Source organism: Astatotilapia calliptera, chromosome 5 (assembly GCF_964374335.1).
Source record: "Astatotilapia calliptera chromosome 5, fAstCal68.1, whole genome shotgun sequence".
NCBI lineage: Eukaryota > Metazoa > Chordata > Actinopteri > Cichliformes > Cichlidae > Astatotilapia > Astatotilapia calliptera.
The window spans coordinates 20468204-20539437 of record NC_137426.1 but is presented as its reverse complement, the minus strand read 5'-3'; the positions used below and the strand labels follow the sequence as shown (position 1 = coordinate 20539437).

The 71234-nt window shown below is 40.7% G+C and overlaps 4 protein-coding genes across 12 annotated transcripts in view; 3 read left to right on the top strand and 1 right to left on the bottom strand.

The window, feature by feature from the left end:
• The window catches only part of LOC113022493 (interferon regulatory factor 6-like), a 4408-nt gene extending 2647 nt beyond the window's left edge, over positions 1–1761 (top strand). For both annotated transcript variants that reach the window (XM_080301871.1, XM_026167950.2), the window contains 3 exons: positions 2–394; positions 599–717; positions 965–1761. In XM_080301871.1, coding sequence (XP_080157997.1) covers positions 2–394; positions 599–717; positions 965–1195 — 743 coding nt within the window. In that variant the 3' untranslated portion in view covers positions 1196–1761. The remainder of the gene's footprint in view (position 1; positions 395–598; positions 718–964) is intronic.
• A 14105-nt stretch (positions 1762–15866) lies between these two features.
• On the top strand, positions 15867–17786 carry LOC113021698 (interferon regulatory factor 6-like). Its single transcript, XM_080301870.1, has 4 exons — positions 15867–16174; positions 16645–17037; positions 17245–17363; positions 17472–17786. The coding sequence occupies exons 1-4, from the start codon at positions 15892–15894 to the stop codon at positions 17643–17645; spliced, it is 969 nt and encodes a 322-aa protein (XP_080157996.1). The 5' UTR covers positions 15867–15891; the 3' UTR covers positions 17646–17786.
• Positions 17787–22595: 4809 nt separating this feature from the next.
• eps8l3a (EPS8 signaling adaptor L3a) lies at positions 22596–32268 on the top strand. 3 transcript variants are annotated; one of them, XM_080301869.1, is made up of 19 exons: positions 22596–22725; positions 24003–24082; positions 24199–24272; positions 24531–24595; positions 24687–24845; positions 25683–25832; positions 25930–25994; positions 26086–26177; positions 26279–26391; positions 26529–26643; positions 27295–27368; positions 27468–27542; positions 28582–28727; positions 28835–29051; positions 29137–29162; positions 29235–29331; positions 29422–29529; positions 30021–30106; positions 31871–32268. In XM_080301869.1, exons 2-19 carry the CDS (start codon positions 24018–24020, stop codon positions 32103–32105), a joined length of 1962 nt encoding a protein of 653 aa, XP_080157995.1. In that variant the 5' UTR covers positions 22596–22725; positions 24003–24017; the 3' UTR covers positions 32106–32268. The 3 variants fall into 3 exon arrangements, with proteins under 3 accessions (XP_080157995.1, XP_026022188.2, XP_080157994.1); XM_026166403.2 differs by lacking the exon at positions 22596–22725 and having other exon boundaries at positions 23982–24082; positions 31871–32003; positions 32115–32268; XM_080301868.1 differs by lacking the exon at positions 22596–22725 and having other exon boundaries at positions 23982–24082.
• A 2354-nt stretch (positions 32269–34622) lies between these two features.
• Positions 34623–69783, bottom strand: LOC113022492 (AMP deaminase 2-like). Of its 6 annotated transcripts, XM_026167944.2 has the most exons (20): positions 69647–69783; positions 69300–69346; positions 65609–66021; positions 50064–50194; positions 49681–49811; positions 49031–49099; positions 41955–42060; positions 41462–41648; positions 39697–39838; positions 39516–39605; positions 39292–39421; positions 38955–39149; positions 38685–38816; positions 38428–38591; positions 38054–38180; positions 37797–37960; positions 37562–37682; positions 36650–36823; positions 36440–36550; positions 34623–35763 (listed from the first exon to the last, which is right to left on the bottom strand). In XM_026167944.2, the coding sequence occupies exons 3-20, from the start codon at positions 65982–65984 to the stop codon at positions 35548–35550; spliced, it is 2766 nt and encodes a 921-aa protein (XP_026023729.1). In that variant the 5' UTR covers positions 65985–66021; positions 69300–69346; positions 69647–69783; the 3' UTR covers positions 34623–35547. The 6 variants fall into 6 exon arrangements, with proteins under 6 accessions (XP_026023729.1, XP_080157991.1, XP_026023732.1 ...); XM_080301865.1 differs by lacking the exon at positions 49031–49099; XM_026167947.2 differs by lacking the exon at positions 65609–66021.
• Positions 69784–71234: the final 1451 nt, after the last annotated feature.

Below are 71234 nucleotides of genomic sequence, written 5' to 3'. Positions count from 1 at the left end.
GTGACAGACCTGGAGGTGCAGTTTCTTTACAGAGGGAAGGAGATGTGTCCTACAGCGACAGTCAGCAACCCGCTAGGCTGCAGGCTGTTCTACGGAGACCTCGGGCCCATGGTCAATCAGGAAGAGCTGTTCGGCCCAGTGAACCTGGAACAGCTACGCTTTCCGACCACGGAGCACATCACCAATGACAAGCAGAGGGTCTTCACTAACCGCCTTCTGGACGTGATGGACAGAGGTCTGATCCTGGAGGTCAGCGGCCACGATATCTACGCAGTCCGTCTCTGTCAGTGCAAGGTGTACTGGTCTGGCCCCTGCGCTCCAAATCCAGCTGCTCCGAATCTCATAGAGCGGCAGAGGAAGGTCAAACTGTTCTGTCTTGAGTCTTTTCTCGCTGGTATGTATTAATGTCACTTCTTTTTAATAAATGAGATACAATGTGTAGTTAAGCATCTTTACACTGACAAAAATGGGAGTTTCAGCGGTTTGGCCCATGCCTTAAGATCAAGGTGGGCAGGTGTGGCCTGCAATGTAAAATGAGTTTGAGCACCTGTGGAAAAGCATTTTTTTTATAAATATATCTTTTTTGTTTGCTGTTCAGGTGTGATAGCTCAACAGCGTGGTCAGGCACCAATCACTCCTGACTATGAGATCAATCTGTGTTTCGGGGAGGAGTGGCCAGATGGAAGACCCAAGGAGAGGAAACTTATCATGGTCCAGGTAAAGAAATGTGTAACATAATTTAATGGTCATCAAAGGACGATGGAGTCGTGTCATCGCATCACGCAGAAATAATTTTTGAGTCTTTTTGCCTATAAAATGTCACTAAGTCATACAAAATGACAGCCAAAAGTTTAAAGAATCTTAAGAAACCAAAGATGATAAGTGTTCTATCTTGAAATTTTTAAACAAAGAAGATTGCGAAGTGTCTTTTCCCAACACTTAACGGCCCTCTTTCACCCTGCAGGTCATTCCAGTGGTGGCCCGAATGATAAGCGAGATGTTTTCTAGTGACAACACGCGATCACTTGACAGCGGCAGCATCCGCCTCCAGATTTCCATCCCAGACATCAAGGATAACATTGTGACCCACCTAAAGCAGCTTTACTGCCTGCTACAGACCCACCAGAGCCCGGAAAACTGGGCCTTGCCACCTGGCTCAGCCCTGAACATCCCCCCAGCACTGCAGACTCAGTGAAACGCGTAAACCTGTGAACTAATAATCACCGATCAGCCACAACATTAAAACCACATGCCTTATGTACAGTGTAGGTCTCTGTTGTGCTGCGTAAACAGCTCTTGCTCGTTGGGAAATGTACAGGCGATGTCTGGGTGTGTCCTGGGATGTTGGAACTGCGTTCTTTGTGTCCTGTGTCAACTCCATGGGCTCTTTAATTAAAGTTACTCGAGTGGTTTTTAAGCACTTTCCACCGAGTCATTGCCAAAGTAATGTAGTATTGTGTATAGAACAACCTTTAGGGGGGAGGTACACGTCAAAGTAAGATGAATGGGCTGAATGATTCCCAGCAGACTGTTGCATTGTAGCAATGATGTCATTCACATCAGCTGTCAGTGGTTTTAATGTTGTGTCTCATCGGTGTTTATCTACACTTCATCTGACGGTTACCTACTGTAAGCAGGGAACTGCTTACAATCATATTCAGAAGTGTACTCAATACTGTAGGATTTATACCCTTTTCAAATTTTCTCTAGTATAAATGTGCCGTGTTTGTGCTTTTCTCTATATAAAAGTTGTGCCTTGAAGCCTGCATTACTCAATATCTGCAGAAACCACAGACTGATGCTGTGGTTTCACTGGCCAAAGTCCTGCTTGTTGCAAGGCAACATTTAAACAGAGTTAATGAGTTACAGATATCACGCTGTGCCTTATTTATCCTGAAAGGGTCCTAGAGCCTGCTATTCATGAGGGGCAGAATGCTTTTTATCGTTTTCAGTTTAAATATTTTGAAGCTACGTGTTTAGCACGAGATTTATAGATTTTGGAAAAATAGATAAATGTGAATTAAAGTTTGGATTAATAGATTTTTCTACAGTTCATGCATGACTACAGTTCAGTGGTGCCCAGCTACTTGAGATCGGTGTGGAAAAAAGAAAAACTTTGTTTTCTTTTTATATGTATGAGTTTCGTGGTCAGCTGGCCCATACACAGCAAAATCTCCAGTGTTAAATAAACACTAGAGAGTGTATATATATGGGTCCACACCTGAGTGTTAAATTAACACTCAACAGAAATGCTGCAGTATACGGTCATATGTTTTAGTGACACCCAAATGACCTGACTGTCAGAGATTTACAGTTAACAAACAGTCAGGTGAATAAACAACAATGAGACACTTGTGTAGGTTAACGTGCTGCACGGGTGAAAAGCTCAGAGCAAATCACACCGAACTGCAGTATTCGTTTATTTTTATAGGTTACATCGTCAATATGCAAATATAATCACATTTCCTGTCCCGCAGGTCCTGGTGTGTGTGTGTGTGTCACAGAGTATGTGTGTTGCAGGTCAATTTCTAAGAATAATATAATGCAAGTCAACTTCTGCGGATATGTATTTCTGTGCTGGTCTCTTGTCAGTGTCACAGGGTCAGCTTCCTGTCAAAACAGAAAACTGTCTGGTGAAATATGTATAACATAACTTTTGAAGCATAAGCAAATAAAACAAAAACTCCCTAACACTGACCATGCATGATCATGTGCTAACTGTAGCACATGCCACCGCAGACTTGTCGGAACCACCATCTGCCGCACTGCGCTCCAGTCTTCTCCAGGCCTTGGGGTCCACTTGCGCATCAATAAACCTTCCCAAACGAAAAATGTCTGCTTCTTGCTCCCCTCACCACCCTTATCCTGAGCTGCAGCAGTAAAACACTTAACTAATGAAGGGTCTTCTTTCTGAGCCTTCACAAGTGCTTCCCGGGTGAGCAGAAAAGGAGCTCCAGACTCAGGAGCTGGCTCAACCACACTTTGAGCTGCCTCTAAGGCTCCATTATCTCCCTCATCAGTACAGGGCATCACATCCTTCTCTAGAATAGAGCCAATCACTGATTCTGACAAATCAACCCCCCCACCTTGTTGCTGGGCACGTGAACGAGTCAGAACGCTCACCGGGAACACATCCGGGTGCTGCAGGCTGAGGGCATCTAACACAGGCTCTATAACAGGATTGTTGGTCACCTCAGGGGTAGGATAAGCTTTCCCACCCGCGATATCATTTCCCATTATAAAATCCACCCCATTAATCGGGAAAGAAGGCCGCACACCCACTGAGAAGAAACCACTCACCAGCTCACTCTGTACCCAAATACGATGGAGGGGAGCAGGCACAAAACTCATCCCAACACCTCTTAGAATGATGCTAGAGTCACAGTCAGACTTCTCATTAAATTCAAGCACACTAGCTAGTATGAGGGACTGTGAGCCACCAGTATCACGCAGAATGGTCACTTCACGCTTATCCTTGGTCTTACCAGAAAGCGAAACTATCCCCTTAAAAATGAAGAGCTTAAAACACTCATCCGGGGTCTCAGGGGAGGGGGGCCTACTGACAGGAGGCATGGTTTTAATCAGCCCGACCCCTTTTGGTTTACGTGAAGTCGAGACTGATTGTGAAGCTTATAAACGGAAACAATCTGCAATCAGGTGGCCAGACTTAAAACAGAAAAAACACTTTCGGTCTGCCTTGGGACGAAACACAAGTACCTCACTCTTTGGGTGCTGTGCAACTGGCACCTCGCTAGCCTTCACTGGGGCATCGCGCCGGTCATACCTACTGACACTGGTTTTATGGACGAGCGCAAACTCATCAGCCAGCGTCGCAGCCTGCTGTAGCGAGGAAACCTTCTGTTCATTAATATATACTGTGATGCGCTCAGCAATGCAGTTCTTAAATTCCTCTATGAGCATTAGTTCCCGGATCGAAGCCAGGTCAGTGGCTTTGCAGGCCGCACACCACCGATCGAAAAGAACACCTTTTTCCCTGGCGAAATCAAGATAAGACTGACCCTGTCCCCTTTTCAACCCCCGGAAACGCTGCCTATAGGCTTCTGGGACCAGCTCATAAGCCAGCAGGATAGCACTTTTCAGCTTGTCATAGTCCAAGCTGTCCTCAGCCGACAACGAGGAACAAACTTCTTGAGCCTTACCTGCCAGCTTACATTGGAGCAAAATGGCCCACGAATCCCGTGGCCAGTGCAAGGCCGTGGCTATTCGTTCAAACGACTCGAAGCAGCTGTCGACCTCAGTGTCACGGAACATCGGAACCAGACGACTGTTTTTCCCTACATCAAACTGTGTGTCTGCCTGACGAATGGAGGCAGTCGGAGGAAGGGAAGCCTGCCGGAGTTCCAGCTGTCGCAACTTAACAGCTGTCTCTGCCTCCACCTCCACCTTTTTTAATTCGACCTCCCTGGCTCTAGCAAGCTCTGCGTCTAAACGCCTAAGCTCCAACTCTTTCTTTAGCTGGAACTCCCTCTCATGATCCTCCTTTTCCAACTGGAGACGAGCCAGGCGTACACGGAGCTTAGCATCCTGCTTCGAGCCTACACTTGATTCAATGGAGAGAGGTTCGAAGCGAGGCAATGTCATGGGTTTGTCCTCAGGCAGCCCCTGAGCAACAGGTGTCGACACCAATGGACCTACAGCTTGAGCTGGCACCTGCGGAACAGGCTGAGACGCTGCACCATGCTCAAGTGGACTGGCAGACACTGGCAAGGCCACTATCCCTTTCTCCACCAAGCCAGACACAAGAGCAGCTTTCAGCTCAGCCTTACGCAGAGCTGTGGAGACAGAAATGCTATAAAATGTTGCCACCTCATGCAAATCCCTCTTCCTACAGGCGTCCAGTTGGACAAGCGAGGGGTTTTCCTTAAACACGGCAATATCAAAGGTAGCCATTAACTCTAAAACAAAAACTACCTGAGGCTAACAATAACAACAAAGAAGCACCACCTCCAATACACAAATGAAAAACAGGCGGGAAATGTGTGGCCAATAAATAAAAATACCGCCGACCCTCTCCCCAGACCTGCCTACTAAAATCTTAGCCTAGTTAGCTTCTGGAGTGTACCAGGCTCGAGGCAACTTTAAAGGCTAAGCATCAAGTGCACAAAGCACCGACAAGCCTACCCCCAACAGGGAACTAATCCCCACCCGGGATTACTCCGAAAATAATAAAGGAAAAATAAAAGATGAGTGCCTGAAGGAGGAGCTTACGCTCAGCTAGACACTCCCCTTTTGCTAACTGGAGAGAGTGCAGCAGATACAATACAACTAACCAGGCCACCGGCAAACAACCCACTAAAACTCAATTGCTGTTCCTTCCATTCATATCCCGGACGAGCCCCCACATTGTTACGTTCCCCCCGAAGGGGTCTAGGCATGTGAGTGAGGGGACCAGTAACAAATGAGTCCGGAATCAGAATGAAAAGGAAAACAGACAGAGTTGTTCTGTATTAATATAGCTTTATTACGAATGGTACAGGTGTATTACAAACGACATTAACTTAAAGAGCCGGCAACGCCATTTTACCAACAATGCCAAAGAAACAAAGGAAACACTCGCAGCAACAAAAGGCAAGAAGACTACTAAACAAAAAAGGGAGGCACTTCCCACCCTACTCCTCACAACGGGGAGACACTCTCAGGGCCCACAAGCCCATCTACTCACTAGTCAGAAGGAGGCTGTCTGTCCAAAACCTAGCACAAAAACATGTAGAGCCACAGAGGGAAAAAACCACCCTGCTCACAGCTCATCCCCAGTTTAAATAGCCTCAGAGGTGATTGCTGACTGGAGTCAGGTGGCAAACGAGGCTAATCAGAAGCAGCTGTGTCCTGGGGAGAGGAGAGTGAGAGAGACAGAGGGGGTAGGAGTGGCAAGAGAGGAGGAGGCGGGGAGAGCGGGCAAACACCCCACCCACACACTCCCACAGCCTCACAGGACGTAATATTGGAAAACATTAGAAAAACGTCAAGCAAAGATATGATTGCGCTATAACGTGTTGTAAAAGTAATCAACTCTTTCTCTCCATTAATGTATGCAAGGTGCTTGAACAAAACAAATCACAAGAGTTATATTCAACCCTCTGGATAATTGTTCAGTTAGCTATTAGCTCACATTGGAACATTACATTTGTGTGATAAATGCATGTTTTTAATCTTAAATAAATCTTTGATATTACTGAAGGAAAACCTTCATTCCTTGGTGTGAATTTCTTAAGGATAGTGAAGGATGAGAAACGTGGAAGCAGGATACTCATAAATTTGATTTTGGCTAAAAGGGGTCAAAAGTCTTAAACAGATGAGCTAACCCCTTAAAGTAACCTGTAACAGCATTTTATCTACTCTACAGTATCTACAGTTTAACAACCTGTGGGTATTTGGGGTTGATTACAGCTGGTAGCAGAGTAATAATTTGTAGAAGTATGTTTCCTTTACACTGATATTCAGTTTTATAAAACACTTTATACTTTTTACTTTGTAGTCAATTCAAAGCTGCAGTTACTCGTTGTTATTAATATACACTGTTATCAGTATATTAATAATGTACTTGATTGGTCTAAAGTGCATTATAGTAAACTCACTCCAGTAAGCTTAAAAATGGAGAAATTATAATGAGTAAACATAAAATTCTTGATAAAAATATTCTGATTTTCTGACAATAGTGTTGAGATAAAGTTTAGGCCTTCAGTTTGTCTGAGCATTACAATAACTAAGTACATGATGTGGTTTAAAATTTACATTTTATTTTCATGTCATCCAGCAACAGACACAGTTAGATACATTAATTTTTGGACAATGATACATTTTTCGGTGCACCACCACAGTGGATTTTAGACCAGATAATCAATATCTAATTGGAGTGCCGACTTTCAGCTTTAATTCAGTGGGTTTAAATTTCTGAGTTAACTATTGGAGATACATCGTTCTCAGAAGTACTCGGACAATTAAGTGATAAACTGTTTCAAGGTCAAGTAAAGTCTGCTTACTTGTTATTTCAAACTAACTAATCAGATAAAAGATCTGGAGTTGATTTCAGGTCTTGAACTTTCATTTGCTATTGTTAACTGGAATTCTAAACATGTGGTCCAAAGACATGTCCATGTAAGTAAAGAAAGCCATCATTAGGCTGAACAATCAAAATAAACCAGTCCGAGAAACAGAAAAAGGAGTGGCCAAATCAGCAGTCATGTACACTCTTAAATGGAACCAGTGGAGCAAGGTCATTAGCGTTTATTAATCATGTGACTGCTGATAGACGTAGCAGGGTGGATTGTGAAGTATACAGGGTTATACTCTCTGCTCAAATTCAGCCAAATGCCGCAAAACTGTGCACACAGTATTTCACAGTGTGAGTGAATGATGACACAAAAGGAAAAAAAGAAATAGTTTCTCAGGGCAAAGAAATGGGATATTCTTCAGTTGCCAAGTCGGCTATCTGATTCCAGCCCCAAAGAGCGTGCTTTTTATTTATTAGATTCAAAACTGAATGCAGCAGCTGAAGGTAGCTGCAGTAAAAGGCCTAACGGAGCATCTCAGTGAAGGAAACACAGCACTTGGTAATGTCCATGGGTTCTACACTTCAAACTGTCCCACAGACCTTACATTTAAAACTACTTCAGGTTGTCCACATCATTTTGTGCTTCTAAAAACAGGAGACTGTATATGATAATAGAGTCCAACACTTGGCTGTTTTGTTGTTGCTGATTCCTTTCACTATTTGATATGTTTTCTGGTGTTTTTGTGTTAAGATTTAGCTGCTGAAACAGATGAACTGATTGATGCCTCGGTGCTCATCTTCAAGGTTCTCTCTTTCAAATGTTAAATTTAAAGAAAGGTTTCAATAGATATCCAACAACAGCTACGATCTAGAGAGGTACAACTAACACAATAACTTAGATCCCTGTCACCCAACATATAGAGCTCTTACCTTAAAGACCTCATAGTACTCTTACCACATACTGACTGTTTCCAGCACTCGCCTGCAGCCTGTGAAAATATTTTACACTTTTTTATTGTGAAGGTCTCCTCCACAGGTCTCAAATCTTTCCTTCATGACCCCTCGATCTCTACTTCCTGCGCTGCTGTCTTTGACAGGTTTGAGCCCGTGACTCTCTTCTCTTTAAAGGAGATTTTTGGTCGTTTTAAGCCTGCAGGGTCTCCAAGGATGTCCCTCCTCGACTCTTAAAAGAGGTGTGACCAGCAGTTGGACCTTTGGTTCTTGAGCTGGTAAAACACAGTCTGATGTTAGTTTGATGCCCTAAAGATTTTAAACATGCTCTAGTCAAACCCCTGATTAAAAAACCTGCTCTTGATCCTGCAATTTTTGCAAATTACAAGCCTATCTCCAAACTACCTTTTCTTTCCAGAATTCTTGAAAAGATAGCTCACAGCTAATTAATGACATTCCTGGAAAATGATTTAGACGTTTTCCAATCTGGTTTTAAACCCTCACATAGCACTGAATCAGCCCTTTTAAAAGTTTTTAATGACATATTTTTAGCTACTGACGCTGGGAACTGTTGTTCATGTGCTTTTAGATTTGACGGCTGCGTTTGATACAGTGGATTGTGCCATTTTACTCTCTTGTTTGGAGCACCGGGTGGGCATTAGGGGCACAGCACTGGAGTGGTTCAGGTCCTGCTTGGCTGGGTGAACTTTTTGTGTCTGTCTCTGTGACCATGTGTCGTCCCCTGCTCCTCTCTTGTGTGGTGTCCCACAGGGCTCAGTTCTAGAGCCCCTCCTCTTTTCTTTGTATCTGGTCCCTCTTGGTTCTATACTGAGAAAACATGGCATTGCATTTCATCTCTATGCTGATGACTGTCAGATCTACAGTGGGGCAAAAAAGTATTTAGTCAGCCACCAATTGTGCAAGTTCCCCCACTTAAAATGATGACAGAGGTCAGTAATTTGCACCAGAGGTACACTTCAACTGTGAGAGACAGAATGTGAAAAAAAAAATCCATGAATTCACATGGTAGGATTTGTAAAGAATTTATTCGTAAATTAGGGTGGAAAATAAGTATTTGGTCACCTCAAACAAGGAAAATCTCTGGCTCTCACAGACCTGTAATGTCTTCTGTAAGAAGCTTTTCTGTCCCCCACTCGTTACCTGTATGAATGGCACCTGTTTGAACTCATCATCTGTATAAAAGACACCTGTCCACAGCCTCAAACAGTCAGACTCCAAACTCCGCCATGGCCAAGACCAAAGAGCTCTCGAAGGACACCAGGAAAAGTATTGTAGACCTGCACCAGACTGGGAAGAGTGAATCTACAATAGGCAAGCAGCTTGGTGTGAAGAAATCAACTGTGGGAGCAATCATCAGAAAATGGAAGACATACAAGACCACTGATAATCTCCCTCGATCTGGGGCTCCACGCAAGATCTCATCCCGTGGGGTCAAAACGATCATGAGAACGGTGAGCAAAGATCCCAGAACCACACGGGGGGACCTGGTGAATGACCTGCAGAGAGCTGGGACCAAAGTAACAAAGGTCACCATCAGTAACACACTACAACGGCAGGGAATCAAATCCCGCAGTGCCAGACGTGTTCCGCTGCTGAAGCCAGTGCATGTCCAGGCCCGTCTGAAGTTTGCCAGAGAGCACATGGATGATACAGCAGAGGATTGGGAGAATGTCATGTGGTCAGATGAAACCAAAGTAGAACTTTTGGTATAAACTCAACTCGTCGTGTTTGGAGGAAGAAGAATACTGAGTTGCATCCCAAGAACACCATACCTACTGTGAAGCATGGGGGTGGAAACATCATGCTATGGGGCTGTTTTTCTGCCAAGGGGACAGGACGACTGATCCGTGTTAAGGACAGAATGAATGGGGCCATGTATCGTGAGATTTTGAGCCAAAACCTCCTTCCATCAGTGAGAACTTTGAAGATGAAACGAGGCTGGGTCTTCCAACATGACAATGATCCAAAACACACCGCCCGGGCAACAAAGGAGTGGCTCCGTAAGAAGCATTTGAAAGTCCTGGAGTGGCCTAGCCAGTCTCCAGACCTCAACCCCATAGAAAATCTGTGGCGGGAGTTGAAAGTCCGTGTTGCTCGGCGACAGCCCCAAAACATCACTGCTCTCGAGAAGATCTGCATGGAGGAATGGGCCAAAATACCAGCTACTGTGTGTGCAAACCTGGTAAAGACCTATAGTAAACGTTTGACCTCTGTTATTGCCAACAAAGGTTATGTTACAGAGTATTGAGTTGTATTTTTGTTATTGACCAAATACTTATTTTCCACCCTGATTTACGAATAAATTCTTTACAAATCCTACCATGTGGATTCATGGAATTTTTTTTTCACATTCTGTCTCTCACAGTTGAAGTGTACCTCTGGTGCAAATTACTGACCTCTGTCATCATTTTAGGCGGGGGAACTTGCACAATCGGTGGCTGACTAAATACTTTTTTGCCCCACTGTATGTCCCTCTAAAGAAAAAAGGCACATATTCCATACAGCCATTACTTCAGTGTCTTGATGACATTAGGGTTGGATGTCTCTTAACCTTTAAAATTTTAATGACAAAAAGACTGAGGTGATGGTTTTTGGTAGCCCCACTGAGACCCCCAATGTGTTTTTAGATACCTTGGCCCAGTATAATAAGCCATCTGTCACAAACCTGGGGGTCAAAGTGGACTCTGAACTGAAGCTTGACAGTTGGATTAAAGCTTCTTTCATCTTAGGCAGCTGGTCTGCCTTTAGAGATTAGACAGGCCTGTTTTTTAAATCACTCCTGAAAACCCATTTCTTCACCCTGGCCTTTGACACTTTTTGAGATGTTGGTTTTAGTTTATTTTCATTTTGGTTGTTTTAGTTTATTCTATGCGGTTTTATCTTGTTTTTAAATATAGGGCTGTTTTAATTTTTGTGTATTATGTATTTTATTTTCTACTGTTTTGTTTTATTCTATTGTTCTTAATTTATTTACTGTACAGCACTTTGTCCTGTGCTGGGCATTTTAAAGTGCTTTATAAATAAAGTTGGATTGGATTGGATTTTAAAATATACAACGTAGGCCTCTGTGAATCACTTTTCCAGCGTTGATGTACTTTTACATGAAATAAACTCAGACATATTAACTGAATTTAACTTAAGATTTCACAGAACTCACTTCATTTTGCACACTAAGCTCTGGCAACGTATGCGTTAAGTAAGTATCTCTGCTTAATGTAACTGTTGCACAAACATAAGTTGCTTTTTTTCTCTGAGGCATGCTTGAGTTGCTTTTTTTTGGTAAACATAAGATATGAAATGAGATTTAAATCTCAATGAGACTTTTCACCTGGATAAATAAAGGATAATAAGGTAGCTTTCACATAGTGTAGGGCCAGATTTAACTTAAGTATATTTTTTATAAATGACAGGATGAGGAATATACGCATTAAAATATAGAATGTAGTTATGTAAGCGCAGTTTTGGCACAATGCTTTAATTGATTGTTTTTATTTTATTGCTGTCCAGAAAACCAGTCCGTCCTTTAAAAAAAGAAAAAAAGTCTGTCTGTAGCACCAGGTCGTCATGGAGACAAGCTGGTCCATCCAGTTCCTCTGTACTCGATGGAAGGTGATCGTGGCCATGATTTTCATTGAAATGTGAGGAATGTGTGGTGTGAATGCTCTTTTAATGGTTTACCTGCTTGACAGCACTGGACTTACTGCCCAGGATGAGACGGCAGTAAAGACGCAAAGTGTTCACAGGAAGATCTGCAGCTTCTCCCAACGAATGAAGGCACTGTTGGTGTGAATCCTGATGCTGAGTTTTAGTTCAAATCTTTGTTGTTCACCACTGTGTGTCGTCAGGGGGCTGTTATATATATACCTCTATCTCCATTTGTTACTGTCCTTTCATTCTATTGTTTGAGAATAGTGACTTTTGTGTATTTATGTATGAGTTTCTTTTAATTCATGAAAGCTCACTTTGTCTACTCTGCATTCCTATGAAGTTTTTCAAAACCTGTTTCAGTGTAATGAGGTATGTCAAAGAAAGTTGGTGCTTCTTGTGGCTAATTTGATTATTAGTGTATCATTCTCCTTGTTAAAGAAACCTTCTCTGGTGACGGAAGCAGTAGTCTAATGAAACCAAAACTATATGCATACCTGCTGCTAAGTGAGAGCTTAGAACACGGTGTACCGCCTTTAATACAGCGTATCACTGTTACATGTGGTATTATTTTGGATAGTAGCGCAGTAAATGGGTAAGCTGAGAGATCACAGAGAGAAGACTGGAGAAAGGACATGTGTTATTATAGGGAAATATTCTGAGTGCTTCTTGAAGGTAGTTCTTATCAACATCTGCATAAAAACAGTAGCAGCAGAAGACTCACTGTGTTGGCTGAGGGACTTCAGGCCAGCTGATTTCACCTGTGGGACAGTGACAGGACTACAACCCGAGGAAGAAGATTATCCACGCGTACTCAGTCCTGATTTATAGTTTATGCTGCTGTTTTATCAACATAAAATTAAATGAAGTTTTTCACTCTTTCAACCATTCGAGTAGGAATTACAACATTGACTCTTCCAAACTGAACTATCTCAACAACTTCTGGATATTTTGCTAATTTGTTCCGATTATTTGTTTTTTCTTGTGAACCATGATTAAATTTTTCAGCTTTGATGTTACAATTATTTTGCTTGTTTTTTTTAGCACAGACATATTGAAGAAAAAAGGAAAAGAAGGAGGAATGCATTAGCTTTGAGTAAACATAAAGAGTTGCATAAATCCACACCCTTTTTGATAAATAATACTTCCTATCAATAACAACCAAAAAGCTCAATAATGCCTACAGAGGGAGAATTATATAAAGCAGCGATAACTGACACTAAGCTGACACCTGCTGGTTGACAAATGTAACAATGAAGCAGTCAGTTTGAGTCACTTGTTAACCCGGATCTCCTGTGTCATATTTATTCACCGTAATTCCAGGAAGTCAGAAGAAGACAACATGACCGATGTGTGAAATGAAACAAAATGTCACAACTGCAGCGACTGCATCCCAGGTTGTGGTGATATCTTCATGAAGCAAAAAGAGTACACAGAGAAACCGATTTCTAGCTGCACTATTTTACCACTAGATTGTTATTAACTGAGCCAAGCAGGTTATGTTTTTGCAACCGTTTGTGAGTGCGTGCCATAATTTTGTCTGTGAACTTTAGAGCTTGAAGAGTTGTGAATGAATTCTGATAAAACCTTGTAGGAGAGTGGAGTCATGTAAACAATTAACACTGAGGTGTATGCAAGCCAAAGTGTACCCAAAGACTTATAAGTGTGGTGTGTAGTGTTAACATGTTGAAAGATTTAAAATCTCCTGTCATATTTAACCTTTGACCTCTCCTTCAAGGTCAATAGATTGATCTGAAGGGCAAAGTGCTAATAACAGGACATAGAATTAATTCATTGCTTTTTGCCATTGTTTGCATTGGCAACATACAGACAATCAAATATTGGGATACTAAATATCACATTACTTTATTGTGGCTTGTTATTTCGATTACAGTAACAGGTTATAACTGTTTACAATAAGAAAAGTAAAGTATTGTATTTAAAAAAAACAAAATAAACTTGTGATCAAAATCTTTTTTCACATGATATTTTTGTTACAAACGTTTAAATGAATTTTACTAAAGAATGAATTGAATGCTACATGTGTGCTATCCATCATCCATCATCCATCAGTCCTCTTCCACTTATCATAAGTCAACAGTTAAAAGTAATATTTTCAAATATAAAAAATACAAAAGTAAATACTGCCCAGGCAGTGAGCTGCCTTGACGAAGGTCTGCAGAATGCTCAAAGTGCTTCATATTACTGTCCACTCTTAGATTTTAGTTCAGACTTTTTAAAAAATTATTTATTTATTTATTTGTATGAGAGAGTGTTTGGACATGAGAGACATTGTTCAAGAATCCAAGAAAATCAGAACAAATGATCTGAAAGTGAATTTTTGTGTGTATAAGCTATCTACTGATACCACTGTTTTAAGCCGTAGAGGCTTGCTTTAGTGGGACACATTTCAGTCTTCAGATTCACTGTCTGCCAATTCCTGTATGACTTCTATCCAGTGTTTATTATGCATTACAAACTTGGCAGTATTGTTTGACACATCAGAGGTAGAAGGGATGGTGCAATGGTGTGAGAGCCACAACCTAATGCTAAATGTTAGTGAAACTAAAGAAACTGTTTTGATATTAGATGTAAAAGAGATCATAGTTTGGTCTTAATTGGTGAACAGAAGGTTGGGCAGGTAACAATATTTAAGTAGACGTTAACTTACAGTTTGTCAGTTATAGTAGTTTCATCATGTGAATCCAAAATGCTGACTTTATCTAATTTGCAGTAATTACATGCAACTTTTCCATGTAATTTTGAACAGTTTTTAAATTTTCATTTTAATGGAATCCGGTAGAATGAAATACTTGATTGGTACATTCAGTTTATACCAAGCAGGATGTCCTTAATGATTATTTATGTGAATGAATAAACATTTTATTTAATATATTTCCATTGCATTTTACTCACACATACTCCGGCCAGTGTTTTTGTTAAATCTATTATCCGACATGCAGAAAAATGCAGCATTTCATTGAATCATTGCAAACATACAATGTAAAAACAGTATCTAAGGCAAAAATGAATTTGGACAGTTCTCTGAAGCTTGGAAGTCAGTATTTGGCAGGATGATTTTCATATGAACACCCTCTCTTACGCAAGCTGTTTTGTAATTTTTAACTAGTCTTCAGAACTGTTGTACCTTTCTCCTAACACCATACCCACACTCAACATGATTTGAACCAAGAATTTCAAATTTGGATTCCTCACATCATAACAGCTGTTGCCACTGACTTTCACTGAATTCCAGTTCTTGTGTAATTTGGATTTCAGTGAACAGGAGACGGATCAACTGAAGAGTCAAATTCATCCCTCAGGTCCTGTGTCATGTCTTTTTTTTTTTTTTAACTTATTTCTTGTGGACATGACTTTCAGGTACTGTTCATCTGATGTAGATAGTTGTTGTTTTTTTATTGTTGGCATTTTTTTTATAGATTCAACTAAAGAAATTGGAACAAATTATGTGTTTTTGCAGCAGGCTGCTAGTAACTAAGTAGCTAAAGGTACAATTTAGAACGCATTGCTGCATCTATTCCCAATTTCCACTTCTACATATAAAGAAATGAGTGATTGCGCAGGACTTTTGCTTGTATCTCAGTTCTTGGAGTGCCTCCCACTATTTTATCTATGAAATCATCTATTAAACCCTTTGCAGCCCCTAAGGTCACATTTATGTTGGGAGAAACTGGAAACATCTGTTAACCGCACTGGATCAGACAGATCGTGGTGATACTGCAGGCAGTTGGCAGTAAACTGACCCTATCGCCCCAAGCAAAAGAAAACCAAAAAAAAACAACAACCCACAATTAGCATCACACAGGAAGCAACAAGCACATGATGTATGCTGTGCCAACACCGGGAAAAATCACAAAAGCGGGCCAATTGACACGCTTTCTGCAGTCCATGAGCAGTTTCAGGGAGTGGTTTGATATTGTCGGCCTGTTTTTGGCTCCTAATGGTGATAGGATCATCATCAACCGTCCAGACAAACTCATTGTGTGCATTGTTTTGTTTTTTTCGTCGAAACTCCTGCCAGCTTGGGGGGGGGGGGGGGGGGGGGGGGTATTAAGGTATTAAGACTTCTGAGGGCGGACTGATTTCACTTGGATTTTCTCGCCAGTGAGGATGGCAGTCACCCCTCGGCGTGTCCGCCTGAAGCCCTGGCTGGTCGCGCAGGTGGAAAGCTCGCTCTCGTCTTTCTTCGTTCATCTTTAATTTTTTCTGCAATGTCCAGTTTGATTGCTTATTAACAGTAAATGAATTATTTTCTTCATGTAGGCACCCCCTCTCCTCTCATTATGTGGTCTCCGATGGGTTCTGAGTCATCCATGCAGCCTCCCAGCTGTCCCCCATCAAACGAGGTCTGGTCCAAAGAGGAGCCTGTTAAACCCTGGCCTAAAGAGGAGCCCGTGGATGTGGAGATGCAGCAAACGACACACGACATGCCCCCAGTTACTCTGCCCGATCCGTCTTTGCAGCCCCCTCCCCTGCCCGACGGCTTGTTTGCCTCTCCCGAAATGTGGATCAGTTCCCTTCCAAGTGAGTGTGAACTGTTGCACCTGCTTGCTTGGCAGACTTCAACTTAAAATAATAATTTGAGCTTTTTGTTGTGGCAGGCTGAGGTGTAGGGGATACCTGCTGTAGCTCTCCAAGTGCAGTTGAACTTCATGACATTTGATTGGTTTAAATTAGGAAAATATAACATCAGAAAACCTCTTCTCTAGACAGCAATACTTGCTGGTTTTATAAAAAGATAGTTTCAACTCCTCTGCTTTAAGCTTGAAGATGTCACTATTCCTGTTGTTGTTTTTAAATAAACAGAACTTTTTATTAATTAATTGAGAATATGTGTCCAGTATGTGCACCATGGTCGTAAAATTGAAGTTTCTGCTCTTCTGTGACCTCTCCTTTTTCAAAAATTAAGCTTAGTTCTTTTTCTGTTTTTACCTAAAATATAGTTTTATTGCATTTTCCTTTTTAACACGCTTCCACCTTCATCTCTGACCCAGTGACAGACCTGGAGGTGCAGTTTCTTTACAGAGGGAAGGAGATGTGTCCTCCAGCGACAGTCAGCAACCCGCTAGGCTGCAGGCTGTTCTACGGAGACCTCGGGCCCATGGTCAATCAGGAAGAGCTGTTCGGCCCAGTGAACCTGGAACAGCTACGCTTTCCGACCACGGAGCACATCACCAATGACAAGCAGAGGGTCTTCACTAACCGCCTTCTGGACGTGATGGACAGAGGTCTGATCCTGGAGGTCAGCGGCCACGATATCTACGCAGTCCGTCTCTGTCAGTGCAAGGTGTACTGGTCTGGCCCCTGCGCTCCAAATCCAGCTGCTCCGAATCTCATAGAGCGGCAGAGGAAGGTCAAACTGTTCTGTCTTGAGTCTTTTCTCGCTGGTATGTATTAATGTCACTTCTTTTTAATAAATGAGATGCAATGTGTAGTTAAGCATCTTTACACTGACAAAAATGGGAGTTTCAGCGGTTTGGCCCATGCCTTAAGATCAAGGTGGGCAGGTGTGGCCTGCAATGTAAAATGAGTTTGAGCACCTGTGGAAAAGCATTTTTTTTTTATAAATATATATTTTTTTGTTTGCTGTGCAGGTGTGATAGCTCAACAGCGTGGCCAGGCACCAAGCACTCCTGACTATGAGATCAATCTGTGTTTCGGGGAGGAGTGGCCAGATGGAAGACCCAAGGAGAGGAAACTTATCATGGTCCAGGTAAAGAAATGTGTAACATAATTTAAGTGGTCTATCTTGAAATTTTTAAACAAATAAGCTTGCGAAGTGTCTTTTCCCAACACTTAACGGCCCTCTTTCACCCTGCAGGTCATTCCAGTGGTGGCCAGAATGATAAGTGAGCTGTTTTCTAGTGACGACAACACGCGATCACTTGACAGCGGCAGCATCCGCCTCCAGATTTCAAATGAAGACATCAAGGATAGCATTGTGACCCAGCTAAAGCAGCTTTACTGCCTGCTACAGACCCACCAGGGTCTGTAGCAGGCAGTAAAGTAATGGGTTTGTTCTGAAATGGATGCTGCTGCTGCACTTTGGGTCTGAATTGTTTTATGGCTTGTTGAACGTAACTGTATTTAGCCTGTGATCGCATGTTTATTTTATCAATAAAAGCGTGACTGTGAATTTGTGTGAAATCCTTTCAAAAATACAAATTATGCTCGTCTTTGAGCCATAAGAGTAAAATGCACTTTATTAGTTCCATGATGTCATCACTCGGCTGCTGCAGATGTGTCAGCTGCACATCAACGATATGGATCTCCTGCTCTGTCACATCCCAACCGTGCTCTGTTGGATTTGGATCTGTGGACTGTGAGTACAGTGAGCATAGATCCTCACAGACCTCTGAAGAGGTCATGCATATGTACTCAGTACTTTGTTTGGGCCCCTTTTGCATGAATTACTGCATCAATGCAGCATGGCATGGATGCTATCAGCCTGTGGTACTGCTGAGGTGTTATGGAAGACCAGGATGCTTCAATAGCGGCCGTCAGCTCTTCTGCATTGTTCAGTCTCATGTCTCTCATCTTTCTCTTGGCAGTGCCCCTATAGGGTTCAGGTCAGATGAGTTTGCTGGCCAATCAAGCATAGTAATCCAATGGTCATTGAACCAGGTTTTGGTACTTTTGGCAGTGTGGGCAGGTGCCAAGTCCTGGTGGAAAATTAAGTCAGCATCTCCATAAAGCTCGTCTGCGGAAGGAAGCATGAAGTACTCCAAAATGTCCTGGTAGACGGCTGCGTTGACTCTGGACTTAATAAATCACAGTGGATCAGCACCAGCCAGATGACAGGGCTCCCCAAATCAACACAGACTGGAAAATACAGACTGGATTGTGTGCCTCTCCATTCTTCCTCCAGACTCTGGGACCTTGGTTTCCAAATGAGATGCAAAATTTGCTCTCATCAGAAAAGAGGCCTTTGGACCACTGAGCAACAGACCAGCTCTTTTTTTTCTTTATCCCAGGTAAGATGCTTTTGATATTTGTTGTTCAGTTCTTCCACACTTTTCCCTTCCACATAACTTTCTATTAATGTGCTTTGATACAACACTTTGGAAACATCCAGCTTCTCTTGCAATTACCTTTTGGGGCTTTCCCTTCTCATGGAGGGTGTCAATGATGGTTTTTCTGGTCAGCAGTCTTCCCACTGAACCAGACTGAGAGACCATTTAAAGCAGGGGTGTCCAATCCCAGTCCTCGAGAGCTACCGTCCTGCAGGTTTTAGATGCATCCTTGTTTTGACACACCTGAATCAAATGAATGGCTTGTTATCAGGCCTTTGCCAAACTTGATGGATGGCATGCTGAAGAGGTAATCAAACCATTAGGGATGCATAAAAACTGCAGGACAGTAGCTCTCGAGGACTAGGATTGGGCACCCCTGATTTAAAGGCTCAGGAACCCTTTGCAGGTGTTTTGGATTAATTAACTAATTAGAGTGTGACACTTTGAGCCTACAATATTGAACCTTTTCACAATATTTACATTTTCTGAGCTTTTGAATTTGGAGTTTTCATAAGCTGTAAGCCATAGTCATCAAAATCATAACAAATAAAGGCTTGAAATATCTCTCTTTGCCAATCGATATCATATTTTCGTTCACCTTTTAAGTTGAGTTACTGAAATAAATGAAGTTTTGCATGATATTCAAATTTTCAAATTGCATCTGTATAGTGTTCACAGTATATACATACATATCTATTAAATCACCTTTTTCAACCTATTCTGATATTCAGTGTGAACTTCAGCATGTTATCGTGATCATGTGTAAATATCTCGTAGACGTAGGCTGCCGGGGGATTCCCATGATGCATTGAGTTTTTCCTTTCCAGTCACCTTTCTCACTCACTATGTATTAACAGACCTCTCTGCATTGAATCATATCTGTTATTAACCTCTGTCTCTCTTCCACAGCATGTCTTTTATCCTGTCTTCCTTCTCTCACCCCAACCGGTCGCAGCAGATGGCCGCCCCTCCCTGAGCCTGGTTCTGCCGGAGGTTTCTTCCTGTTAAAAGGGAGTTTTTCCTTCCCACTGTCGCCAAAGTGCTTGCTCATAGGGGGTCATATGATTGTTGGGTTTTTCTCTGTATCTATGAAGCGCCTTGAGGCGACTTTTGTTGTGATTTGGCGCTATATAAATAAAATTGAATTGAATTGAATCTCATTGCATGGGGTGTCCGCCATGTGATGTGCTGATTACATGTTAATGTTAACAAGAAGATGAACAGGTGTCTCCAGTGAACTGGCTGGTGTGTGAATGTCTGCTCATAAAAAAACAGACTTTGTTAAAACATTGTTTATTTTTGCTGTTGATTCTGGAGGTTGAGAGATTTGAGTTAATTGCAAATCAGCTCCCCAGAAATGATAAATGTGTTCAATGAAACACAGCTGACCTCCAGTGGTTTAGTTAAACAACAGCAAGCATGAGATCAGCACAACATACTGTAGTGTTAAAGTCACAGAGCAGGCACTGAACGTGTGTCTGTTGAGTCACTTACACTTAGAAACCTTTAAAAAATTATGTCAAATTTAATGTATCACAAATCTATGTGACAGTGATGAGTTAAACTGTTAATCTGACAAACATCTGTTCCTCCAGCCAGAGCCTCTGAGCAGTGTATCCTCTTTATTTTGGAGGTGGTCAATTTCCAGCGCTCATTTTTTTATTTCTTCGACTGAGAAAATGTTGATATTCGTCAGAAAAAAGCGTTCAACTAAAAATCATACAAAATAAATGACTTGCTCATCAAACATGTATTATTATTTTTATGTCTGTCTAACAGACAAAGAAAGAGAAGCATGTTTGCTTTAAAATCCTTTCTTTCCTGGACACATCCCTATTTGAATCTTTTGAATACAAGAGATTTTATTATATATAGTCCCCTGCATTGTGTTAAACTACGCACTGTAAATGATTCCGACCCAACACACCGTCTTTCAGTTTTGTTTAGCTTTTATTGCACACTCCTGGCTTGGCACACATGGCAGCCAACTTTCCAGTCAGCTGTGCCCTCTCCTGCCCTCTGCTGTCCAACATCACTAAAAAAAGGGAAATCCTCATCAGCACAATCACATCCACCTGTCCCTCCAACCTCTCTGGCACCCTTGAGCTCACTGCACCACCCCTCCCCTGCAGCTGAGTCAGGGTTCACACCTCAGCCACACTTATCATTTCTTTATATTTTGTGACAAAGATGGGAAATAGATTTATTGAAACGTGCAATTATACACAGAAATACAGCACAGAAGGAAAAACTAAAGTCTAAACAACTGGAATGAGCTTGAAAGCTAATATTTGGTTTGACCACCTCTATTCTTCAGCACCGTTTGAACTCTGTTAGTCAAGATTTCCTGTCATTTCTTTGAGTAGTCTTCAGGAATAGTTCTCCAGGCTTCCTGAAGGACATTCAAAGCTCTTATTTGGATGTTGATAGCCTTTTGTTCTGTTCTCTGTCAACAGGATCCCACATTGCTTCAATAATGTTTAGCTCCAATCCATGACCAATTGTGAGCCACTCAGCATTTTCCATGTCTGCTTTTTTAATGCCATTTTTGTTGTTTGAAGTCTGTCAGCACTTGGAGGCATTTCACTGGCTTGAGGTTCTAAGTAGTTATCTGCCTTGCCTCAGGGCAAACAGCACCTCTAGGAAAGAATTATATGTTTTTGTCTCAGGCTGTTTATAACAAAGTGCCTAAAGACACAATCGGGTCCTTTGCCAAGTTGTCTGTTATGTGTAGACCCAACACCGATTCATCCCTTGACTCAGGGGCCTTTTTAATGTTTGAATGACTCATAGGTCATTCTTAATTAGCGTTGCAAACAAAAACATTCTTCTGATAATGGTCACAAACAAGGACTGAACTGAAAGTGAGTGAAAAAGTAGCCAATTCTAAAGAAAAACTTTGATAGATCGCCAGAAAGCCTGGAGAACTATCACTCAAAACCACTCATAAAAAAGTTCTGGCTCCTTGGAAATAAAAACTAAGGAAATGAGGGATGACTCAAGGCTTTTCTCAACATAGGTATTACACTTTTGAATAATATTGCCGCTTTGGGTAGTGACAAAAGAGCTCATTTTTTTCAGGTTTTTATACATTTAATCTGGTGTGTAACGTCATGCTTTTATGATTTGTCATATTTTTGGATTTGAAGATCTTAATCTGCAAAGCCAGTTACAGCGGCTTGAATGAGCCATGTTCCCTCTTAAATACAGCAAAATGGCAATAAAAAAGTAGCAAAACTTTAATGAGACATTGTTTATAGTACAAGCATCCCAAAATAATGACATGGTACAGTAGCCACTTCCTGCTGTTCAGCAGGCTCCTCGGTTTACTTTCTGGAAGGGTGATCTCAGTCGTATAGAAGCAATCAAAGCAAATGTGGTGAACAAATTATTCTCAATCTGGTAAAGTTTTCATAGATCATTTGAGCTAAATACATTCACACTGGATGCTGTGACACGCTGTGTCTGGTTAATGTTTGGCTTTGTGATATCTGCTAAGAGGACATAAAAATCAACAAGCCAGGTAGATGGTGTCATAATCCTTTTTGAACATTTATAACAGGGCATTTAAAGCTAAAGGAAGGAGACGTAAAAGGGAGACTTTAAGTGCTACAACGGTGTTTAGATTTCCTTCTCTCTCTCTCTTTTAACCTTGTTTCACTTGTACCCATTTAGCATTAGCCCCAAATGTATTTATGTATAGAGAATACAACAGATATACAGATTACATAACAGCAGACTATTGAACCAATATGGAAGAATAATTAAGTAGTGTCCTCTTATCTTAATATTTACAAATGGAAAGAATGCAAAATGCTGATCAAGTTTTCTTTGTAGCATTTATTGATGGGAGGGGATTTCCACGATATCTGGTAACCTTTGCTCAAACGGGATACTACTAAAGATCTCACGCCCTCATCCAGGTGGCTCTTCCACAGATCCGGACTTTGTCCTTCTCTCTGATGAGGAAGTCTAAGCCGTACATCGACAAAGTGTGGGTTTCAAACATGAGCAGAGTTTGACTGGAAGCAAAAACAACGCATAAGGAACTAACAACAAAAGGTAAGAATTGGTGACAATATCAGCGGTACACTGAATATGTCTTTATTGTTTGTCTGAACGATGTACGGCGAAGGCTTGCTGAAAGGTTGGACTTAGTTCTTCTCTTTATTCACGGCTATCAACATAATTTAAAAACATGCTTTTCAAAATAAAATTTAAAGAATAAGGGAAAACTTGAATAATTATGTAAATGAATTCGTGGTGTGGTTTTGAATCCAAACTTTTAAAGGTTTAATGATTTTGGTTTCCACTGACTGTCATTACGCCACTTTTAAACCAACTACACATTGTTATGTGTAGGCTGTGTGCAGACAGGAATAGGACCCAAGGTGCAGACTCCAGAGCCAGATGTCAACTCAAATATAACATAACTGGAAAAAATCAAAATGGACTGACAGAACACACAGCTAGGTAAACGGTAGATCACGACACAGACAAAGAGAAACACAGGGCTTAAATACACAGAGGGAGCACTCAGGGAATGGGTAACAGGAGGAAAACAAAGCTGGGGCAAATAAGGCCTAACGAGACAAGGGGAAGCAAAACCAGACACATTAACATCAGACATGGACTTTCAAAGTAAAACAGGAAACATAACACAGACTCACAGGCAGGCACTATAACAAAGGGAACAGAGATGTGGGACCAGGGCAGACACAGACACTGACTGGACACGGGGATATAGCAACTAAGGATACACAGAGACGCGAACTAGACAAGGGGATACAGCTGACAGGGGAGACAGAGCAACTAGAGAAGACAGAGACATAAACCATAAGACAGAACTCAAAGAAACCAAAGACTAGAAATAATAATATAATAAACTCAAAAACCCTGGGTCAACGACCCAGGCATCCTAACACACATCATATGTCAGTCAGGATTTGAACCTCATGTATTCTTCATATGTCATTAATCAAGATCTGATTTAAGTGTTCCCTTAATTATTTTGATGTGTAGATAGATAGATAGATGTTAGATGTACAGTGCACGTTGTTTTATTTGTATCATATTTGTGTGTTGTGTTCAGTGTGTTTGGTCATGTGTCACTGCAGGTGTGCAGTTGTGATGTAACTGACCACATTTCTGTGTTACCACAAGATTGTTTTCTTGATCCGTTTATAATTCTCCGCCTTTTAATTTAATTTTCATTCCTCTAATTAGCTCAGACTTAACACAATAAACCTGTAAAAGTGGAAGATTTATGGGTTGATTTCAGATACAGGTGGGTGAGTCCACTCATGTATGACGTGTGTATGATTCATGTGATGTTCCAGGTGAGTCCAGTCAGTATGTTCAGGAATAACAGCCCCTTTGGCTGTGATACCAGCAGCTATGCAGACTCACTCCAGTCCAAGTATGTATTCTGGCAATTTTTTATCTGGGCAACAATCAATTGGCTGATTGCTTTATTCATTTATTTTATTCAAAGGTTCAAAGGTTTATATTTGGGTTTTTGTTTTTCTGTGACAGTGGTTATTCCACGATGGATGAAGCGCCATCACGGCTCTCAAATATGTCGAGGCCAAGTGCAAAATCAGTTTACTGTAAGTAAACATTGCTGTTAAACGTACTAATAGGTTTTAATTTCATATATATATAACTCTGATTTATCTTATTGGATATTTATTTCTTTTATGACCTTATGCAACTGATCATTTGACTATGTCATTGCTGCCTTTCCATCCTAAATATTTCAATTGTCAATTGTTATTATTATTATTATTATTATTATGCTTCCACCTTTAATTGTATTTGTGAAAAGAAGAACAAAGAACATAAAGACCTGCTTTGTGTTTCAGCAGTGCAGAGGCAGGAGTATGCAGCATCAATAAACAAGATGATGGGCAACTTTCAGTGCAGGGTGGAGGTGGAGTATTAAGAACATTTTCTATTATACATCCAAATGTACGTGTCTCTGGATAGTGTCAAACTTCTGTTTTAATCCTTCTGTGCCGCAGCACCTGTTCACCTGTGACCTGGACGGGAAGGACCTGAAAAACATCACAGACTGTGTGGACCGTTTGAACCTGCTGGAGGAGATGGGTCATGTGTGGGGTCAGACCATGCAATTGGAGGTGCAAGGCACCAAAATGATGCTCACAGATATTGAAAACAAGGTAACAACCACAGCGCAGCTTACAAAAAGTCTATTTAAACTGGAATGAGTTAATTGGATGAGTTATCATTAAATTTGTGCCAATTTGCATAAATGTCTGATATCAAAAGTATAGTAAAATGCAGACCCGCTGTCATGTGTCATACAGGTGGGTTGAAAGTTCTGGGCAGAGCTAATAACATGGAGAGGCAACCACGTGTATGTCAGTAAGAGGAAAATGCACATTTGCCAGTAGCATTTCATCTTAAAACCCTTTAAAACCTTATTTATTTATTAGGATTTATTTATTTATTAGGACACACTAACCAATAGGGTAAAAACATACCTGGATAAGAAACTCACTGCGGATCATTATCGGTCATCGCCTGCCTAGAGCCCAAACATCAACATTATTGAAACAGTGTAGGATTATTTTGACAGAGAACAGAACAAAAGGCAGAAACTTCCAAAGAAGAGCTTTGAATGTGACTCATGAAGAACTATTCCTGAAGACTACTTAAAAAAAACCCCAAAGGAAAACAAAGAGAATTCAGACTGTGTTGAAGAATAAATGTGGTCATGTGAAATATTTATTTTCAAGTTCATTAGAATCATGCAGACTTTGTTTTTGGCTTTTGTACTCTATAGCCATTTATTTTTTTAAACATTTTAATACATTCATTTAAATATTTTCAGTTTCTCTAGCAAAACATAAAAACATGGAGCTGTGACTCCAGAGGTTTTCACAGTACTGTTTAATGATGTTCAAGCTTTTCTCCTGCAATGATAGAAGCTATAAAAACATGTGAATCAACAACCCAACATCCTCTGTGATGACTTTGCTACTGTGCTTTTTCAGGACGAGCTGGAGTCGATGCCTCTCAGTGACATCCAGGAGTTCACCGCTGTGCTGAACGCCGGGGTGTTTAACTCTCTGCTCACAGTGTCAGTCCAGGCCAGGAAAAAACGCAACCACACTGTCTTCATGTTCCAGTGTGATGATGTCAGGGTGAGGGCAAACCGGCCGAGATGGCTGCCATCATGACTCATATCAAGCGAAAGCAAAGGGCAAGTGATTTTCTAATTTTTTCTTTGTTTTTTTACAGGCCGACTATGTTGAAAAACATCTCTCACTAGCACTGGCACGCCAGGGACAGAATTCAGGCATCAAGTACTGTAAAATTTCTGTGTCCATACACTTTAATCTTTATTAAAGTTTTCTTTGTGAAACTGTATCTCACCTTTTTTTAAAAAAAAATCAGAAATGAAGGAGTGAAACCTGCAGTAATCCCTAAACCCAGCGAGCCAGAGCCTGCAGCTGAACCAGCGTGGCAGTGGAGTGAGCCTGACTATGGTAAGGTTGTGACAGCATACATGGTGGTACTGATGCACTGTTATTGGTGTGATGATGGCGTATTCATCCTCTTTTTCATCTGTTTGTGGTTGTGTGTATAGAAGACCATTTGCATGATCCTGAAATGTTACTGCCTGAAGATGAGGAGGATGATGAGGAGCCCTTCATGCGTAAAGACGTACCTCGTTCATACACGGAGCTGGACAGGAATGTGGTGAGTTTTCTTTAGGAGAAGTATATTTTGCTTCTTCTTTGCATGCTTAAATCAGAAAGCATCTTTAATAACATCTGATAAGGGAAGAATAAATGAGTAAATTCCTCTTTTCTCAGTGGCTTTTTTCTTTCTTGCAGGATATGTTGAATCATATTTTAAGGGACATCGAAATCTTCATGGGACAATTAGCTGCAGCAGAAGCTAAAAATGCAAAGAAGAAGAAGACGAAGAAGAAGAAGAAAAAGGGGAAAGGTCATTTTACGCAAAAATTAAAAGCACACTTGAAAAAAAATCCCATATTGTGTGAAATTCACAGCTTCCAGCAGCGCCTGGTTTAACTCAATTCAGTTTAATTCAATTAAGTGTTATTTATGTAGCACCAAATCACAGCAACAGTTGCCTCAACGTGCTTCATATTGTAAGGTAAAGACCCCATAAAAATACAGAGAAAACAGAGAAAACCCCAACAATCAGAGGACCCTCTATGAGTAAGCACTATGGCGACAGTGGGAAGGAAAAGCTCCCTTTTAACAGGAAGAAACCTCCAGCCTAGATAACTAAGGGAGAATTCAAGGTCACCTGATCCAACCCTAACTATATACTTTATCAAAAAGGAAGGACCTCTATTTTTTCTTTTAATTTAGTATTAAAAACAGAATTTTAGATGTTAGTTTAGTTTAGCTGTGAGTTTCAGCTTTGGTCTATATTCATTACATAACTGTAGATTGCTGTGGGCTGGCTAAAATGACAAAGACTATAATCTGTATTTAAACAAATGTATTGCCTTTACTTTAAGCTCTATATTTATATAAAAATACATTTTATTCTAATAAATATTAGCAGCTGTGATGTCTGCATGTTTATTTAATTATTTATCTTTATTGTTTGTTTTTTATTTTTCAGTCATGGACAGCATGCCCTCTCAAGAAGAATTTGAAGAATGCCTCCATAAAATTAAATTCGGCTTAAACCTGCTGGTTTGTTCCCCCTTTTCCGTTAACACAATATCATCATGCTGTGGGTCTGTGTGTTGTTCCTGTGTAACATACAGCATGTGCGACATCTTTCTTTGACAGGGGGAGCTCAATGGAAAGATCAACAATCCCAGTGCTCCTGAATTTGTCCGCTCCTTTTTTGTCTCGTTAAAATTCGTAAGTGACTATTAAAAACATTTTTGGCATCATCTTTAGAATTTCCCAGCACTGTTTCCACCTTCACACATACGCCCACCCACGCGATCGCAAATATAACGGAAAACATAAATGGATTAAATTAATGATAGTCTAGAGTGGGCAGTGAGGAAGAAATCTGAGGAAAGATAGCAAGGACATTTTAAAAATCACGCATAACAGAGCTGCTTAAAAGCAGGACTAAAACAAAATTGGTTTTAAAAGTCATTTCTTCAAAGCCGACTCTGCTCACACAGGTCATTTCAAAACCGAAGCACCCTGACTGTGAAACGTAGTTAAAAAGATGTTTTTTCACAGGACTGCACCCATGATTCATTAGCTTGTAGAACCACTTTTAGCACTAATTGTTTTGTGACTTTATCAGTCTCTCACATCACTGTGATGAAATTCTGGCCCACACCTTTTTACAGGGTTGTGTCAGTTAATTGAGTGTTGTGGGCATTTTATTTATGCGCAGCTCTCTTAAGGTCGCCCCACAGCATTTCAGTTGGGTTAGTTTGGAGGTTGCAACACATCCATTCTTTTCTTTTACAGCTGTTCTGTTAGAAATATGCTGCTCTGCTTAGGCTCATGGTCCTACTTATAACCAGTTTAATGAAAGCTTGAAGTGTTACACAGAGGGCCTCATGTTTTACTTCAAAATACTTTGCAGTTCATGGTTGCTTCAGTGACTGGTTTCCAGGTCCTGTGGCTGCAAACGAGCCCAGATCATCACCACTCCATCGCTGTGCTTGACAGTTGTTATGAGGTGTTCATGCTGATATTCTTCGTTTGGCTTTTGTAAAAGTGCTGTCACATAAAGAACTGTTAATGAGTGTTTAAACACTGGGAATTAACTTAACTGGGGATTTGATTCTCATTTGCTCACTGGCTGGACTTTAAACTGCACAGACACCTCCTGTTGTCATCTCAGCAAGCCTTCCACCTGCTCAGGGTGGGCTGTGCACACCACTGTTCCACTGGACTTATATTCGTTATTAATTGTTAATGCCCTCATCAGGTGGTGTCACACTGTCCTGAGGTTCTGCCGCCCAGCATTATTGCGCCGTTGCTGACCCCTCAGTGTATCCGTCTCATGAGTGAAGAGGCGTCCACGGAGGAGGACGAGCTGTGGCAGTCTCTGGGAGATGCCTGGAACATTCCCAGGTGTAACAAGACATCTCTTATACTTTGACTTCTTTTTGTTTACAGCTGAGAAAGTGTTCTGTTAAATGTCAGCAGGGCAATCAAACATGTACTCTTACTGTTATCAGTACCCAGTGGCCAGAAGATGATGAGGACATTCCAACCTACACCCCGCAGTTCTTCGATGGCTGGCAGCCCCCTGAAGTCACTGCAGAACCTCCCCCCACTCCACCTCTGACCAGACAGAGGAGTGCACCCAAATCTGTGGCCAGACCAAAGAGCCCACAACCTGGACCCAGTAAACCAGTAACCAGGCAGGAGGATCGGCAACCTGCGCCCAGTCAGGTAAACGAAGCATTCAAGTATCTTCTAGTTACTTAAATAAAAAGCACAGAAGTTCACATCAATGCTATTTTCTTCTTCCACACAGACGTATGCCAGTTGGAAACCTACACGGTACGCATGAACACACAAAGGAGTCAATGATTCAGTGCAAAGTGAGTGTTTTTGATTTTGACTTTTTCCCAGCTCAGTGGAGCCAAAACCGCGAGAAGTGCGTGTGAAGTCTGACTTCATTTCAAGAAACCAAAGAGAGCTCACCGTGAGAAAAGGAGAAACAGTTCAGGTATCAGCAAAGTGACTCATCCGATTTTTCTGTCCCTACTCGCATTTGTTTTGTTAACTGCCTCCATATTTGCTTTATTTGTGCCTACAGCTGCTGGACAAGTCCAAGCAGTGGTGGAAAGTGAGGAATGACAGAGGGGAGGAAGGCTTTGTCCCCAGTAATATCCTGAGCGATAATGATCACCAACCTGATGAAGAGGTTACCACTTAGCAGACACGAACACGTTACAGTTCACATTAAAGATACACAAACACTGAATTATTCTGAGCGTAGATGATAAGAAATAAAAAGCATGTTTGTGCAGGATTAGACTTTTGCCAAGCCACAGGTGCTAATGGGAGTGATCCCATTCCTGTTTCATTCCACACTCCAGGAAACTGGGAATTTACTATAAATACAAGAAACATTACTTGTAATGAGTCACTGCTGAGTGTTTTTGCCCTTCTAATTTGATGTTTACTTCTGTAAAACAAAGCAGAAAGCCCAACAAAGACAGGAAGTAAAACTTTCAACTGTGTAAAAGAGACCAGGAATCACAAAATAAAACAGGAACGGACATGAGCAAAAACCAATAATCATATAGTTTAAACTATATAGCAAGCTGTATGTGCATTTTTATTTTCAGACTTAATTAAAGTAATACTACTTTACACTTAAACTAATAATACATTATTGTTCCATTTTCAAAGGAAATTGTGGCCTCACCTGTCCTAACAAAGAGGTCCAAGCCTGCCGAAGTGAAAGCCTGGCTCGAAGACAAGGGCTTCAGTAAAATGTGAGTACAACCAGAATTCTTCACTCCCTAATGTAATGAATTGGCTGTGCAGGTGGCCTTGGTGCTAGTTTCTGGCATTTACTATCCAGTGTCTGCATAAAAAGAAACATGAAGGTCAGAAAGATCAGCTGAAATATCAGGGAGGAGGGACAAATGTGGACAAACAGTTAAAGAGTAAAAATGGTCTCAGATGTGGATGATCAACCTGCTGTGACATCTGCAATCATCTCTGTTCTCCTTCATATTAATATTAGTGTTATCAATTATCAAAATTATCGCAATTTTCATACATTTCAGCTTTATTTATTCATTTTTTCAGTCTGTTAAGTATAAATATTAAAAACAACCTTAGCTGAACAACAAAACATGACATATTAATGTATACTTTATTAACCCTGTAGAAATTGCTTAGTCCTCTGCATTTAACCCATTCTACCAGTAAGCAGTGGGCAGCTACCAATCCAGCACACAGGGAGCAGTGTGTAGAGACGGTACCTTACTCAAGCCCCAAAACTATTCATGGCAGCGGTGGGATTCAAAGACACTGGAGCCTTAATCCAGCACCTTAGACCGCTCAGCCACGCTACCGATTGCACTGTGTTATTATGTATTTAATCCAAAAAGCAGAAGCACCGTGTGAAAATCTGAGTTCTCCTTTACCCTCTTAATCTCTATGGAAGCAGTAAGTACTGATCATCAGCGAGTGTGAGCAACTCTATAAAAGCTGAAGTCTTGGCAGTTAGCATTGCCAAGACATAAGAAATGTCATTTTCAAATAATTTGAAGTCTTTCACTCTACAGTGAGAAAGATTTTTCGCAAATGAAAAACATTCAAGATTTTCCAATCTTCCCTGGAGTAGACTTTTCAACCCGAGGTCAGACCATGCAATGCAGAGGAACTGCAAAAAATCCAAGACTCACACTTTTCAGACTCTACAGGCCTCAGCATGTTAAATGTAAAAGTTCCTGACAGCATAAAGACTGAACAACTATGGCTTGTTTGGAAGGATTGCCAGGAAAAAGCCTCTTCTCTCTAAAAAGAACGTGGCTGCATGGTTTGTGTTTGCCAAGCCTAAGCTACACTAAGAACAAACTACAAGACTTCTGTAACAATGACCTTTTGACAGATGAGATCAAAATGTTTGGCCACATTTGGGAAAGCCAAACACAGCATATCAGCACAAAAAAAAAAAACACCTCATACCACCCGACAGCACGTTGATGGAGGGGTGATGATTTAGGTTTTGTTGGCAGCCACAGGCCCTGAGTATGATGCAGTCATTGAACTGACACAAAATCCTCTGAGTACCACAGTATTTGTAGAGTCTAATGTGAGGCCATATACCATGTTTGGCTAAAAGTGAGTGATGCAACAATGATCCCAAGCACAGCGGTAAATTTACAACAGAATCACTGAAAGTGAAAAAATACAGGCGTTGATCCAAAGTCCAGACCTGCAACTGACTGAAATGCTGTGGTGGTACTTTAAGAGAGCTGTGCATGGACAAATGTCTACAACTTAACAGAAGAGTGGGCCAAAAGTTCTCCATAATTACACGAGAAACTGTTAAAGTCATACAGAAAATGATCACTTCATGTTTTTGTTGCTAAAAACGGCTCTGCAAGATAGTGAATCATGGGAGGTACTTAGCTTGGCTATATAAATCTGCAGGTATATAAAGACACAGCTGTGTGTACTGCTGCACACTAAGCAGGTTTTCCAAAGTGTGAGAAACACAGATCCATGTTATTTATCTCCTGCAGCACTGTACGCTGTCTCGGTGTGGTGAGCGGCGCTACGCTTCTGGGCATGACCAGAGAGGAGCTGAAGGTGATGTGTCCCGAGGAAGGAGGCCGAGTCTTCTTCCAGTTAAACGCAGTCAGGTCGCAGCTAGCCGTAAGTGACAAAGCACTGCTTCACTCGCTTCTCCCATCCATGTGGAGTTTCTATAGAAGCATGCTGCATGTAGCACAGACAACTCTGCTCTGTCTTTTGTGAACACTTTAGGCTTCCAGTTAAGTGAGACCAGTGACGGGACATCAAAGGGGACAGAAGAGGACCAAAACTGGTCACCGATGATCAGACTGAAAACTTTGAGCTTTGAGTTTACAGTGCATACTTACGTCTCGTTTGAAATATATCTATATATATATATCTATATATATCTATATCTATCTATCTATCTATCTATCTATCTATCTATCTATCTATCTATCTATATATATATATATATATATATATACACACACACACATACACATATATACACACACACATATACATACACACAGATAGTCGTGTTGTCGTCTTGTGTAATATAAGATCAGTAATCGCTTGAATTCTGTAATAAAAAGTTGGAGTCTAATTTGTCACAGCATAACCTGTAAATAAAAGTGTGACACAACCTGGGTGAATTAACATGCTTTATTTTGTTGTCGAGTCATTACACGTGAACCTCAGAGGCATCTGAATCTGTAAAACTCTGGCAGTCCATCTCAAGCAATAAGGCTACAGATTAATGGAAATAAAATCAGGCAGAATTTAAAAAAATGATAAAAATGATCATAATAATCATAATGTCTACACAGTTACATGGCTGTAAAAACAAAGAAGAAAACCTCAGCTGAAAACAAACACACACTGAGTATCAGAATACTTAGAGCACTATGAGGTTAGTAATGTAAATGATGCCGAACATGTTAACTGTTAACGCCATGTTTGAATATATGCTGTGTTTCTGTGTTGGCTCCCACTCAGTGTTACTCGACTTCACGTATTTTATCTCTGACCCTCATGTGCTACTATTTACTGAGCTCAATCTCCTTTATATATTGAAATATTGGTATTAATACAACAATACCAGAAACGTGAGCTTCTGAAGTAAAAGGAGTTGTTGCTTTTTCTTTTTTCCTGATGGTTGGCTTCAATATATTAATTATATGAGTAATATATTAATTTGAACTATGCAAACTATAATGGGACTTTTATGTAGTTTTCAGTATGTCAGCAGTTGATTGCTGTGAGTTGCAGTCTTGAATACTGCTGCTGGGCTCCAAAAAGACATGATTTGTGAGGTAGGGTGGACTATATGTTGGACATAATTAGCATAATAAACAGTAAACAACAAGGTGTAAAAGTGAACAGATAGAAACCGAACAGGTGGAAAAGTTTTGGGTTGGTTCAGATGACAAATGCCGTAGCAGCATGAGCAACTGTAATCAAAAAACTCCCATAATCACAGTGCAAAATGTTACAGAGTAGTCAAAACTGAATATTAAACGAGCGAGTAAAAGGCTAACGTCAGTGTAGATGTAAAATCCATCAGTGTTTTGGTTCAAATGAAAAAGTGCAAGGGCCAAAGTGTTCACAGACACTGCTGGAGGTGACGTTTGGCTTTAGAGTAAAAAGTACCAACTTTGACACTTTATCTGTTACATTTGCATTGAAATACTGAGAGTTCACAGGAATAAAAACAGGTGAAGAATAATGACTAATGCAGTAATAAAGAGGCAGAGCAGACACTCTGTGTCCACTTAGATTCAAAAAGCAATAAACAGACAAATTGAAGTGTCAAACCTTCACATCAATTAGATAAAATTACCCATCTTTGTATTGCCTTTGAAAAATACACTCTTTACAGAAACTCCCACAGTGACATTTCCACGGAGCTCCACTTGTGTAGCTACGATTTATAGCTGAAAAATGACAGATTCTCAGTTTTTATCCTAAACACCTCTAAAGCAAACACTTTCCTACCCTAATACTTTACAGCTGGTTATTCAAATAAAGCCCGATACTTTCTGACTCGTTCTCTTCTAGTCTTGGCATCAAGTCTTACTCGACTGGGGTTTAACAAGTATTCTAGCAGTTTGATGGGAGGTCCAGTGGCAGGCAGTGTGATGTTATAATACAAAAATCCCGAGGTGGGTGATACCAGCTTTGACCAGGTTTGGGGCAAGTAAAAAAAAAAAAAAATGCTACAAGTACCATGCAAATGTCTTAACCATGTCCCAGCATGGTTTGTGAATTTGTACATGGTGAACAGAACCGAGTACAAACCTGCTTGCTACATTACAAAACAGATTCTGGATTGAAAGCTGGTCAGCAGCCCTGAATTAGTTTAGATGTTTTACATTAAAGCTTGCTGTAAACATCAGTCTCATTCTCTCCTTCCATCCATTAATCATGCAGACATGCAAATAAAAAAAAAAATCATTTACATACTCACAGAACCGGTAATAGATCCTCCTAAAGGCCAAAGTAAAAGCTACTTTACACTGATCATGCAGCTAGGTGGTTTCAGCTAATCGGTGTGAAGCGCGTATATGCTCAGTGTTTATCGACTGAGGGAAAATAAGCAGGCGAGAAAGAGAGCATGCACTGCTCAAAGCTAAAAATGAAAAGGCACTGTGAAACCTTGGCTGGGTGCATATGTACAGTGCATTGCATGCAAAGGGGAAAAACCTCTGTGACTGTCTAAGTAAAAGGAATGAGAATGATTGGGGCCCCTAAGACATACAGAGGGGGGTTTGTGGTCACAGTGAGGTCAAAGTGAGAACTCATCCACATTTTTGTGCTGTGATTAAAATCTACAGTGTCTCTCTTTCAGCACACAAACATCTCATCATTTTTGACGAGGTCGCTTCGTACGCTGCTTAAAGAGTCCCATTCGCTTCAAGGAATGTTTGCATCAGCCTGCTTCTCTCCTCTCGACTGTGGAGTTTTTTTCTTTCTGTGCTGACTGAATCATGGAAGAACGATTCTAGAAAGTGCAATTTAGCAAGTATATGATTAAAAACCACGCCAAGCAAGACACACACAGCTATGATTTAGTGCTGCAGCATTCAGTAGATTAAACAAGAGGCCCGTCAAAGTTTGTTGTGCAGGTAAGTCCAACCTCCACCAACAATCAAAGCGTGTTATTCCTGCAAAAATACATCAGTAATTTTTTATTTGTGTGTAATCAAATGAAAGAACAGAATGACTAAGTATAGAAGAGGCTAAGCAAAACAGGAGAGGTTTAAATGTGCTGGTTGTCAGTGTAAATACTGCAGCTACTACTATGAAAGCAAGTTACTAATTAATAGAAAACACCACAGGGACCATCTGATGGACAGGACACGACAGGAATACACCACACGTTTCCCTGCTGTTCAATCTCAGAAAACCCTGATGGCAGGCCCTGCAAACCTTCATGGAACTGACTCAGACTGCAAACAATGGACATTTGGGGAAACTTTAAATAAAATAACACATGGCAATATTAAAGTAAGTGGAGCCTAAGTGTTCTGGCAGAACTATATTCTTGGCTTTTTCATAGCTGTGCAGCTGACATACTTGTACAATTGTTGTGGTGGTGTTTATGCTGCTCTCACAGCACATGTCTTCAGTGTCATGCTGGGTGGGCCACGGGTTTGGGGATTTTACATTTTGTCAGATTTCAACGCCGTCCCGGGAAAGAGCCCATGGTGAGAGAGTCCTCCTCGTCGATAGCGTCCAGCTCGTCCGTGCGCACAGCGTGAGTGATGAGCTGAAGCTCCTCGGTGAGCGTCTCGCTTCGGTACGCCACGCGGATGTCCGGGACATTGGTGCGGCGGATGTCGTTGCTCTCAGGACCCTCCTTAGCGTAATTTGGACCCAACCAGTAGCTTTTGGCCTGGAATGAGAGGAAAATACATAGTTGACACTGATGTTCAGTGTATGTGTGTGATGGCGCTTCGCCATCTTGTGGTGGCTCTGTGTGTGTGCGTTTTGCTCTGTTGCAGGGTTTCCTCAGTCGAGCTCAGCTACTGTACCTCCACTTGCCTGTAGGCCATCGTGCCTGCACCCTACCTCGCTCTGAATGTTTTAATTTATTCTTAATTCTTTACATTTTTCTTTAGATTTGTTTCAAGATTTATTAATTACTGTCAAGTTGGTCTGTGTGGGACCATCATTATTTTTTGGCATTTTTGCCTTTATTGGATAGTGGAGACAGACAGGAAAGTGGGGAGGAGAGAGGAGAGGACACACAGAAGGTCAGACTCAAGTTCACTCCTGCCCTGTGGCATGTGATCACCTGCTTACCCACTGAGCCAAAGTGGCGCCCACAATGATTTTAATTTTTTGAAGTCTTGCACCACATTATATAAAAATGTTACATAATTTAACGCTGAGCAATAAATAAAAGAGATTTTTAAAGTGTTTCCACAACAAAAAACTTGTAAATGATACTACTTATGCTCAAACTACAATATTTTAATGACTTGCAATGGATTGTGTGGATATGTGCAGTGCATACATATACATGTGATCCCTGCTACACAAATACATGAAGCTTTAAATTAGTTTACCTTGTGTGAAAATCCACTCATGAGGACACTGTTTCTTGCCAGCTCACACATGTCACATGAACTTAGTTTCCACACTTGAGTGGCAATGCTGTACTCCTCCATCAGAGGTTCCTGGGTCCAAACAAGCAAACATGGAGATTTCTACAATTTGCTTCTATAACCTTTCACACTGTGTGCTTTAAGTGAGGCCATGTGTGGATTCATACCAACCTTGGTAAAGTGGAACTGGAGAGGATCATCGGTGGACAGGGAGACCATAAGGCCTCTGGACAGATACTCTGGCAGTGGGTTGCGGTGGTAACTGAGGAACAGGCTGTTGTTGCTCAGTGGTGACATGGCAATGCCGACTTGAGCAAGGTAATAAAGATACTGCAGCACTGGAGCCTGAGGTCAGACAAAGGTGAAAAGCAACAGAGACAAATCAGCAAATACAGCTAAAAGCTACAGTGGATTGGCACATTTGTTTTGATTATTCTTGCTGAAACAAAAAAAACAAAAAGCACACCACCCACACAGTCACACTAAACTAAAAAACAGCCTCTCATTTTTCAATTTATAGCATATGGGGTTAGATCTGTAACTTCTTTGAAAAATTAACTCATTTCATTTCAAAGCAAAATTATACAAAAAACCCCAAAACAACTATGTCAGTGTTCAAAATCCTATGGCCATAGCTGTAAGTGTCTCAGTAAGGTCCTGGGCCATCAGGACATCTTCAATTCACTTTCACTGTACAAATCTCCAAATTTTCACCATCCACTATATATAGCACCCCTATGATGATGGTGATGATGAAGGTGGTGGTGTATCAGGTCAGATGATTTATCTTCTATTTCAGCTGCTATGATGGCAATTATAGCAAATGTGGGGGGGAAAAAAGCCACTTTTTAACCACTAATGGTTAAAAAACATAATATAATATAGACCAATATAACAAAAACAACACACCAAGCTAAGAACCCCTGGTGCCCTGTTAATGTTTTTTTAACCCGTCAGAAGTGTTGATGCAATGTCAGCATTACAAATCCAAAGTTCGTAAACTACTTTGTTGTTTTTTGATGATAAAGTGAAAAAAAATCCACAGCAGTCTTTCAGAAACAATCCCCAGTGTGGTGTCCTGACCTTTCTGAGCAGCAGACCATGAGAGATGTTCTCTGACAGCATGAAACCCGACACCAGGTGGTGGATCGGCCCCGCTTCCCCACAGTGAGGTCGCAGCACAAACGTATGGAAACCTCGCCGTCTGAATCAAATTAAAAAAGCAAAGATTTATGTATTTGTCATTTATGATTTTGTTTGATTTGATGTTAAATTAAGTAAAAAAAAAGAAAAAAAAAGAATCAATATATCCATATACCTTCGCAGGTGGTTGAGAACACTCATGTTGGCATAGGTGTAGTAGAGGTAGTAAGAGTAGGGTGGGTTGTCTTCTTCTGTCCAGTTTGCTGGAAGCGGACTGTCGAGATTAAAAATGTGGTGCTCAGGTTTGGACTCATCGTCCACGCTGTCAAAGCCCACCACCTATTAAGCCACGAAAGCGGACAACAACATAATCATTTAGTGTCTTTAAGTACGGATCCTGATGCGGAGAATTCCTCATGAAGGGACACTCACATGCTCCAAGAGGAGATGCAGCTCAGGATGACTACGGGGGTTGATTGTGACTTCAAACAGAGGCATGAAGATGTTCTCCAGCATCTCCTGGAAATTAGCCAGCTGCTTCTTTGTGTGGTACACGTCACTAGAAAGGTGGGGATTGGACAGTAAGTTGTGTCAGGCTGTAATCTTTAACTCAGCTTTGTTTTCTTTCTGCTTTTTTGCTTTTTAAAGATTTAACAGTCCAAGCACAGTACAGGTCCTTACTTAAATCCTAATCCTAATATCCTGATCTAAATGCTAATGAAACTTCCTCGTGTCCTTGGTGTATTTTTTGTAATCTGCTGCGTACTCTCAATCATTTAATGATGAACTGTTGGAGGAACACTTACAACAAACGGGGCACCTGGACAAGCCAGCGCACATTATCAGAATACACGCTGTGCTTGACAGCCCACTGAGCCAACTTGTCCCATTCATCTCTAGAGCGGCCGTAGATGGACAGACGGAGCTCAGAGTTCTGGTACTTGCTCTCTTCCAGGTCAAACATCACCTCCTGGACAGATAAAGCCAAAAGAAGTGGGTGCGAATATTTTCAAGGATTATTTAAATAAGACACATACAGTACCGTACAAGTATCACTTCACACCTTAATTATATGTGCAAAATATTTCCCTTCGATGTAGTTGTCTGTCTTGATGAAGATCTCTCTGAGGATGGATTCTCCGATGGGGTTGTATTTGGCGTTGAACTTGTCAAACCGATGAAATGTGTTACGGTCCTGATGAGTAAAAAACAAAAAGATTTAATATTATATCAAATATAATTTTTCTACCACATGTATCACACAGTGTGTCTTAACACACACACACACATATATATATATATATATATAAATATAGATGTTACTCTCTCTCACCGCGTGCATGTCAAGCGTGTCTACACTCAAATCGAAAGCAGTCAGGTTCATGCTCTCAAAAACCTCCTTGAGGGTCTGACCACGCCCACGCTCAATGTGAACGATCTCCTCGGGATATTTCTTCATGGCTCTCTTAATGAATCTCAGCAGGTGCTTCTGGTTCATGCAGGATGAGGCGTGTATGTGTGTGTCCACCTGGAGTCAGGTCAGAGCAGGTTTAATGTTCGAGCTTCACCAAAAACAGTTATTTATGCAGCAGGATTAGCTCTCGATGAAATTGTTTAAGCATTCTTTTAATGTAGGTATCTATATTTAACTGTCACTTGTTGACTCTTGCCTTTCTGATGTTGTAGAAGTCTCTATGAGGAACTTTCTTCTGAGCTGCCAGCTCCTTCATCTCGTTCAGAAGGATGTGCATTTGAAATTTAGAGCTTAGGTACTGCAGGCGACGGTAGCAGAAAGACTTCCTACAGAGGAGACAGGGACGTGTTATATTTAGACTGTGCACTGAGCCATAAAACAACTCAGACTTCAACTCATATTGTTAAAAGAAAAACTCACACTGGCCCATTGATAATAAGAGCCATCATCACATTCATGTCTGCAATATACTCTTTAAGGTCAGGATACGGCAGGTCAAGTTCTCCACTTCTGAAAAGCAGAGTGATTATAATGTTATACTTAATACAGACAGAGTTGCTTAAAAATAACACGTCATTATGAAGGTGCAAACAGATCATACTTGTCCATATTGGTTTTCTTAGTGTAGACATGGACTACCCCGTCTACCATCTTGCAACCATATCCTGTGTCTGGTGGCATGTTATTGGGGTCCTGATTGTCGTAAGGGTGTGTTTCAGAAACTGGTGGATGGACCGGGGCATCTGGAAAAAACAAAAAACAAAACGGGAAATGGATATCAATCTTTTTTTTTCATGCTACAGCAAACACATAGGTATAAAATATATATGCTACAGAAACTATACTTTTTAATGCCAATAGTAATGCTCAGATGTAAGAAGCATTTTTGTTACACAATTCACCTGGTGTGTTTCTGTTTTCACTCGGTCTAGTTTTTACCAAAAAAAAGTTCAGTTGCAATTATTTAAAAATCTCGTAAATCTGCATTTTATTGAACAACATAACAGAGACAACATATTAAATGTTTAAACTATGACAATGTACCATTTTAACAAATAATGTGTTCAGTTTGGATTTCAAGGATGCAATACATCTCAAAAAAGTTGGAATGGGCCATGTTTCATGTGTAGCATCGCTGTGTAGCATTAACAGACTTTTGGGTCCCGTTTTTCTCTGACAAAAGATTCAAGCTGCTCAACACTCCTGTGTCTGCTTTGTTGTATTTTAATTAAACGCTGTTACAACTGGTGAAAGGTCTGCACTGCAGACAGACGAGATCAGCACCCAGACTCTTCTAATATGAAGCCATGCTGTTGGATTAGATGCACTATATGGTTTAGTATTGGCATGCTGAAATATGCGAGGCCTTTCCTGAAAAAGACATCAATTGGATGGGATTGTATGTTGCTCTAAAACCTGTGTGTGTGTGTGTCATCTTCACATGTGGTTTGTTCTTTGCACGAAAGAGCTTTAACCTGCATTTGTGGATTGCACAGTGAACTCTGTTTACAGACAATGATTTCTGGATGTGTTTTTGAGCCCATTCAGTAATTTTCCACGACAGCATCATGCCTTTTTTTGCCTGAAGATTATTCCATTATTCTACGATTGTTGTTTTTTGTTTTAACTTCTATTAATCTGCAAAAAAACCACTAAACCACAAGTCTGCTTATCTGCCTCTCTCGGACTCTCTTTTTTGAATTGTCTGCCATCAAATTCAAAATGAGCTAATGTTTTTCATGAAATAGCAAATGTCTGTTTTCTGTGTTCTATTGTGAATAAAATATGGGTTTATGGGATGTGAAAATCATTGCTTTTATTCTCATTTTCAGCATCCCACCATTCTGGGAACTGAGGGCTGTGGCAATGTCCATCAAACCAGAGAAAAAATACAGAAAAAAATCTTCAGGAAATTCAATCACTTCTCTAATCTATAATTAGTATATAATTACTGTTTGACGTCTGTCAGTCTTTTTGAAGGCTGAATGAGCCAATTAGCTTTTGTACCTGTGAAACCTCTGATTTTCCACAAAATCTGAAATGTCATTGTAGTACAGGAAATATAACCATATCTTGGTAGTTTGTAAAGCTACTATTATGAAAGAACTATTTACAGTGTAAAGTGGAAATAACTGTGACAAGGGAACTTGTGATTATTGATTTTGCTGACATTATTGTTCTGCCAATTATTTTCTTCATTATTTGACTGTTTGCCAGAAAATCTCAAGGAACAAGTCAAAAGTAGCTGCTTTTTGTCTATTTATGAAGTCAAGTCCAGCTGGTTCAAGTATGTTTTCTGGCTCCGTCTTTCTAATGAAACCTTTGCTTTTTTCTGCCTAGCTATGTTGAATGTTTGCATGTTTTACCAGCATCTACAGGGGTCTCTGGTACATCTTCATAAATTCCCAGATCCAGAGTCTTCATCCCAAGGTCCTGCAAGGCATGAGCTGTAGTCTTACAAAAGTTCTGCAGGGAACGGTTTATGTACTTCTCCCGGATAAATAGTGCCTTCACAACACACTTGGCAGCATCTACTAGGTCAGTGAAGGGCACCTGGAAATATAAATAGAAATGTCGTGAGCAAGGATGCAAATGAAACAGATTTGAGTATTTTGTTTTCACTCCTGATACATTTAACTGCCACCACCTTGTGCAATTTGTCACTGACTCTCTATGCTCTCATACTGACTGCTAGGGTCTCTAATATTGTCTTTCCCTTGTGGTATAAACTTTGAGGCAACTGTTGTTGTGATCTGACACCAAATAAGTAAAAGTGAGCTGAACTGGACTGAATTACTTTGCTAACTATTGTTTATTATTTTTAAATCCTGTAAGTAGCGTTCAGCAAACGATTCTCACCCCACACTTTTCCTCTCCAGATATTGAGACCCGCTGGTACTCCATCGGCATTTCTCGCTCCTTAACGGCATCATCAACAGTGTCCACACTTTCATCTTTCATTAACCTTAAATGATAGAGGAGGGGGCAGAGGAGGGGAAGCGCAATGGCACACAGAGTGGTGAGATGGAAGAAGAAAAAAAAAACACATGACAGGGCAGTCCAGTCAGTCTGAAAAACATTTAGATGACTTGATTTAAAACCTTTTTTTCATGTTGGATACATTTAAAACATTTATTTATGGTAGATTATCCATTAACTGAAAAAAACAAGACTGGTTTGCAAACATTTTACAGTGGTGAGATGAGGATTTTGTTCTCTTCAGTCCTAGAGATTGAAATCCTAGGTATAGAAACGAAAACAAACTGACTGAGCATGGGTAACAATAAGATGTCAGGGTAAAACCCTTAATAGTTAACCCATGAAGCTGCTCAATGACCACAACTCTGTGAGTAAGTCAGGATTTACAGGAAGTACAAGTTTCATTATTGAAGAAACCCAAAATTTTAAAAAGAGGGGATACAAGATGCCCGAGTGCCATAGATGCACTATAGGGAGTTCAGTGACTTCGTTCCAGTAAGAAAAGCAGCTTGCAGTGTTTCAAGGTTTTCTGCACAGTACAGGTCCATAATAAAAGCAGCAGAGAGCGCCAAAGATTCAGATTTCTTGTCTTTAATCAGCAGCAAGCACACAGAGAGCTCTCCTACATCACAAATAAGCCTTCAAATACTCTGCCTTTCACGCCACTTCTGTCTCCTATCACATTTGTTCCATAAGATATTGAATCATTGCTACACACTAATTTACCATGTTTGGTAAACCTAGCTCTTTTAATAAAAAGTTAAATAAAAGGTCACTGTAACCATTTCTAAGACATATTAAGTCACCAGCAGGGGGGAGACATAGTCCATCTCGACGTGGCAAAAGTCACTGCCACTGGTTTTGGAAAAAAGTACTTTCACTGGGTTAGCAAGAACTATAGGCTAGGTATTAATAAATATTATATTAAGGATGAAAATTAAATGTCCACAGGTACAGTACTATGCAAAAGCCTTGAGCAATCCCCTCATGTCTTTATATTTTCTTAGGAAAACTGGAAATAGATGTAGAGATTTATCATATGGAACGCCAGGACTGCCATAATGAATTAATTAAATACACCATTAAATAATTAATTAAATGTGTCAATAATTAATTAAAATTGGAATTAATTAATTAAATAAATAGTTATGACACATGTAATTAATTAATTATTGACACATTTAATTAATTATTTATGTATTTCACATTTTAATTAATTATTGACACATTTAATTAATTAATTATTGACACATTTAATTAATTATTTATGTATTTCACATTTTAATTAATTATTGACACATTTAATTAATTATTGACACATTTAATTAATTATTTAATGATATATTTATTTATTTCATTTTGGCAGTCCCGGCGCCTGGCTCTCGTCATGAAATAATTTTATCTGTCAGCCTCACCCATCAAACTCAGGGGGCGGGGTTAACGCTGCCCATGCAGCTTCTCTAACATTTGATTGGTTGCCGTGCAAAGTAAGTCAAAACAGGTCGATCCTAGATAATCGATTGCTTGTGTAGACTTGGGGCAGCCAGTTATCCCAGAATGCAGATCAAATCACAGGCAGCAATGGTGGTGGTGTAGTTTTAAAATACCCCGTTTTTCTGTCACCAGCTACACTTTTAACAGTGTTTTAGCCGCGAATGTCGCGCCGTATGTCTGGTCAGGTTGTCAACATAGAACATGCTTGCAAAAGTGCTCAGATGTTTTCAGAGATTTCACTAGCTCTGCTAACAGTTAGCATGCAGAGCGCACCGAGGGGGTACATTAACCGGTTTGTTTACATATTCCACTCTCCGTGTTCCACATGTTGCATTCGCAGATTCTCATTTTCACCAAACGATCGTCTCTTTCCGCCTGGTCTTGTGTCTCTGTGCTTCTGTAACATAAAGAACGAGCTGACATTTTTCTCACGAAACCAGCGATCAGCTCAGCAGACCCTCAGTTTACCTGCATGCATCCTCCTCCTCATCTGTCAGCTGTTTAACACCTGCTGCTAATTCAAGAAACACGCCTACGTTACCTGGTGATAGTCACAGTTTAACTGGGCAGCCGGTGCTCGATATAAAGCAATGTCAGCGCATTTTTCTGCACAAGATAAGTAAATATAGTGTTTTCCCCGAGCGCAGAGCTGCTGGAGCTCGTTTCCTTACAGAGCACTTTATAGGCGAACAGCTTCATCAGCGGCTGATGTCCAATCACCGGCACACAGCTTTCAAACCTCAGCTGAGTTTTAGCTCTCAGTGGTTAAACGCTGGACTTCATTCACTCAGGTTCTGTCTGTCGGGTCACGTTTACTTCGCTGTTTTATTTACAACTGAGCAAATCGGTTTGGCTGAGGTTAAAGTTACGTTTCATAACTGCATAGTTTCACAGACGTTTAATGGTTCACTGGCACATGTGTTAGACTGAACTATCATCTAAATATCATCTGTTTTTTAATAGTTATTCAACTGTATTCTAAGCACCAGCTGTCTGTTAGAATGTGATTTTTTTTCTCTCTCTGTTGGCAGAGGTATAAAAATGCGCAGGAAAATCTGACGTGCATGGCGAACTTCACCGACGATATTTAAGGAGGAATAAACACACATCAAACATAAATGAACCATTTGCCTGTCTCCATAATTGAGAGAATTTTCTCTTCTTATATCAACACTCTCTCTCTCTCTCTCTTTTTTTTTTTGCTTTTTCGGTCATGTTATGTTTACCTGTCAAAGGCTTGTTACAAACTATGAAACACATTGTGCAGACTTCTGGATGTTAGAAAAAAACGAATACTGCTCATGAATGAGACTAAAGGCAGGAAGGTGTCCTTTAAAACTAAACATGTTAATAGGACCTCCCTGTTTATATCATAGTTTATGATATAGCACGTGTATTTCAGTAATAGCCTGCTGAGGCCACTATACGTGCTGGCCTCATATCAAATGTGAAGGCAGACTGAGTCTATGTTTGACGTTTGTTTATATCTAATCTTCCTTTTCAAACATTTAAACAGCAGCGAGTCTGCAGCTGAGGGAATACAAATTCAAATTGTCGGAACAGGTTTGCTCGTTTCTTGGATTCATTTGGTGATTTATTAAATGTATAACTGTAATTCTAATCTGCTGCTGAGTCTCTTACACTTTTCTTTATGCTGTATATTTTCACGTCTCTGGAATAGTTGGCAGTTAGATAGTCAGCTGGGAAACTCATGGAGCTGAGGATATCGTGGATATGCTGACCTCGCTGCGTGGTGTACAGAGCGAGGTCAGCATGATTAATATTCACAATAAAAATATTAGCCGAACATCATGAAGTCTGTATGTGTTTCATAGTGTCGAACAACCTTTGTACAGTTAAAGCCAGCAGTTACTACATGACGGAAACACCAACGTTATCTCTTTTATGTGTTTATACACAGGTCACGCTGATTACTGAACAAAAACCCAAAGATCAGATGTTAAACAGATTTGCTCTCTCTCCTCCTTAAACATTGTGGCATGAATAAGGCACGGCGGGACCACAGAGCGACGTTCAGAGCCAACTTTATTTGATTCACATCACACCACACCACCACCAACCCCTGAGTCCCCGTGTTTTAACACGGCGGGCGTGATTGCGGATGCCGTGCAGGTGCGTCCGCACGGCCCCGCAGACCACGCCCCACCACATACCCCCATCGCCCGATTGAGGCCGGGGAGTGATCCGGCCAAACCTACTCCCCCCCGCGACCTGGGGCGAGACTCGGCCCCTACACATCGGCGCCCCAGCCCCCGACCAAGCGACGGGGAAGCGTCCGTTCTGGTGGCCGCCCGCGCATCCAGCGGCAACGACGAAGCTGGTCCGGAGGTCGGCCGCGTAGCAAGCGGACACGGCCCCACCGGCATGGCCGTGTGCTCCTGCACACAGGCGGCTGGGCAGACGCCAGGCGCGCAGAATCGACTGGTGGCAGCGAGGCTGGACTAGCCAGCCCGCCGATCCCCGGCCTAGCGGGGCTGTCCCGCTCCTCTGCCTCCAACTCCGGCTGCACAGGCTGCCCTGGAGCAGGGACCTCCGTCTCCCCGCACAGCTGCTCCGCCACCGCCTCCGCCACTCCCGTTTGGAGCGGCTCCCCGCACTGCGCCTCCGCCCCCAGCAGGCACCGCCCCTCGCCCCCCTCCGGGTGGAGCGACTCCTCTGCCTCCGGCAGGTGTAGACCCTCGCCCGCCTCGTCCTCGGCCTCCGATTGGAGCGGCTCCTCCACCGCTCCCGGCAGGAGCAGCCCTTCACCCGGCTGCTGCTCCTCCTCCTCCTCCGGCAGGCTCGGACCCCCGCGTGGCTCGTCCACCACCTCCGGCTGCCGAGGTGACCCACACGGCTCCTCCACTGTCCTCGAGACACACTTGTGGGGGTGGCGCCCAGGCCCAGAGCAGCGCTGCCAGCTCTGCCATCTTCCCCAGGTGGCGTTCGCTCTCCTGCCGCAGCTCCTCCTGTTGGCGACGCACCTCCGCCGCCTGCTTCCGCTGGGTGGCCGCTATTTCGGCCACCATCTCGGCCAGCTCTTTCCTTTCCTGGCTCTGGTAGGTACCCGCCATGCCGCCTCCTGGGTTTCGGCACCAATGTGGCATGAATAAGGCACGGCGGGACCACAGAGCGACGTTCAGAGCCAACTTTATTTGATTCACATCACACCACACCACCACCAACCCCTGAGTCCCCGTGTTTTAACACGGCGGGCGTGATTGCGGATGCCGTGCAGGTGCGTCCGCACGGCCCCGCAGACCACGCCCCACCACAACATGTTTTTAATGTTAGTTATAATTCAGAATTGGCGACTGAAACACGTAGGACACATAAGAACATCAGGAAATAAAACACCGATAAATATAACCTCAGTAAAAGAAGTCAGCGGGGGTTACTACAGCTGTGTACCGGGGCCTGCGCTTTGTCGGTGGGATTGCTTGCGAGGCGAGCGGGTCTATCCCACGCTTTGCCGTGAGACTGGGACGACATCTCCGAAATCATCGAAACACTTTTGCAAAGAGGCTGTATCTTGACAAACCGACCAGACACATGAAGATTAAACCACTACATTCTCGGCTAAAAAAATATTAAAACGGTATTTGGTAACACACAAACAGGGTTTTTCAAAGCTCAGTTCTGTTAGCTTCCACATGCCGGTTGTTGTGTGCTAGAAACAATGGCCACCAGGCCAAAGCAATGGTTTTGACTCGATCAGCGTTAACCCCGCCCCCTGAGTTTGATGGGTGAGGCTGACAGATAAAATTATTTCATGATGAGAGCCAGGCGTCAGGACTGCCAAAATGAAATAAATAAATATATCATTAAATAATTAATTAAATGTGTCAATAATTAATTAAATGTGTCAATAATTAATTAAATGTGTCAATAATTAATTAAAATGTGAAATACATAAATAATTAATTAAATATGTCAATAATTAATTAATTAAATGTGTCAATAATTAATTAAAATGTGAAATACATAAATAATTAATTAAATGTGTCAATAATTAATTAATTACATATATCATAACTATTTATTTAATTAATTAATTCCAATTTTAATTAATTATTGCCACATTTAATTAATTATTTAATGGTGTATTTAATTAATTCATTATGGCAGTCCTGGCGTTCCATATTATCAAAGCATCCATAAATATGAAAACATTTTAAAGGGGAAAACAGAGTTTGTAAAATCATAATGAGCTTGAAAGTCAATATTTAGTTCGAACACCTTTATTCTTTAACACAGCCTGAACTCTCTTAAGTAAGATTTCCTAAAGTAGTCTTCAGAAATCCAGACTTCTCGAAGGACTTTCGAGGCCAATCTATGACTGAGTGTTCCACCGGTTTTACTGGATTGCATTGTTATGCTGAAAAATGAAGCCGTTGCCAATCAGATGCTGGGTCAAAATCTGATTGAGCTTCTGATTAATAATTCCATTAAATTTTGATAAGATCCAACTCCACTGACTGAAATTCAGACCCAAACTATGACAGAGCCTCCACCATGTTTTACAGTTGGCTGTAGAAATTGTTGTTTCTTTCTCCTCATGTTGAAACTTCAGATTAGGAATTCATGACTATATAATATATCCTGCCATGGAGTGTGTATAAATTGGCATATACCACTATTTTCTCCCTGTTTCCTTTCTGTAAGAATGTTTTTAACACCCACCTCACCTGCTGTCATAGCTTTTAGGCTTTTTTGCCCTCCACTTGTCGATTTTCGTCACAACCTTTATGTACGCCCTGCACACCATCCTGAGATATGCTAAGTTTTCAGTTAATAACTCTTAATAGTTATTAGAAACTATGTTAGCTTGAATTTCAACTGAAGAAATATGGAAGGAATTTTGTGTTTTTATGACAGGCCTCTGGCAACAAAGTGCCTAAAGAATTTAATATACAATAAACAACTTAAAATGAGGTCTTTGCTAAGTTGTCCGTTATATGTAAACTTAACACTGGTAGCTTTTTATGCTTGAACAATAAGCAAGCACAAGAACTGATCTGCTGGTCAGGGTTTAATGGCTTAACAAAAGCCGGAGGAAACATGTCCAGGTACAAGGACTGAACTGAAAACGATTTTACAAAGTCACCAATGGAAGACTTTCAGAAAGCATAGAGACCAATTAAAAAAACAACAACAAAAAAACCCCACAAAAGCTCACACACACACACACACACACACACACACACACACACACACACACACACACACACACACACACACACACACACACACACACACACACACACACACACCATGAAAGAAAAATATTTTAAAAAATAAGGTTTGACTCAAGACTTCTGCACATTACTACTTTAACCATCTCTGTTTCTCAGAGTATGGGCAAACAAAACAGATAACAGAGATAAATAAAATAACAACCACAGTTAATAATGACTAAACAAAGGATTTAAAAAAAACCCACTGAGGCAGAGCTCACTCACTCTAGGTCTGCAGCACTGTCGATTTTCATGAAGTCCTGTTTGGCACGGAGCAAGATCTCTGGCTCAAGCCTTGGGGTGATATGCAGCGGTGCAGGATAGCGTGGGCAAGGCGGGGGGCAGATGGGCACAAGAGGTAGTGAGAAGAAATTAAGCACACAAAGGAAGAGAGACCAGATATAGACACCCTTTCAAAAAGCACTGTGTCTTACACACATATACATACTGTACACAAAGAATTTTAGGTATTAAGTGATCAAGGTCATCTACACAAGCAATTATTATTGGTTAATAATAGTGAACTCTGATTGGTAAACAGAAACTTGCAGAGGGCAAGTCAGATAATCACCCAATGATCAGCTTAGTGGTGCAGATAGTCAACCCTGGCAATCAAGACAGACCCCACCTCCTTATAAAAGTATGACTAGGCCACGAGAAAAGATGCCAGCTGCTGGCTATCCCAGTTATCCAAAAATTGTGGTTAGTCAGCCTGCACGTGGGCAAGTTGGGAGCTGATAAGCATGTGTGCTTGAGTGGAAACAAGACTGTGTAAAATGCAGGAGGAAAAGGGAAAGCTATAGTTGTTTGTCTCTGATAATATATAGAGTTCGTTTAACGGGCTCTGTATGTGTAGTGTGTTTGCATTTCCTCACTTAATATCCTGGCTGATCTGCCTCTCCAGGCGATGACGTCTTTCCTCCAGCTGTTCGATGGGACTGTCCTCCGGGAACTCATACGGAGCACTGCGCATCTCGCTCTCTGTCATGCTGCGTGTGAACAGCTCCTGGTTGAGGCACAGATTATACCATTTATGGTGTCGTAAAACAGGAAGCCATGTCAATATTTATGCATTTATGGAGATATGGAAGCCACTGAGGCTCTGATAAAACATCATCATATTTAGCTACAAATGAAAACCAAAGGTGAAGGTTGAACTGGGGTGTGTCAAAACAATTTGCATAGTTTGTGTGAGATTTTAAAAGACCACCCCCCTATTTTGTCTGGAAACAATAGCTGTCCAATTTTAAGTTCTTACCTCAGCAATCTCTTTGTACTTTTCCTCCATTGATGTGCGCAGGTCGATTGGGCAGTGTGCGAGAGAAACAGGCGTCCCTGGAAGGGATCGCTGGGTTTTGAGGGGTTTGGGCCCAGATGCACCGCAAAGATCTACAGAAATGCACAGAAAAGTGTTACAGCGTGCGACAGGTATGTGATCTGAAATACTTAAACTTTGTGGGTCATTCCAGGATTTGATAAAGGCATAGCCAGTAAATAATAAGGCAGTTATCAAATCAGACAACATGGCGACAACTGAGTATATTTAGGTATGTAGACATGGTTAAGACAACCCCTGGAGTTTAAACTGAACATCAGAGTGGGGAAAAATGTGATTTTAAACATGACCTAGTTGTTGATGCTAGATGAGCACATTTGAGTATTTCAGAAACGGCTGATGTGCTGGGATTTTTGAACAGCTACCTCTAAGGTTTATAGAGAATGGTCTGAAAAAGAGAAGCTATCCAGTAAGCGGCAGTTTGTAAATCATGGCATTCTGTTTTTATTTACATTTTACACAGGGTCCCAAGTTTTTAGATTTTAGATTTGTATTTAAAATTAGTCACAGAGTTTAGATAACCACATAAATTATCATGTGCACGGGACGTGTGGTGTGTGTTTACTGCCAAAAAACTCATGGAGGTTCACATACATATTTGGGTACTTTACAGGCCAAAGCTAATTCTGTAGCAATGACATAAGTCATTCTACAAAGTTCTTATTCATTTCACGGTCTGCTAAAAACAGAGACAGACATATAAATATGCAAGAGTGATGATTAATATCAAATGAAGAAAAAAGGGAAAGACTCTATGTTGGATTAGGAAAGACTGAGAGGTTATCTAAGAGAGGAAAAGTACGACTCTCACAAGCATAAATTTGGCTCAGACATAACAGCTTAGTCTAATGTGGCACTTAGAACTACCATGAGCAAAAAGATTTAAAAAAAAGAAGAAGAAGAAGAACAGCTCCAAACATGTCTGTCAGCTAAAATCTTGAGTGTGTTATTATAAAAGTAACTGTAGCAGGTGACAGATTTCAAGTCAACCCAAACACTGGCAGTTATCACAACACTGGGTAGTTTTTACTCAAGACGTTACTTTGCTTCCTTCCTTCAGCTGCAAGAACACTGCAAGCAAAAACAAAAAAACAAAACACAACACTTACCCAGAGGTCAAAATAATTAAACAGGGTGTAACTTTGAGTAGTTTTAAAAATCTGGTCGCAGCAGTTGTGTCTGCAATCAGGGATGGAGCATGAAAATACTTGCACAATGCTGTCGAACAAAGGCCAGCTTAGAAAAAAAGACTAATTTTACACACTGTACTTTCATGTGAAAAACATCGACAAACACAATGAGAGTGACATGAGTTGGAAATGGATGACAACACTAGTAGTGGGAGAGGTGCAAAATGAGAAAATTCGTGCCTTTTTACACTGAAGAAAATCAAATCTACTGATTCTGCGTATTTCCTGGGGGCAGCCAGGAATTTCAGTTAAAGTAAACTACAATTTAAACTTCTGTAGTTAAAAAGGCACAAAACCTCATTCAACCACTCGTGAGGCCTCTGGGAGTGGTGTGTTCATGCTCCTCTATAATTCCTGCCATCATCAGTGACGTGTCTGCCCTGTCACAATTAGTCTCCGCCATCTGCTGTCTGCCTCTAAGGCGGTGGAGTCAGGAAGGAGAAGAGGGTAACTTAGCACAGTACATTAGTATTGTGAAACATTTCATTATTGCACTTTGAAGTGACTCATGGAAAAACCCAAATGTAACTGAATTACGGTGGTGACACAGATTACACTGGACGGAAAGTTTCAAGCCAAACAAGGCTTATTTTTCATTTTAAAATGGACAAACAGGTGACTTAAGTATACAGATGCTCACATAAACAGTCATTCCCAGTATAGTATCCATGTAATCCTCTGGCCTTTCCATAACAGATGACTCCTAATCCAGTACATCACAACTCTATTTATCTCAGTGACATCACTCTGATGGGCAGTACAAACTTTCTACAGACTTCTAATGCAAGTAAATGCACCAAAAATGATTGGAAAAAAAAAAAGAAAAATTAAAGCACAAGCAAGCAGAAAAAGTACATTTCCACTAACTTAGCTAACAACAGTGATATTACTAATAATACTAATTTAAAATCACTAAAACAAATAACATTCAAAATCACAACATGTGCTACACAGTAAAACAACAACCTAGCCCTAACAGCCCGGTAAGGAAACTTTATTTACAAAGGCCCACCAAGTCATTTAATGGCTTACTTAAAAAGAATGTGAATTGTACTGAATAATTGAATATTACCATGATGTAAGAAGATGCTATTACTGGAATTGTGTATGTCTCCTATGCTGACCGTAAGTTTTGTATTCTCATACTGCAAACTGACAAATAAAAAGTTATATAAAAAAAAAAAAGAAAGAATGTGAAATTACAATAAGAAATAGCAAGAGCGTCAATTAATAAAATGAAGACGACATTGTTTCTATAATCTTTACACATTTTTAATATTTAAGACTTATGTTAAAGAGGGACCTAAAATCTAATCGTGCTCATTTTTCTTGGCAGTATTTTTGTAAGCATCCTTTTTATTTGCTTTGGTACACAAGCACTGACTTCCAGACCAAACATGTCGTTTGCTGTGTGAGCGTTCCTGCCTATTTCAGAGTGAAATAGCTTAACCCTTTCATCTTCATCTTGAGCTTTCTCATAACCCTGGGTAATATTGACAAAGCACTCCATCCTAAGCCTCTGTGATGTCCCTGGGACCTGAGACTGCACACCGCCCACATGCTCGTTTAGTATCTGAGGAGCTGGCTCCTACTCTAAAAGGATCAATGCAGTCCTTCGAGTCTACCTCATTCTCCCAAGTTCTAGCTCTAGATCACACCAAAGAAGCAAAACACAGCACTGTACAGTTTATTCATGAACATATGTCAAAGCAAGAGCAAAATGTAGCAGTTTAACAAAAGTGTGTTTTCACAGCAAAGCAAGTTTGTAAGAATCTAACTTTTCATAAGCCTCGTATTATAGTCCGTCTTAAACAGCCCCACTGGATAACCAAAATTCCTAGTGTCAGATCTAACATTACAATTCAGGTTTAGATACATTTCTGTATCTGCAAAATATAATGCAGATTGGCTAAGCTGCTAATGCAGGTCCCAGTTGTAAGTTTTTAATTTACAGCTAGCAGTTTGTTCACTTTTCTTTATATGACAAACTTACTGGTGATACAGACACATCAGGTCTGGCTCTGCCATTTCTCTAAGGCTAGACTGAAAAATTTGTTGAGTGGTTAAATGAGATTTTTCACTTACATCAAAGCTAATTCACTGTCCTAAGAATTCCTGTTTTGTTTATCATCTGCACAAGCACAAAGAGGCAATACAAAGTCCTACCAACGACATCATTGACGTCCTCTGATTTACAGGTTGCATTAATGTACCAAGATATGCAGCAGTGTGCCAACAAAGAGAGGGAAGAAGACTTCATGATAGCATTGGCTTGGCTAATGTTTTATAAGGAGGGAAGTGCACTCAAGATCTTCATTAAAGCCTGAGCATATACACATTGCATTTTGGTGAATGACACTAAATGAAAAAGTTTAGCTTAGCTTTGTTTGTTTATAATGAAATTAATTGGCTCTCACTAAGTCTCTGAAAATCCCAGACCACCACAGCTGTTAAAGGCAGCACATTAAAGGCAGGAAAGTCCCAGTCAGCTCACTGGCCTCTGAATCAGGACTGCTTTGTATCAAATTCACTATGTTACAGCTCTTTTCACAGTAGGTAAGAATATTCTTGCTGAAATGCTGCTTAACATGTTTTCAGGTTGAGTAACTACAAGCTGCAAATAGTTGGCCTAGCTTAAATGATGGTGCTTAACTTGAGAACTGGTGATGGCAGACATCAATCTGAATCTTTGTGTTTTGGAATTTTATAACTCGGCAGAACTAAAAATGTACTTGATTTGCTAAAATACCACATCTATCTCCAAATCTCATTTTAGGTGTCACTATAATGATAAACAAAGCTTTGCTACTATTTCATATACTTTATTTCATTTATTCCATTCTTCTCTGTAACTTATGGGCATTTCTGTCAGGTTCACTGATTATCAAGCTACCAATTGCATGAGACTGCACTAAAAACAAACCCTTTATGTTGCATCTCTGCTTTTTTTAGTGCAGCATAAAAGAGGCAGTTATCACCTTTAGTCAAAGGAGGATGAAATAAACCCTCAAATGAACTTCATTTCTGGTACCCAAAAGACAACTGATCATTTCAATCACATCTCATTTATTTCATTTAGAGTTTGAATCTTTTCTAAAAGACAAAAACTGTAGAATCTCGAGCATTAGAGATTGCCACACTGTCTCAAAGCCTCTTAGGAATGAAACTAAGGTGACTACAATTGAGCTAAAGTGGAATTTCAAGTATTATACTTAGCAAAATATGTTTGTTTCTCCTCTCTATGCTGTTTTTTGACCTACCTATATTTGAAACAGACACACCCTGACATAATGACATGAATTTAAAAGTGTGTCTACCACTAACTGCAGCAACCTTGCCAAAACGCTTTTCTTGGTATTTTCTTGCCCTTTTGTTTAACTGGTGCACATGTCTCTGTTGATGGAGTTTGGCTGCATACATATACACCTTATATGGTCAAATAACAGAGAATAACTATTTTTCTGCAGCAAGAGGCAGTTGAGAGGCCAAATGACCCTCTGCTGAACAATGCAGTGAAGGCATATGGACCTGCATCTCTGCAGGGATCCATGCTGGCTATGCAAAAATTAACAAAAATGTGCTGACTGAACAAAAATAATAATATAATGACAATTTTCTCAGAAGTATAACAATATATGCTTAAATTCTCTACTGGGCATATTTGTCACCCCATTAAGACAGTTATATAGACAAGACATTAGAAACACTTTTAAATGAAATTTAAAGTACTGTGTTGAGTACTAAAAACTCCGCATATAGTAGAATGATCAACTTTCTGATAATGTCAACAAAAACTAAATGTTTCTTACAGATTAAGCGCATCAATTAGTTGAGTCAGGCCCTGAAATCAGCTCAGTCCCAGCAGACTAGCTGATCTCAGCATCAGGCATCATCTCATCTGAGCTGCTGCACTGTACTGCATTCTACTGGCACACAGATGTTTGTAGAGCACTAATGTAATGATAGCATATTTACAACATAATATGACTATGCAGTTAACCTACTAATAGCTGAGCGTGCTGGCCATGTAAAATCAATCAGCTTGCAAATTTTAAACCAAAAAATAAGTATGTATATAAATTAACTAAATAAAGGTTGTCATTATGCTGTGTATTTCTACTCTGCAATTTCCCTGTTAGTAACATGCTTGGAATGCCACAAACACGACAACCAGCTGATTCACGCAGAGTCAGGCAGAGCATAAACAAGTAAATAAATAACTAAACATATGGAATGATTGGGAAATCGGTTTATCTCATGTGTCTAAAAGAAAAAAAAATTGTCTAAATATTGGAATGTCTGAATTGTAGTTTTAAATCGCCAAATAATGGGATCAGGCATACAACTCCTATGTCAGTTGAGCTCAATTCAATGTCCGGTGCAAAGACAAGGCCTGGATTACTGCATCTGTAGCTCCACTGTTTAGAAAGCTTTACTTTGCTTTAGAGATTACACTGAGAGGGAAAGTAATGACACAGGCTTCATATGTTCCTTAGCAACTACAGATGAGAATAAATCTCTACTTTGGACCTTAATCTCCAAAATGTAGTTTCAGTACTCAGCCTGCAGAAGGAAACAAACACAGATGATGAAATTTTCCAGCTAACTACTGCCTGCAAAAAAGCTTTCTGAAGGAACCTTTTTTTAAACATAATGAAGGTTTGCTACAGAGATAACATGTGTCAGTTCACACATAGAAACTAACAGGATCATTCTCAGTGCTTTCCCTTGCTGTGTATAACATAAACAGCCTCTAACAGAAGATGGAAACATATCTAATAATCCCCTTCGCATACAAAAATAAAGAAAACAGATACCAGCTGTTCTCACTAAAGCACTGCCCTTACAAACATCGGGAAGGTAAACATGCTCAGGTGGGTTTTTAAGCGAGTATCTGCTGACACTAACCGCCTGAGGGTTTCAGTGTTAATGAAGGGGCAAATCTGAAAAGGATGTTTGTTTTCTTCTAGCTACAGTGGCACCTGTTCAGCAACCGACACGCTGCTGCAAATCACCTCTTTACTTCACTGTGCACTCTTGAGAGAATGGTTGCTATGAACTGTATGCGTTTTGTTTTTAATCAACTCACATTGAATAATTTGCCCGATTAATCAAGCAAGTAACGGTACTGCACTATAGTTAGCTGTAGCAGACAGCAGCAAAGACTAGATGCCCCAAATATTCAACCACTGCAACATCCAGAGCCTGTTAAAAACAAAAAAAACAAAAAACTGAAGCATATTAAGCTTTGCAAAGATCACCATAAGCAACACACCGGTTTGTTTATGCTCCTTACCTCACACTTATCTCACACTCATGTACACATTTCCCCTCACTGTCAGCCTTATGCTGTCAACTTATTCCAATACACAACAACTGTTGTTTACTTGCACCTCATCTGTCACGATGAGCTCGTTTGTGAGGTATTTTGGGAGCGATAAGTATCATGCTTAATAAGAACTGATGAAACTTCTTTTAACACACTATTCACGTTTACAGGCTTTACATGCTAAGGTACTGTTTTGTATTTTAATGCCATAGATTACAGTACCTCTAGCTCCCTGTCTTGTCCTGTTCTCACAGTCTCCGTTACGGTCGCAGTGGCCTTGTCTGAGCTGTGGTGGGATGCTGGGACATGTAACTAGGCCTGGGACGGCCGATGTACCCTCCCCCGCTGGTACAGTGGAAGAGAGAGAATGACAGCAAACAGAGAAAAGAACGCTCTCTCCAGAAACCAAGCCGCTCTAAGACGACATCACCCAGTTCTCCTCCTTTTGTCTCTCCTTTCCTGCTCCTGCTGTAACTGCCGCCACCTTCAGTGTGCTGCAGAAGCAGTTCTCTTTTTTCTTTCTTCTCCTCTTTTCCCCGATTTTGTCTCTGCCTCTCTCTCAGCTGCTTCCTGTACTACACCGGTTTACTGTGCATGAACAGCAGAGCCTTCAAGCCCCCGGATTTAAATACTGGGTTGGCTCATACCACGTGGCAAAAAAAAGGGGGAAGGACAAGCATTAACCACTTCATGCTTCATGCATTGTGCTATAAAATGGAGGCGGCCCTGGATATAAAGCCACTCCTACTTTACTTCCCTTCCCACCTCTCATTCATGAACACACAGCTTCAGTCATGTCATGACTGTAAATGATGTTATGAATACCAGTATTAAGAAAATCTAATAAATGGAAATTTATTATTTCTGTACAAACTGCTTTTCTGATGCTCATTCACTGCTTCTTTCTAATTTCTGATTTTATTTTGTCCTTCAGAGCTGGACGACTTTTAAAGAGTGGTTTTGGAAGTTCAGTCTTGTGTTTGTGATTAAAATATTTATTTGACTGCAAGTGTAATTTATCCTTTTGTGTATCCAACTACTTTATAGATGAGAACACACAGTCAGCAGCAGGATAAGGTTAATTTTTATACTGCAGGTTTGTGGTCTCCAGCATGTCCCTGAAAAAACAGCAAGGTGTTTGTTTGTTTTTTGTGGGAGTAAATTTTATGGCTAAGTGAGATGTTCAAAGGGATATGGGGTGGGTGTGGTTCTTGTAAAGACTGATCTATTGTTTGACTGCCAGTCAAAAGACTGAACAAAAAGTACATTACCGGTAACTGGAATTAATGAAAATAATCCTTGGATGAAAGAAATCACTATCTTCTCCTAGGCATGTGGAACAGTCTTGAGGAAACTTAAATAGAAACAAACATTTCCCAGGGTACCGTGAGTGCCAACATCTATATGACATATTTAAAATATTTTATACATATCCCTCATTATATTCATCATCATACATCATTTTGGTGCATTTGACAGTTTCATTGAGCACTGAATAGAATTTCAGATTACAATATACCCATAGCATCATTTTACAATGATCGTAGCATGTGTATATATGTTTATCTCCCACCCACGGGTTTGCTATTAATAACAGCAGTAGTAGTGTTAATGGTATTGTCATGTGACTATGTTAGTCACTGTGGGCTTTGAATGTGAGCAGGACACACAAACAATCAATCACTGTTAGGAATCACTAAGTTCATCTCCCCTATAGTGCTTCTTAAATGTTGTAAAATGAGTGCTAAATACTCCTTTGTGGACCAATGTACAGGAAAAAAATTTTTCGTTTAAGTCACTCAGGTCAAACCTCTGTGGCAGCCATCTTGTTTTGCAGGTAAAGAGGAAGCCCGCCTCAAATGCAGCTCTTGTATAGGATGTGGCAAGTGTAGAACATTAATTGAATTTATTCAAATAAATGTAAACAGATGAAATAACAAACAAATGTTTGCTTTATATTTCATTACTGACAAATAATTGATAATGTGATCATTGTGATTCTGTAAAAGTTAATCTTCTTTGTTTTGAGTGATGTTCTGTTTTCCCCACTACACCTTCCTGTGTAACAATCATTTAATATGTTATAAATTGTGATGAAGTATTTTGAAAGACTGATGAGAGATCACATCACTTCTTCACTTCCTGCCACCATCGACTCACTTCAGTTTGCATACCGGACTAATCGTTCCACAGACGATGCCATAGCTCACCTGCTCCAAACATCCCTGAGTCACATGGACACTGGCAGAAGGAATTATGTTAGGATGCTGTTCGTGGACTACAGTTCAGCATTCAACACAATAATTCCCTCTAAATTTTTCACCAAGTTGAACGATTTAGGACTCAGTTCATCACTGTGTCAGTGGATCCTCAACTTCCTCACAGACAGACCCCAATCAGTAGGAAAACAAGTCTCCCCCTCCATGTCACTCAGCATTGGAGCGCCTCAGGGCTGTGTTTTAAGCCCCCTGCTGTAATCACTGTACACTTATGACTGTGTAGCCACATCAGACACCACCTCCATTGTCAAGTTTGCTGACGACACTGTTGTTGTGGGCCTGATCTCCGACAACATCGAGACGGCCTACCTGGAGGAGATTAGGAACCTGGAGACCTGGTGCCAGGAGAACAACCTCCTCCTAAATGTCAGCAAGACTAAGGAGCTGATCGTAGACTTTACTACAAAGCAGGCGAGGAATTATGAGTCCTGATCATCAATGGCATGCCAGTGGAGAGAGTGGACAGTTTCCAATACCTGGGTGTCCACATCACTCAGGACCTGTCATGGTCCTGCTACATTAAAGCCCGCCAGCGTCTCTTATTCTTCAGAAGACTTACAGTAGTGACTTCCATCTGCCACTGAGGGAGCTTAAGAACTTTTACTCCTGCACCATCGAGAGCGTCCTGACGGCAAACATCTGCACCTGGTATGGGAACGGCACCAAGCAGGACAAACAAGATCTGCAAAGAGTGGTGCGCTCAGCCGAACGTATCATTCGATCAGAGCTTCCTGACCTGCTGTCCATCTGCACCAAGTGGTGCAGGACTAAAGCCAGGAAGATTACGATGGACCTCTCCCATCCCAACAATGGACTCTTCTCACTGTTGAGGTCTGGGAAGTGCTTCCGTTTCCTTAAGGCCAAAACAGAGACAATGAAGAGGAGCTTCTTCCCCCAGGCTATTCGGGCTCTGAACCAGGTGTAGGACTGAACTCTCCCACAGACGTTACATTTCCACACGCACTCTGGTTTTTATTTTTGCACACTTCTTATAATTTATAATTTCTTTTTATTAATAATTTCTTATGTAAACTATTTTGAACATTTTTACTGTAAATTTCTAAGTTAAAATCTGCAAATTTTTGGTAGTAATCTGTAAATATTAGTGTCAATTCTTACTGTCATTTAATGGTTGGGCAATTGCACAGCAATAATAATTTCACCTCATGTCATACTGTGCATGGTTGTGTGTGTGTGTGACGAATAAAATTTGAATTTGAAATTTGTGTTTGTTATATAATCCAACCTGAAGCACAGATGAGGAGCCTCTTATAGAAGTCTTCAAAAACTTTTAATTAAATCAAGCTGATTCTCCTTCAGAATTATTCAACTCAACTGCCATTACTACTTGCTTGTATTGTCTTTTGCACATTCTCAGTCTTACTATTTATATTTCTTTATTATTTTATTTTGTCTACCTGTCTATGATAACCTAATAGGACTTAAGCAACACGGTTGATGGAGTTCAATATTGCAAATTTAATACAGCAAAAGTATATGAGATTTATTTAGATGCTTGAATGGAAACACTCCAACTGTTTGGAGACTTGACGGTTAAATTTCTTGTACAAATAGGTGATATCTCATCTTCATGAACCTATCAAGAAGCTGACTGAGGAAGTTATAAATGTTATGAGAGTAAGTTGACCAGTCCTGATTTATTTGACCTTCGGGCCTTTGGCTTGTGGAATATTTCCTTTGACTTTCTGTTCTGAGCTTAAAAACAAGAAGGACATCCATTGTAAACAACAAATGGCAATGTGTTCTGCCACTGATTGTGTTACTACAACAGAATCATTTAAGAGGCTTGCTGGCTGAAACCACCTACAGCCTTGTGTGAATTAAATTCAGACATACTATATGTCCAGTGGTTTTTGTTAAGTCACATTTCTCACAAGCACTGAGGTATGTTTTCTTTTTCAGCCCCAGCTTGAGTTTTTCTGCAGTTACATCATCTGTTGTGTTCTGCAAATCTCTTTCCCTGGAGACTAATTAACAGCACAGGGGAGTCGCTGTGCATTATTTTTCACTCCCTTTCTCCCTGAAGAAAAAGAGAGCTGACACAATTGCACAAGCATTTCCGTGTGAATGAAAGAGGGTGAACATGCAAATAAAACTGCTTCCCAGCATTTGCGCTGTTGTTTTTGTATCCCATCCCCCCGTCCAACGGGAATCTTCTCAAAACAATAAGTTCTCTCTGGAGCCCGAGACACCGAACTGTGCACAAAACATGTTGCATACCCACAGCAGCACATGTAAACACTAATAGTCACACACCAAAAAAGGCACACGTATTCACATCATTCATTTTGACCCTCTGTGATTATCCAGACCACAGTTGTTGTTGTCACCACTGTCAGTGCACTTCTCACCATATCGGAATATCTAAAAGGAACACTGTGTCATTTGATAGTGTCAACATATAACCCTCTGCAGTTAGCGCTGCTCGGACATCAAGAGCTCACAATTCCAACCCTGAGACAAAAACTGTGTGAAGTATCAAAGCCAGAGACAATAAAGGGACTACTGCTTCCCTGCCATGGCTAAGCAAGAAAGCTTTTGATCCGTTTCCATGCACATTTACTGCTCTCTTTGCTTTGGTGTAAATGAATTGCGCACTGTTGAAAACTCGCAATTCTAGCTGTGATTTAGTGTCTTGTGTTGCTGGCAGAGCTTCCACAAAAGGATGTTATAAATACAGAAGTTTGATTAAAGATTAAACTCTGGCCAATTGTGCACTGTTTGCTTTAATGACTAATATTTCATTACTGTATCAACTAATGGTTGCAAACTAAAACAACTGCGACTAACCTGACTCAGGCTGTATAGCGGAATCTATTTTTTCAAAGCAAGAACGAGTTGCGGTGTGATAAGAATATAACAACAAAAGGAAAAAGTTCCTATTATATGTTCTGACATCAACTAAAGATGAATAGTTTAACATGAAGATATCAGAAATGTGGAAAACTGGCCAGCTGTCAGACTGAACAAATGACTTTTCTATGTGTGAGATGACCAATGAACTGGAATGTGAGAAACATCAGTGTGGAGTTGCAAGTGTGAGAGTATATTCCTAATTAAAGTTTAGAATATGATCTGGAGAATCATCAAATGAACAGGAGGGGGTGGGTGAGAGATTCAATGAGTCACTGAGGTCAAAACACAATAAGAAGTCAGTGAAGGACTGAAACATCAGCTGATGCTGCTTCATGTGTGATCGAATGAGGTGGATTAAATGAAAATGGATCTTCATTCGAAGCCACGACAAGAGCAGAGACAGACCAAAGTAGCATGCTTAACTGTACTTAAGCACTGAAATACAACCCATCATAACCATCTGTACAGCCTGTCAGCCAGCAGAGCACCCGAGTGAGAAATGGTAGAGTGGAAACAAACCAATCTTCTGTGTGTTTCTATGTGAGTGTGTGTCTGTTTCTGTCTAGCTATCTTTGTGAGGACCGAAATTCGCATTCTACTATACTTGTGAGAACCAGCAGTCACTTGTGAGGACCAGTGAGTGTGTCCTCACAAGTTTGAAGGCCTTTTTGAGGCTCAAAATGTGGTTTTAGTGTCAGGGTTACAATTAGGTTATGGTGAGGTTTAGGGTAAGGGTTAGGCATTCATTTTTAATGGTTAGGGTTAGGGTAACCATTATGTCAATGAAGGTTCTCACTAAGATAGCTGAACGGGGTTGTGTGTGTCTGTGTGTGTGTCTGTGTGAGTGGAGTGGGTTGCCTGGACAGATATTATGATATCAGTCGCTATCTGGTAACAACAGGTGGGCCTGTTGTTACCAGATAGCGACAGGCCCACCTGTTGGTGTGACAGTTTTCAAGGCCTCACTTCCTACCTCTCCAAAATCCCTTTTCCAGGACTGAGACGCTTTCCCTTTCTAACATGGGAAGCAGCTGAGCTATTCATAGCAAAAGAAAGACCTGGAATTTTCCACCAAACACAGAGCAAAGTGGTCCTCAGTCATGTCTGAGGGGAGCACAGCCACAGACCGGAGACCCTAACAACCAGCTGCTTGTTTCAAACCGATGGGCTGCCTTGTATTTTCCCAAGCCTCCCTCTAGTGGTTAGAAAGAAAAGCAAAGAAACATTTTTAATATTGAATATTAAAGTGTAGAGCAAAAACGGTATAAAAATAATCTGTTTTTCTCTAAACAAATTCACTTTAAATTGAAGCTATTCAGCGTATTCATTGTAGGAGTGACATTGAAAAACATGTTACACTGACAACTTTTCAATAGGAGATCAAAACACAACTTCTGGTTTTCTCCCAGTATTTGCTTGTCACGTGTTTCTGTCTACTGCAGGGCCAGAGCGTGGGAGTGAGAAGAGGTGAACAGGCACGGTGCTTTTCAGTCAGCTGGGTTAAAGTCCACAGGGAGACGAGTAGATATGATAATGATTCAGTAAGGACTACAGCAAATCCCCTCAGGGGTAACGGCACAGAGCTCACATGACCTGGGGTAAGAATACACATAAATTGAAGACAGATGCACAAGAGACATGCTGTGACACAAGCAGTATATCTGCTTAATAATGAACCAGAACAGGAGACAGCCAGAGTCTTGGAGGAAATACGGTAACCATCCAACTGCAGCATGCAGCAGGATGTGTAGAGAGTATAAAAGATACAGATTAATGTGGTGCCCGCAGACCAGTGGCCACCTATTAATAACCGATACAGTATTTTGGGGGGGGGTTCGAGGGTACAGTGCATTTTAAAAACAAACAAACATATCTTTTAGAATAATTAAAAGAACTGACATAAATGGGTACTAGAAATACATTATCCAGTATTATATAGATGGCACAAAACTAATGTTAAATCCAGGTAACAAGACAGCAATCCCCACACCTATGAAATGCTGAGCTGACAAACCATCATACATACAAGAGACAAAAATAACTGCCTCGACAAAAGCATCAAGCTAGACAACCAGACAGCCTGCAGGTAAAATGTGCAAAAGCCTGTATGAAGTTAGAGCCAAAAATAAAGATAGAAGGCTGCATACAGGAAGAAGAGCGCTGATCCAAACTGGTGAGAGGAATTCCCTGCACTGCTCTGGCAGACACTTTAATAACCTCCATATATCACGTCATATAACTGGGTATTACATATTCTGCTTTATGCCAGAGTCCAGTGGGAGAGCTGCGGAGCCTACAGGCAGAGGCAGTTTCCTCCAGGAAGCTGGTTGGTTAATCAATGTTTACACCAGCAAATCCACTCAAACCATTGCATAAGAGAACTGTTTCAAGTATGCAGGGGTGCATCAGTGCTGGAGAGATGTGTTTGGTGAGAGGGGAAAATGTGATAAGAGAACTATTTCTGCTGAGGTTACAAGAAGAAACAATGCAAATATTGAGCTTCAGTCCATGACCTGACTTTGAGAACAGTCGTTTAGAGGCAAAAATAAAAATGTAGTCAGATGGACCATAATGGACCATATTATCAGACTGGGAGAGCACAAGGCTCAGCCAAGCGGCTAATTGAGAGGACTTGAATGACTGCATGGCTGGAGAGACCTATAAGTTATTTATTACTGCACCAAAGACAGGCGTCCTCAGCAAATACTGTAAGCAGTGTGTCAGCGTGAGTTACTCCTCACGATCTGCTGCTGCATCCCTCCAAATGCTCGACTTTTGTGCTGTGCAGCACCCTGAGGAACCAATTCATTTCACATATAAATTGCAGGTCTAACTTGATTGTTTCTCACTGGAAAGAGCAGTTAACATTAAAATCAAAGATAATCATAAAAGCACAATAATTTTTGTCTATTCCATCACTCACACACACAAAATGTTAAATGTGTTGTTTTCTTTTATCTGGGATGCTGAGAGAACAATCTAACAGAAACTTGTAATGAGAGAGAGAGTTGCAGTTGAAAGATAAACTGATACCACTGCTCTGTGCAAAGCTGATAAACTGTAGCAGAAACTGTGCAAGGTGGTCGGGTAAATAGGCCCACAAACTCCTCACATTCCTTTACAATCTGACAATAATACACAGACAGTCAGAAATGTGTATACAAAAAGCGATATTCACTGTGCAAAAGAGGACAATAAATGCACATTACACTGTCACACTCATCTGCAAAACATTAACTTCACAAGTTAAGCAAAGGCTGTTCATCGGTGCCTCGTTATGACAAATGATACACTTAACCTGAACTTTACCTTCTTATCAAAGTACACACTATTATTTTTTTCTTTTGCACAACCTTGCTGGACTTTACACTGTTATCTGGCTTCGAGAACCATTCATGTGCGCTAGTCAATACTTTCTGATGTTTCATACACTAAGTAATTGTCCGACTGAAAAAACTAGAATAGCAATTGTTAAATAATCACTTTCATCTGAAGTTTTGTGAAAATGTTCTTTGCAGTTAATCGATTCAGCGAGGTGTATTACACACAGAAGAGCACACATGCTGAACGTATCCAACATGGGTGGAAGCTTCAAATCAATTTACAGGCGGAAAAAAACTAGCTAGAGTTGCAGAATTCTCCACTTCCCTCTCATTGCTCTTTGTGAGCAGCATGGATTCTTAAATACCATTGCACAAGCACATGTGTAATTTTCTGACTCCACATCCACGTAAGATGTTCCCCCATTTCTTCTTTGGGACCCCCCAAACCCACCCTTTCACCCACACTCACCAGGGCTGGTGGTGCTCTGCAGGCTCCCCCTCTTGTGCATCGGGGATTTAGGCTTAGGCTTCCCTTGTCCATTTGCAGCATTAGAGGAGGAGGTGGAGGAAGAAGATGACATCTTGCCGCCTGTGCTCTTGTTACTAGTCGAGCACAGTGGGTCAGAGCATTGAAGTGGCCAGCAGGGGGAGAAAGGAGCACTAGCTCTGATGCTGGAGCTCTGTCTCACAGTGGGACAGCGGGACGGTAGGACCCATACTGGGCCAGGCGAAGCTCCTCTGCAAAGTTGGCTCCTCCTCCCAGTCAGCGGCGGGTCAGCAGGCACACTGCACAGCGCCGAGTTGAAAGACAGCCCAAGGCTTCCCCAACTCCTGCTGGGGGCCATCGTCCTCGGTTGCCTTAGCAACCAGGGAAGGAGCTTCCTGTAGGCAGCACAGGGAAAAGCGGCCACAGAGGAGGGCATTGGAAATCAAAGAGTGTAGCTAGCATGACAGCTAGCAAGCCAGAAGACCAGCTGCAGCTGAGCCAGCTGAGCGCCTAGGTCAGCGAAGGACAAAAGTTTTTCCACTCTTCTAAAAATAGCAGCTAGATAGATATCATTAAAACATGCAGTGTATCCAAGAGAAGCAAAAACAAAGGATCGCGATGAACAGCAAGTAACTAAAAAAATAAATAACAGAGAAGGTACTCTGTGGATAAGCACGATAACCAGCTCACCAATGAGCTCCCAGTCTTCTTTGCTGGAAAATTCTGAGGGGAGACGGACAGCTTACACACACACACACACACACACACACACACACACACACACACACACACACACACACACACACACACACACACACACACACACACACACACACACACACACACGGAGGCCCGCCTGACATGGAGTATTATAAATAGTGACAGCTATTGCCCAGCTAGAGGCTGTGGTACAACCTGTGACAAGTACAGTGCATTAATGACTCGTTGTCACTTACTTCCTGTAGCTGAGGAGCAAAATTACAATACATCATAAACTCTTTTAAAAGTTTAGCAAACACACAAGCATCCAAAAGTCAACACAGCAGGTCAATGATTTAAAAAAATCTTAAATTTTACTAGTGTTCATGCTCTCAATACACACATCACTAAATTGCAAACTAAAGTGTTTTCTGTTGAAAGTTTCACAGACTGGAAATTTACACAGTTAATAATCACACTGGTATATTTTATAAGTTCAATACTGCATATTTTATGCTTTAGTAATGTTAACGTCACTGCTAATTTAGCTTTTAAACACAATGCTGAATCAGTGATTGCAATTATTCAACTTGAGAATTAAATTTCAATATTCTGTAAATCCAATTCTCCAAAACTAGGAAGAAACTATATTATGGACCAGAATAGTCATACAAAGAGAGTTGTTAAGAACAAGCAAAGAGCCCCATCTAGTGGCATGAAAACTGTATGCAGCTGGATGAAAATTTCTATTCCTTCTTTTCAAAAGTTTAAAAAACATGTGTGTGAAAGGTTTTTGCTTTTTACATGGTAAAACCTTTATATCTAACAGTTACATCCAAGTAACTCATGTGATAGTAAAATATTCAAGTGTATCTAACCAAAACTCTAAAAGCAAAACGGAAACTGATAAAGCTTTTAAAAAAAGACTAGTACATTGTACAACAAACACTTAAATTTACAATAATATCTTTAAAAGATAATCTTATTTGGGTACTGAAGTGGAAGTGTCTGCAAAGTAAGGAAAAAATAAAAGGTTATATCAGGGTTTCTTTTTCCTGAAAGCTCACCCAGGTTTTAATGACACTGCTTACCATCTGGTGCGGCAGCACCAGCAGAAAAGCCTAAAACACACAGGCCCACTTTTGAAAAGGAAAAAATAAATAACTAACCCGATGAATATCTTAACTACTTCGCAAAATACAAATTAGTCATATTCTTAAAGCCTCAGCAAGAAACAGAAAGCAGTCATAGTACCTGAAAACTCTCCTTTGGTTTTCTCCCTGCTTCTGCTGCTTGGTCAAGCCTTCTGTTTGCACACCCTTTTGTTAAAAATGAGACCAGTGAGCATATATCTGGCTGCTTAGGAGATTTTTCCCCCACTTATTCAGACCAGTGCTTATGAAGTGCAACATTTTGTTTACCAGGGCCATACAGGAAAAACCCCTAGTGTGGTCACATCTATTAAACAGCATCTTGACAGTGTACATTACACAAAATCCTGCTGAACAAAGTAACATATTTTCAAATGAGCTAATATACACTTTGAAATAGTCTATACTGGTATTTTCTATAATAAAATACAACCAGGGCATGTTTTTATTAATAGCACTGCTTCTTCTATTGCCAGGTCCCTGGATTACCTTAGTCTTTTCTCCCAGTTTCCCTTTCTTAACAATGGCTTAGTGACAGCCACCTTTTTGATGAGGCTTCAGAAAACAGTATATGGATCAAATGCAGGGTCAAATGCATCTTTCAAGTCAGGTCTTTGCTGGATTTTTTATTTTTAGCATATCTTAAGAACACTTTCAGATTGTGTCCATCTGCTGTAAATAGCTCTTTAAGTCTCTTTGCTTATCCTCCATTAGTCTAGTTTTTTAAGGATGCACAGCACATCATGCCAACATATGCCAAGTTTTCAGTGAATACAATTTTTAGGGCTGTCAAACTGTGAACTAATTATGTGTTTTCATGCCAGGTTGCCAGGGGGGGAAAAGTACCTTTAAAACTTTAAAAAGTTGTCTGTTATGTGTAGACATCCCCTGAGTTAAGTGTCTCTCAGTTCCCTATCAAATGGCTCAACAAGCAAAAAACATTCCTATGAATATGATCAGATACACAGACTGTATTCAAAATAAGTTAAAAAAAGCAGCCAGTGTCCAAAGAAAAAACTTTGGAGAACTATTGCTTAAGAGCACTTTTAACATGTTACAAGAAAGTCTAGCTCGTTGGAAGAAAAGCAGAAACAAATGAGTGGTGGCTTTCACCCACCACTGTAACAAAAATACTGATGGTATACAGGAATGTGAACTGATAACCAGTGTCAGTTGAGAACTAGTTCTATATTGTTCACTCCACCTACAACGTCAAAGCTGATCAAGTTCATCCAATGGCACACACAAATTGACTCCATTACTCATAAATCACATAAAGACAACACAATCAAAAGACGCATCAAGACCAGCTGCAAAGCCACACTGTCAAATGACAGGAAGTGCAACAGGATGACGAAAGCAAAGTCACAGCCACATTTTTGTTTTTGTCCTGTCAGCTGATCAACGCACAGACACAATCAGTTTGTAACAATAGTTTTGTCACAACTTTAAAGGTGAACCAAAGCATAACCGAAAAGACACGATGAATGTGAGCATAATGTTGGCACAAATAGGACCTCACAGCTTCCTCCTTGGCCACGTAAAAGCAAGCAGGGGTACAAGCTTTCAAATATTAGTACTATTAGTACATTTAACGCATAAAAATACCAAACAACTACTGTTTTTCCCTTATTTGAGGCAAGGTTTTGTGATGTATTGCACTGCAATAAGGTTAAATTCGTTTTGTTTTTTGTTTTTTTACCTATGTAATAAGCTTCTGACAGAGTTTCTGGTGATAAGACACTTAAAGGGAGAGCTAAACTCCTTTTTCTAGAGCGTGTTTCGTGTATATTTGAGTACAGCTATGTCGGGTGCCGACTTACCAACGGACATTGTTGACGACTCGTTCGCTGGAAGTGGCAGGAAATACCTTGACACAAAGATAAAGCAACAACGACGGCTCGTTACAGTATATACGGGCTCTAAATATGTGTGCGTATACATCCGCAGAGTACCTAACAAGAGCGCCGACTGTAAACACGTTATCGAGGAGTTTCACATAGCTAACAACGCGACTGCTTCGTACTAGCTTAACTGTCCACTATCAGATGTACAAAGTTAGTTCAAGCACGATAACTGCAGTGTCAATAGCCTACGTTTTAGCTTAAAAATGGCAAACCCATGAGAGAAATAAGTATTAGTTAAATAATTCTAGCTAGGAAATACTTACCAGTGGTGATATTCGGTTTGGGTGGCTTTGTTATTCTGTTACTTCAGTTTCCTCCACAGTAGGATGAAGTGTTGTGTTCAAAGGAGGCGCTGGGAGAGGGTTCAAAGGTCCCGGTGAAAGAAGAACAAATGTGTTTCCACACTGGTTAGATAACGTTTGATAGTAGCTTATCTTCAGCAGCTGTATTTAAAACAAGTTCTGAAATATTTAGCAATTAAATCCTAGAATGACTTTCTTACTGGTAATATCTCAAAGGTCACCATATATTAAACGCTATCGGTGTTAGTTTTATGTGTTACTTTCCTCTTCTTATTTAGATGGAGCACATTTTTTAGCGCCTGGCATGCACTCGCTGGCCATTTTATTAGGTACACCTTGCTAGTAAGTCTCCCAGTCCACCACATCCCAAAGTTGAATTGAACTTTGCGACACGGTGCATTGTACTGGAAGTAGCCGTCTGGAGACGAATCCATGCTTTTCGTGTTCTTTATGCCAAATGCTGATCCTAACATCTGAAAATGGCAGCAGAAATCAAGACCCATCAGACCAGACAGCATTTCTGCTGTCCAGTTTTCGTGAGCCTATGTGAATTTTACCCTAATTGTCTTGTTCTTATCTAAAAGGAATGGCACCCAGTGAGGTCTTCTGCTGCTATAGCACATCTGATTCAAGCTTCAGCATGCTGTGCATAAGGTGCTCATCTGCATACCTTTGTTTTAACAAGTGGCTATTTGATTTAATTTTGCTGTCCTGTCAGCTCAAAGCAGTCTCATCATTCTTTGACCTGTGATATCAACAAAGTACTTTTAGCCAGAGAACTCGAAACTCACTGGATATTTTCCTTTTTATCCGGCGCATTCTCTATAACCCTTACACATGGCTGTGTTTTTGAAAATTCCAGTAGATCAACAGTTTTTGAAATACTCAGATCAGCGCATCTGATACCAGCAACCATGCCAAGTCAGTTAAATCACCTTTCTTCTCCTTTCTGATGCTCAGTTTGAATTTCAGCAGGTCATCTTGGCTATGTCCACAGAGCACTGAGTGGCTGCCATGTGACTGGCTGAGACTGGTTGGGATATTTGCATGAATATGCAGCTGAACAGGTATACTTAACAAAACACATGGTGAGTGTGTGTTGCAAATAATTTTCTATGTGTAGATCATATTTGTCATACCTGTTACAGAGGTCAAATACTAAAGTCAAGTAAATGTAGTGGAGTAAAAAGTACAGCATTTTTCTCTGAAATGCTGTTGAGTAGAAGTAAAATACTTCTAAAATGACATAAAAGCAGATTTGTATCTACTTATAGCAGAATATAACTTATTCTGCTTACTGTTATTTACCACAGTGAATACCGGTGTTTAAAAAGTAAAGCAGTGGTGAAAATGTAAAATATAGTTTCCTAAACTTTTACTGAAAGTTTGCTTAAGCTTATATGTTAGCTTAGAAAGCAAGGCTGTTTGCAAAAGCAAAGAAAAAGACTCTCTGACACCTCAAATAGCCTTAAAATAGGAACACGTACTGAGCTGGCTGACTCAAGGCATTTAAAACTGAAGTCCAATGTTTCAGTGTCTCAAACCTTTG

Excerpts from the sequence above, each read along its gene's own strand:
- LOC113021698 (XM_080301870.1), top strand. The coding sequence starts at position 15,892 with ATGAATTATTTTCTTCATGTAGGCACCCCCTCTCCTCTCATTATGTGG. Across the intron at positions 16,175-16,644 it reads GTGGATCAGTTCCCTTCCAA|TGACAGACCTGGAGGTGCAG; the intron begins GTGAGTGTGAAC and ends TCTCTGACCCAG. Across the intron at positions 17,364-17,471 it reads GGAAACTTATCATGGTCCAG|GTCATTCCAGTGGTGGCCAG; the intron begins GTAAAGAAATGT and ends TTCACCCTGCAG.
- eps8l3a (XM_080301868.1), top strand. The coding sequence starts at position 23,982 with ATGATTCATGTGATGTTCCAGGTGAGTCCAGTCAGTATGTTCAGGAAT. Across the intron at positions 25,995-26,085 it reads GGACAGAATTCAGGCATCAA|AAATGAAGGAGTGAAACCTG; the intron begins GTACTGTAAAAT and ends AAAAAAAATCAG. Across the intron at positions 26,178-26,278 it reads GTGGAGTGAGCCTGACTATG|AAGACCATTTGCATGATCCT; the intron begins GTAAGGTTGTGA and ends TTGTGTGTATAG.
- LOC113022492 (XM_026167944.2), bottom strand. The coding sequence starts at position 65,984 with ATGGCCCCCAGCAGGAGTTGGGGAAGCCTTGGGCTGTCTTTCAACTCG. Across the intron at positions 49,100-49,680 it reads CAGATCAGCCAGGATATTAA|GCTTGAGCCAGAGATCTTGC; the intron begins GTGAGGAAATGC and ends TATCACCCCAAG. Across the intron at positions 37,961-38,053 it reads TGCATCTCCTCTTGGAGCAT|GTGGTGGGCTTTGACAGCGT; the intron begins GTGAGTGTCCCT and ends GTGGCTTAATAG.